Below are 72,089 nucleotides of genomic sequence, written 5' to 3'. Positions count from 1 at the left end.
AGTAGCCTCTTAGCTGCCCTTTCTGCCTCCAGTCTGCCCACCCCTACATCTTGCTGGACCCCCAAATACTGCTGGATGTATGACCCTTCTATTTATTTATTTTTTTGAGACAAAGTCTCACTCTGTCACCCAGGCTGGAGTGCAGTGGCGTGATCTCGGCTCACTGCATCCTCCATCTCCTGGCTTCAAGCGATTCTCCTGCCTCAGCGTCCCAAGTAGCTGGGATTACAGGTGTGCACCACCAGGTCCAGCTAATTATTTTTGTATTTTTTTTTTTTTTTGAGACAGAGTCTCGCTCTGTTGCCCAGGCTGGATATTTTTGTATTTTTAGTAGAGACGGGGTTTCACCATGTTGGCCAGGCTGGTCTTGAACTCCTGACCTCAGGTGATCCACCTGCCTCGGCCTCCCAAAGTGCTGGGATTACAGGCATGAGCCACAGTGCCCAGCCTGTATGACCCTTCGAAACTGCAAATATGATTAGAACCCTTTGGCGTGCATGCCAGGTCTTGCATTCTCTGGGTATGGCCTTCCTCTCCAGCCTGGTCTCCCTTCACCCCTGCACATCCACCTTCCATCTCAGCCTCTCCAAACCACATAAAAGCTCTAAGATGCACTGTGCTGTTTCTTACCTCCAGTTCTCTTCATGTGCTGTTCTTGAAATGCTCCTCCCTTTTTTCTCATTCACTCACACTCATCCTTTAAGTTCAGTTTAAGTGTCGCCTCCTCAGAGAGCCTTCTTGCATTCTTCCATCTGACCTAGATGCCTCCTCTCCTCCCTGACTCTCTCACAGCACCCATTCCATGCCCTATTATAATTGTTTCTAAACTGTAAACTCTCAAAGACCGAGTGTATTTTCAGCCTGCTGTATTAATATCGCATTTACAGATTTTACTTGAGGTTTTCCAGTAACGTAGCATATGCATTACAGCACAAGGTGATTATGCGCCCCCAACTTTCTCTGCTTTCCGGAGCTCCCAGGTGAGGGGTCTGGAGGCATGGGCAAGACCATCTACTGCTCAGAGCCGGGAGTTGCAGGTGCCACCTCCTTCCCCTAACCATGCCCCCCGACCTCTCCCTACTCTTGCGAGTGAGCCTCATGGCCAGGCTGCTGCGGAGCCAGGAAATGGGATGTCTGGATGCCCTGCTGCTGGACTGCCACAGCTTCCCATGCCATCTTCTTGGCCCCTCCCTACCCCCACCCCAATAAGACCGGGTGAGAGGGGAGGTGTTGATGCTCGTTCTGCTGACTGGCCCCTTTATGGGGAGGTGGCCGGCCCCAAGACAAGAGATGATGGTTCTCTAAGCATGGAAGGTGGGAAACTCAGCATCTTTTCTCAGTCAACTCCAGAAGTAACAGTACCAGCCAAATTCTTCTTGTGGGCCAAGAGCAATTTTGAGGGCTTTACATTTAATCCTTATGGTAACCCTATGACGAATGAATTAGCCTTATTATTCTCAATTGACATATGAGGAAATTGAGTGAAAGAAAGGTTAAGTAACTTAACAAAGTCATGAGCTAGTAAGTGGCAGCGCAGATTCAAACCAAAGCAGGCTGGTGCCAGAGCCCTTCTGTGTGCCCACGGGGCTCCACTGCCTGTCTCCTCAACCAGCTGTTACAGGGAGGTTCACTGACACCCACGGCGATGGTCCAGAGCACTGCTTGGCAGCCAGGCGTTCCTCCCTGCGCCTCAGTGACCTCATGGGATCATGGTGCTTCTCTTTGCCCCTCATTTAATTTTACCTGCTGGATGTGGTTTTCAAGTTACAACATCTCTTGGTTGGCCCCCCATGGATTTTTAAAAATATTTCTCTTAGAGTTTAATTGTTAGTCATCTGCCCGCTATTTATTTGTACTTTTTATGACATTTACTTTCATATGCTTTTACTGCTTTTTTTAATTGATAAAGTAATATGCACTCATGATAAGCTATGCCAATTGCAAAAAGTGGACAGTACGTAGAACAAAGGTATACCTTTTGTTCACAACTTCAATGTGGTAATAAAATGTATGCTTTTTCTGTCTGTGACTAATCTAGCCTTGTTTCTAACTCCATCCTCACCTTACCTCCCTGCCACCCCCACCCACAGACTAGCGGCAAAAAATTAAAAAATAATAATAACTCGTGGCTCACACCTGTAATCCCAGCACTTTGGGAGGCCGAGGCGGGCGGATCACGAGGTCTGGCTAACACGGTGAAACCCCGTCTCTATAAAAATACAAAAAATTAGCCGGGCATGGGGGCGGGCGCCTGCAGTCCCAGCTACTCAGGAGGCTGAGGCAGGAGAATGGCGTGAACCCGGGAGTTGGAGCTTGCAGTAACCGAGATCGAGCCACTGCACTCCAGCCTGGGAGACAGAGCCAGACTCCGTCTCAAAAAATAAATAAATAAATAAATAAATAAATAAATAAATAAATAAATAATAATAACAACTCAGTGTCTGATCTTGGTTAAATCTCAGTCTGCCTGGTAGTTTCAGCTGTGCTTTAGTGGGGGGTGGGGTTCGGCCTGTCTTGAAGGAAAAGGTCAATCTCCCAGAGAGCTTGTCCTTCACCCTGCTCCTCTCAATGAGGAGAGGCAGGGACGCGGTGCAGCTGTATGGCCTGGAAGCCAACATTCTCGCATCTACTGGGTGTCCGTCTGCTATTCCCTGGCTCCCCCGGCCCCTGGGCAATGCTCTCTAGCCATCAAGGACACCCTGCAGACCCTGGTGCTGAAGTTGAGGGTGGAGGGTCGGGGTCTTGTGTGGGGACAGTGCTCCTGGTGGGTCTTCCTGGCTGCCCTGACCTCAGCCAGACTCCTGACAGCCCTGCCACCCTTCTGGGTCTGGGGAAGCCTCCTTTCAACCCTACTCAGGTGGTCTTTCTGCAGCCCTCCACAAAGCCAGTTTGCCCTGGCCACAGCAGCTGCCTCTGGTCAGCTTCCCAGCCAGGGCTAGTCAGCACAGGAGCCCAAGAGCGGCTCAGGAAAGCTAGGCGTGGGTGCTTCTTCCTCTTCATCACAATGCACAACTAAAGCGTGTCTCACTGTGGCTGTGCTGAGTTGGAATGGGACACCCAGGAGGCAGTCCTCCCCAGAGCCCCAGGAGGCAGTCCTCCCCAGAGCCCCACGAGGCAGTCCTCCCCAGAGCCCCACGAGGCAGTCCTCCCCAGAGCCCCACGAGGCGGACCTCCCCAGAGCCCCACGAGGCGGTCCTACCCAGAGCCCCACGAGGCGGACCTCCCCAGAGCCCCACGAGGCGGTCCTCCCCAGAGCCCCAGGCAGAGCGCTTTGGGAGGGGGCAGCTTCTCTCTCTGCCCTTACTGTTGCTTGCACTTACTTTCTTCACCATCCCTCCTGGATGCCACGTATTTAAAAACAAAACAAAGCATGGCCTGTCACTGACTAGAGTGTTATTTTCTTTACTGTGTGAGAGAATCCAACATGTATGAGTCCCGAGGCTTAGGTGCTCGTACACTCAAGGGGCGGATAAAGGAGTCTGAATCTTTTCGTTTTTCTCAGTAAAGCTCTATTTTCAGATATCGGTGATTGAAAATTGCTTCAGTCCTTCTTTAGGCATTCCTTCCACAATGTGTAAGTTTAAAGATTCTTGGCTGCAAGTGACAATATCCAACTAAAAGTGTCTTAAACAATGAAGACACTGATCATCTCAAATGACAACAGTGCTGGGGCTCCAGTCTCCAGGGTTGGTTTGGCAACTCCAAAAGGCCACCAAGCACCCAGCCTCCAGCTGCTCTGTGCTCCACCATCCTCAGCATGCCGGCTTCTCATGGTCCGGCTCAGCCCCCAGGCCTGGGGGAAGCTGCAGCTGCTCCAGGCATCCCTTCAGCAGGCAGCCTCATCAGCTGGCAGGGGAAAGGGGCGCCTTCGGGGTGGACAGACACCTCCTCAGGTCTCTCCTCCTCTTATCAGAGTGAAAACCTTTCCAGAAGCTGTCCCAGCAGACTCCTCTATTTCATGTCATCACTAACCTTGCCACATGCCCGGAGTTGGAAGGAACACTGGGAAGGAGAGTGCCAGGCATTTCCACAGCCTCTGCTGTGGGAAGCAGGATCTGCTGCCTTGGAGGAAGTGGGAGGTTGATGGCTGTGGAGTAAGAAACAGCAGCATCTGCCGCCTGAAACAGACCCTGCTCTTTCCCCTGGGCAGGACTATGCTTTAAGTGCTCTAGGCTTGTGCTCAGAAAAGGAAAATAGAAGAATCCACTAATAACTTTAAAATATTATCTCCTCTATATGGCAACATACACTATGGATACATGGTAACCATATGTACTTTTTTGTATTTTACTTTTTTCATTTGACTATGCTAACTTAATCATATACTAAATTCTATACATACTAGAGTCTATTTCTGGACTTTCTGCAATGTCTAGTCCTGTGCAGTGTGACACTTTGTGTTGTACAATCTGGCAGGGCTAGGCATCTTTACTACTCTTCAAAATTTGCTTAAATATTTTTGTAAGTATGTTTTTGTAATGTTAGCCCCCATTTAGAGCTGAACTATGCCTTAAAGTCCTGGTTATACTCATGTTTACACACACATATTCATGCTTAACTGGAATTATGTGCTATTAAATGACCAAGCTCCTCTTGTTAGCTATCCCAGAGGGTCACAACTTCAAATTTCTGCATGAGCCAGGCAAGTAATGTAAATGATTGAAGCAGGCTGTAGTTCAAAGATTAAACACACAGCAATATTAGCTTCCTGAAAGAAATAGTCTTTCCTCCATTTTTCTAGAACCATGTGTCTCATTTAATCTCTTTTGATAAAAACATAGTAACTAGGAAATATTTCTTAACTACCAAGTGACTAGTAAGTTGCATCCAACATTTGGCCTTAATTATGGGGAAATAATACAGAGTAGTGGGGATCGTGGCAACTCTGCCTCTTCTGAAGAGAGTAATGGCACCAGCCCTACCAAGTGCTGCTATTGGGGATTACAGATATTCACATATCTGCTGATTTTCACAGAGAGCTAAAAATACAGATTTTATATGAAATTTCCTTATTTAAAACGCTAATATTTAACACATCTGCAGGCCAGGTGCCATCCATAGGCTACTAGCATGTAAGCTCTCAATTGGACCCATATTTTACTACCACTAAAAAGTAGTTTTATTTTTGCTAAATTGTAAACTATCATTTTTAACTGACTAAACCAAATACTAATCAAAATAGCTAAAAACCCAAAACAACTCAGAGGAAGCTGTATGTAAAGTTACGTTGGATAATGTTAATATTAACCAAGGGGAACCAAATTGAGATCTAATGATTTCCCCAGCTTGTTTGGGCATAATCTTATTTATTCATTTTATTCAATTAATTTATTTACTGAGTACCAACTAAATTCAAAGTATGGCAGCGGACTTAGAAGGAGGGAGAAAGAAAAAAAGACATGACACCTTCCCTGGTTGGACTTACTTTCTTAATGCCATTAATGCCGATATTAACATAAAGCAGCTAATATCAACATTAGCCCAGCTTTGGACTAAAGTTATCACACACACACACACACACACACACACACACACACACACACACACACTTTATTAAGATATTTAAATAAATATTGAGTTTTTTCTTTTAAGTATCACCCATAATGCAAATAAACAAAAAACCCTCCGAATTCTAGAAGAGTTCTTGTTTTCATTTAGAAGTCCAAACAATGGGAAAATTAATCAAGGTAAAGCAAAGAATTTAAGTATGTGAAGTTTTAAATTAAAAAAGAGGAAAAAGCTGAGGCTGGATTCCTGACTTTATAACATGCTGTCTTCACCCAGAGACATTAAGTAATATTATTTAATGTTACATTTTAAGATAGGTTTTGTAATGAAAGAAGAATCAGCCCCATCTCTACCTTAACCACAATTGAAGTCAAATTGGCAAATTTGTTTCATTACAATTTTCTCTAATTCTTGACCACTTTCCAGTAGGTGTTTGATGAAGGTGAATGTTCTATTTTCTGTTTGTTTCTATACTGGTTACTTCCTCCTCAAGGGAATTACAAAACCAATCATTATTTAAGTGTCTATTAAATTAGAAATATTTTTGATAGAGATATGATATAAATATACTTTAGTTGGCACTTCTGTTAAACTGATGGAGACTTCTGAAACCATCTGTAGTTTGGTTTGTATGTTATCAACAACTCTGAAGATTGTGAAGCTGCATCTTGAGAAGATATTTTTCTTTTGCCTGTGCCAACTTGTCTATACAATACAGTAGAAAAATGCTCATATAAGTTGACTCACTTATGCTAGAAATCAGACCATTTAAAAAATCTATTTTTGTGTGTGTAATTTGAGGGAACTGTTGAATAATTTTCAGGAAGTTAGAACTATAGCACCTGGATTTACCATGACAGGGCCCATTTTTCTTTTCTTTTGTGTGTGTGTGTGTGTGTGTGTGTGTGTGTGTGTGTTTGACAGAAAGATTAACAAATTAAAATAACACATCATTAGTCAATAGGAATTTCAAAAATAACATACATGTAAATTCTTGAAAGCAGGTAATAAGAATTTACATATATGTTATTTTTCAATAACATACTATATAAATAATGGAATCTTTGGTGATTTCACTTTTCTACAGCGCCGTTAAGTGAAATAAATTTTTTTCTGTCTCTTCACAACAAAATGATCAATATTTTTCTTTGTTTGTTTTACTTACCTTTATAAAAGAAAACTGTATGAGCTGTCATTTAAAAAATTTCTGAGGCTGGGCATGGTGGTTCATGCTTGTAATCCCAGCACTTTGGGAGGCCGACAGGGGAGGATCGTTTGAGCCCAGGAGTTCAAGAGCAGCCTAGGCTGAAATTAGGTGAGAGATTTTAGGTATTAACCCAGCCAGTAAAAAAACTATCAATGGTAATTTCCTGAATTTGAAATTATAATATTAAAAATTCATCATTTTATTTCCTTCTCTGTATGAATATCTCTTATCATCAAATAATCTCTGATTCTACATATTATTAATCAGTTCATTATCATTATCATACATGGTTGGAGTAAGAGAGCTTTCGATTCCTGCTGGGTGACTATGAAAATCTCTAAGCCACCAGGTGGCAGAGTGTCCTTGGTTTTAGATTGAGCATTGCATTTTTTTTTTTTTTTTTTTTTTTTTTCACTGATTGCCAAATGAACTAATAGTTTACAGCTATTATGAGCAACTTTTAAACCTTTTACTCACGTACCCCTAAAATCATTTTGAAAACATGTGCATCACCCACAAACTTTTAAGTTTACATATATTTCAACAAAAGTTTAAATAACCAAGGAGATGTAACTTTTGGCATACTGTAGAAACTTTAAAATAAAATTGTTACATCAATCTTTACATACATCTAATAGAACACAAAACATTATAGGGGTCGATAACCACCATCATCTGTTTTTAAACATTCTGAAACAAGCTCATCTTTCATAGTCGGATGCTTTATATTACTCCTTTTTTCCTTGAATCTCATTTTCCATTTTATCTCCTCTACAGAATTTTATACTAATATGAAATATTTTATAATTAAAAAGCTGTGATCACCCTATTGTACTTCTCTGCAACAAGAGTATGTATATAGATATTTTATTTTTTATTTCTCGTGACCAAAGGTGTTGAACGTCAAAATTTTACTAACATACAGTTATCCAACACCATAAACGTATTACTTTTGATAAATAGTTATAACAAAAAGTGAAATTAATTGGAAATGCATTCCTGAATGAGTCAGCTTAGGGGGTTAGAAGTTTTCATTGTTTGGGGCCCAGGATTCTTACACTCCCAGGCAGTGCACTGCAGTAAGATTCTGGATGGGAAGAGGCGGGGGCTTTTGTAAAGTAGAAGGTTGCTTGTGAAAGAAGAGACAGGAAAAGGAGATCCAGCCTAATGAAATCTTGTTAATTTTAACATAATGGGCGCAGGTTAATTTTAGGAAAGAATATGTATATGAGCTGATGATCTAGAAATTTGTTTTCTTAAAACAGTGGTTCTCACCTGGGGGAGATTTAGCCCACAGGGCACATTTGGCAATGTTTGGAGACATTTTTGGCTGTCACACTGGGGGCAGGGTGCCGGCATCTATTAGGTAGAGGACAGGGCTACTGCTAAACTACTCTGTTCCCAAAGCAACACAGCTGAGAGCCTGAAACCTAGCAAGTGCTCAATAAATGTTTGTAGAAAGGGAAAGACAACAAAAAGGAGGGAAGGAATCACACAATTGGCTGCAGAGGGAGCTACAATAAGATGACTGGACTCTTGCAATTAAATTTGCTGAAAACTTCAGAGTACTGTCTTCTCTTCTGTGTTTATACAGTTTTCTTATCCGAAAGGAGAAATTCGAGGAATAAAATTTAAAACGTCTACATTTTCCCAGTATATATTTTCATTAATTAGAGAAATCCTGAAAAACACAAAAAAAGACCAAAATGACCCCTAATTGTACCACTTAAATATCTACAGAGAATGATAAATAGCAGCCCCTGTTTTGCTTATCTCATCCCACTTTGCCTAGATAACATCTGCTAATTAGTTGATGCCCATTCCTTCATAATTTTTTCAAAGTTTTTTTTTTTTCTTTTGATGGGAGTTTCGCTCTTGTTGCCCAGGCTGGAGTGCAATGGCACGATCTTGGCTCACTACAACCTCCACCTCCCAGATTCAAGCGATTCTCCTGCCTCAGCCTCCTGGGTAGCTGGGGTTATAGGTGCCTGCCACCATGCCCAGCTAATTTTGTTGTATTTTTAGTAGAGACAGGGTTTTACCATGTTGACCAGGCTGGTCTCGAACTCCTGACCTCCGGAGTGATCCACCTGCCTTGGCCTCCCAAAGTGTTGGGATTACAGGTGTGAGCCACCGGGCCCAGCCTTTTCTAAGTTTATAAAGAACAATTTATACCTTTAAACTTTAGAGTATAGAATATTAAGATGGCTTCAAAATTGCCTATTTGAGAGATTCTTTCTTTCCTAATATTAAAAGCACAGTGGTCCATCGGGGGTATATATGTATACTCACACACACACGCGTGCACACACACACCTACACACATATTATTGTGTACTATGACAAACAAATGACCATACTTTAAAAATAATCTTTATTGAGATATCATACTGCTAAAGTTTAGAAACATCTCCTTGGGGGTTTAGGTAACCGCAAAGTTAGAGGGAACCCAGCCCTCTATAAGACCCACTGCCCTCCTGACACTAATCGCAGGTTTGGGGGATCGGTCCCAAAACCGCCCTTGAGTTCAGTTATTCACTAGAGGGACTCACAGAGCTCACTGAGAACTGTGATACTCACAGTTATGGTTTATTACAGGGAAAGGTTACAGATTAAAATCAGCCAAGGGAAGAAGCACAAAGAGCAGAATCCAGGAAAAACACCCAACATAGAGCTTGTGTTGTTCTCTCCCCATGGAGTCTTAGACGTGATTTTCTCAGTGCGTGTCTGTAACAATATGCGTGGAATATTGCCAAGTAGGGATGTTTTCACGGGCCTCCATTATGCAGGTGTGATTGATGGCCTGTGTGGCTGATCTCTGACTCTGGCAAGCTGATACTGTGTGACTCAAACCCCCACCCTACATCCCATTGTTGGTCTTTCTGATGGGATCAGCCCCACCCTAAATACTATCTGGCACGGCTAGATCCCACCTTACATGACATTGTTAGACTACTAGCATAATCCAAGGCCCCCAGGTAAACAAAGACGCTCCTATCTCCTATGACATCCAAGGGCTTAGATGTTACCATCCAGAAGCTGAGGGCAAAGGCCAGACCTCTTTGGGTGTAAATTTAAATTCTTTACTACACATATATACATACAATCTATATATAGCCATTTTAAGTGTACAGTTCAGGCTGGGCGCCGTGGCTCATGCCTGTAATCCCAGACTTTGGGAGGATGAGGTGGGCAGATTACCTGATATCAGGAGTTTGAGACCAGCCTGACCAACATGGTGAAACCCCTTCTCTACTAAAAATACAAAAAGTAGCTGGGCATGGTGGCATGTGGCTGTAGTCCCATCTACTTGGGAGGCTGAGGTGGGAGAATCACTTGAACCCAGAGGTGAAGTTTGCAGTGAGCCAAGATTGCTCCCCTGCACTCCAGCCTGGGCAACAGAGTGAGATTCTATCTCAAAAAAAAAAAAAGAAAAAGAAAAAAGAAAAGAAAAAATGTACAGTTTAATGAGTTTTGAAAAAATGTATACATCTGTGTAACCACCACCACAATCAAGAAAAAGGACATTTCCAGTACCCCAGAAAGTTCCCTCTTGTTCCCTTGTGGTCAGTTCCTCTCTGCCCCCTGGCAGATTTCCCCTTTTTAGAATTTCATGTATAAATGGAATCATACAATATGAATGATTTGCTGTCTGGCTTCTTTCAGGCAGCATGTTTTTGGGATTCATGCATAGTGTGCCAGCCGTGTGTTAGTGCTAGGTAATATTTAATCTCCTATGTATGTGCTGCAATGTGTCTCTATATTCATCTGTTCAACATTTGGGCTGTTTACAGTTTTAGGCTACTTTGGACAAAACTGCTATAAACATTCCCATATATGTGTTTGTGTAGACATGTTTTCATTTATTTTGGGTAACTCGCTTGGAGTGGAATTGTTGGGTTGGATGGTAATCATGTGTTTAATTTATAAGAAACTGCCAAACTGTTTCTATCGTGGTTCTAACATTTTACGTTCCTGCCAGTAAAGTATGAGAATCCAATTGCTTCACAGCCTCTCTAGCACCTCAGGCTTTCTAACTTTAGCCATTTTCATGGGTGTATAGAGTAATTACTTATTGTGGTTTTAATTTGCATTCCCTGGTGACTTTTTATGAGTTTACTGGCAACCATACATCTTCTTTTGTGAATCTGATGAGATTCTTTGTCTATTTTCAACTGGGTTGTCTCTCTTCTCATTGATTTGTACGAGTTCTTTATATTTTTTGGATATATCCTTTTCCAGATATGTATGTTTGTAGCTTGCTTTTTTTTAATCTCTTAGTGGTATCTTTTGAAAAGCAGATTTAATTTTGATGAAACTGAAGAAAACTACATTTTAAAATGGTGCTGTGAACTGTGAATACATTTATAGCTATTTCGTTGCCATCCAAAAATTCTACAAACGTTATCCAACAGGAAACTGATGAATTTTAGAGGAGTGCCCCCTTACAAAGCTTTTCTCCTAAAAATAAGTGGTGTTAATAGTAATATTACACAGTTTCTCACAGATCATCCACCAAGTCCTTCTTTGGTGGGAAAGGCAGATGCTTTACAAGAAATAGGTATTAATTCTACTTCCTACTCTATTTTTTCTTTACATAGTAGACACAAAAACCATTAAAGCTGGCTGGGTGTGGTAGCTGACGCATGTAATCCCAGCACTTTGAGAGGCTGAGGTGGGTGGACCTGAGGTCAGGAGTTCAAGACCAGCTTGGGCAACATGGTGAAACCCTATCTCTACTAAAAGTACAAAAGTTAGCTGGGCATGGTGGCGCATGCCTGTAGTCCCAGCTACTCGGGAGGCTGAGGTAGGAGAACAGCTTGAGCCCAGGAGGCGAAGGTTGCAGTGAGCCAAGATTGCACCATTGCACTCCAGCCTGGGCAACAAGAGTGAGACTCCATCTCAAAATAATAATAATAATAAAATTTAAAAAAAATTTTTAAACCATTAAAGCAACCAAATAGTACAATATTGGCTACTACATTGCTTTGGCTGCTACATTTCAGTCACTGTGCTAAAATAATTAATCCTCATGGAAACTGTGTGAAGCAGATATTTTTGTCTTCGTATTCAGATACTCAGATAAGGACAGTGAGTTCAGAGAAATTAAATACCTCAATGAATATCACACAAAGAGGTGGCTAAGCTGTGATTCCAAGCTAGGTCTAATTCCAAAGCTGGTGTTCTTAATTAATATTCTGTATCTGTTCAGGACATGTACAAATCAAATCATAGACATTTGATTTTAGATATACCAAATGTTGATTTTGGCAGGTTGTAGAGGGAGTAGAGGGCTGAGGAGAGGGGATGGGGGACAAAGATTAGGTCTGTAACTTATTTTGGCAGGGGCTGTTCATGCCTCCAGTTCCTCATCCCCTAGATAGGCTTGATAACTTTACGAGGGTCAGAGTAGCCAAGCCAAACTGAACCAATTTAAACACATTCAGAAGCAGAACTGCTTCAGATAATCTAACCAGTTAGCAGGACATTCAGCTTATCACACGCTCTGCTGGAATTTCTCGGGATCCTTCTTTTGTTAAAGAATATTGGAGAGTGACTTCCTGAAACTTTATGCTAAGGCTTGATCTAACAGTTCACATGTAATCAATACTTATCTCGCTACCACTTATGTCAGATCTCCTCATTAAAGTCATGTAATTATTTGGAATCTTATCCTAGTGATTAACACAATTAATGCCAACTCTCTTTTGAAACCTTTAATGCATTGTTATTTTCCAACTTGGCAGATGTGAAGTTCCTTTAGTTTACTGAAGCTGCAAGTTTGGGACTTCGGCAGTCTCACATTAGTAGTCACACATTCCACTAACACCCTTCCTTCTACTTGATGCCCTGAGTGGATGTCACTTGCACAGCAAACATCAAATGCTCAGTGAGAACATTAAGTTATAACTGCTTTAATCAGCAATATAGCGTCCACTATTGTATAATTACACTGAATTCTGACTCTTTGGATTTTCCTTTTTACAGTTAATTGTCGCATTTGAAAATCCAGATGATCTTGACTAGTCAGACTGAGAGGAATTAAAAGACTGTGCATAACCTATTAGAAGTTATGCACTTATTAATAAAAAGACAAATCTGTGTTTTCCTCCTCCTTTAAAAATCAAGCACCAAAACAATAATTTAGTTTTCGAATGCATTAATATGGTATTCAACTGCATTGTGGAAGGAAGGAGTAAATTAGAAAGAAAGTGATAGTTATATGTGCTTAGAAATGGGCTGTTTTCAACCAAGGGAAAAAGGAACCCTTATACAAAGGTCAATGCTCTTTTTTTTTTTTTAATTGCAAAATAATATTTAAAAGATAGTTAAAAGACTTTCAAGTCTTTTAAGAAATGACAGTTAAAAGAGAATTTTGCAGCCTTTTCTTTTATCATAAACTATAACAGGAGGTGAAATCCACAGTTTTCTGAAATTTTGTCTCATTTAAGCTTCCAAAATGTTTCTTACTTTTAAGCCTGAAAAACATTAAAACACTTTTATCCTGAGAAGTTTGTGTCACGTTCGTATCTGCTCTGATCCTCCCACAATCCACTATTTGATTATTAAAGGTAATTGGCACTTAGCATCAAATCTTTAATACACTGATATCTAAGTATCTAATTTTCTTACTATCAGACAGGAATTTAGACTTCTTATAAAGTTTTTATGCTTATTTGATTGTTGCTGCTTATAATTAAGGCCTCAATAATCATAAAAACATTCCAATAAATGTTTCAGATATAAAAGAAATTTAAGCAATATTTTTAAAAACTAGGGTGAAAAAAATGACAATAGCCATGTCTTTCTCCCTCTCTGAACATATTCCCTGAAAAAACTCCCCGAAAAAAGTTTCTCACTAGAAATAATTATGAATATATTTTCTGTGCTTCACAAATGAGTTGTAAATATAAAAAAAGGAAGTCAGATAAAATATGTATACTAAAAAGGGAGAAAAGACATATAAATAATATACTTTGTTCCTTTGGAATCCTATTTTCAAAGTGCTTTACAAATTACCATATTCTTATAGTATTTTGTGAGTTAAGTAGGTAGTTAATATTCTTGGTAACTCAGATCATAAAGAGATAATGCATAAAGAGATCATAAAGAGGTAAAATATGCTAAATTGTCCACATCCCTTGAGCCTGCACCTGAGTACTTTGTCCACGCTTTTCTCCTCTGTCCATGGTGCTCTGCCTAGGGGATGTAGATAGCCATCCCACCCTATAGGGGTTAGCTGGGCCAACTAAGAAGGGGCCATGACAAAGAATAGCTTAGGCATCACTCGACATCAGGCATAGAAAGAGAACAACTAATGGGTAAGAAGAGTCAAGTGATATTGATTGGTGGCTCCCCAGGGTTGAATTCAGAACATGTTCTGCTGTCTCCTGGGTGCCAAGTTTTGATGAAAAGGGCAAAGGACAACTTGAACAATGTGGGGTGGGCGGGTGAAATCTCCGTTCATTGTTGTTCACGTGGGAATGGAGTGCTCGGAATGAGGGAGATCTTGACAAGGCTCCCTGCCAGCAGTGGCCTCTTGTTTCTTATCAAAAACTGAATACTCGGTCCTTCTTTCTCTTCACCGCTGGGGTTGGAGAGTATTGGGAGAGCATATTGGTACCAGAGGGCAGAGATATTGTGTGAAGGGGAACTTTGTGCTTAATGGGAAAAAAATAGGAGAATGAAAAGAGGAGATTCCAAAGGAAAGAACAAGACTTAGAAGTTGGAAAACAGAAAACAGATGAAATGAAAAAGAATAAGCAAGAAAGTGGCCCTGGGTCTAGAAAACACCAATTTTTTTTCTTTTGCCAGAGGGTAGGAGGTCCAATGTAAAGGAAACACACACACACACACACACACACACTTCAAGAAGCTCCTGTAAGGAAAGAGTAGGCACAACCTATATATACATTAGTAGGGAGTGGGTCCAATACATTATGGTACATCCATACAATAGAATATGATGTAGGCTTTTAAAAGGATTTAAGTATACAAATATTGGCACAGATATCTAAGAATGATTTACTAAAAAAATAAAATGGCAGAGTAATTTTTAAGATATAATTTTATTCTAAAAATAATAATATAGGTTAGTATATGTGTAGAAAAGAATATGGAGGGCAAAGCATCAAGCAGTCAAAGGTAGTAATTTCTGGTGGGAGAAAGGGAGAAGGAGGAGAAATTATTGTGGAAGGTGATTATGTTTTATATTACACATTTTTGTGTTATTTGAAACTTTTTTTTTCTTTTTTTTGATGGAGTCTCACTCTGTTGCCCAGGCTGGGGTGCAGTGGTGTGATCTCAGCTCAGTGCAACTTTCACCTCCTGGGTTCAAGCGATTCTCCTGCCTCAGCCTCCCAAGTAGCTGGGACTACAGGCACAGGCCACCATGCCCAGCTAATTTTTGTATTTTTAGTAGAGACAGGGTTTCACTATGTTGGCCAGGCTGGTCTCGAGCTCCTGACCTCATGATCTGCCTGCCTTGGCCTCCCAAAGTGCTAGGATTACAGGCGTAAGCCACTGCGCCTGGCTTATTTGAAACTTTTAAAAATAAAAATTATATCATTTCCATTGTGTATTAGAAAGAAATCAATAATAAGTATAGAAATAAATCATATTGCAAAGAAGAAACATAATACATAGGTTAAAAAAAGAAAATTTTATCATTTGCAGTAAAACTTAACATTGAAGTAATCTATACCCAGATGTCTGTATCTGTGAAATGGTGATCCCAAAGTAAGAGTTTTAATTTCATTTAAAGAATGTTTGTCTTAAATTGACATGAGTGGTGAATTTTTAAAAGGTGATAATTACAGAACTGTATTATACTTTATTAGCTCTAAAACTGAATATTAGATATAATCCATAACTTACCTATTGATGTAATTGACATTTGTCAGTAATTGAGTATTTGCTTCTGATCAATTTGAATTATTCTCTTCAGCTCTTATATTTGGGTAAATCTTATAAAGTAACTCTAATTGCTTTAATTTAAAGATAGTCCTTCCAACAAGAGACTCACAAAGCACTAAGAGGAAAGGGAGAGCAATAAAATTTTACAAATACGTATTGAAATACACGAACAGCATATTTTAAATCAGGTCTTTAGAAAACAGCAGAATTTGGAAGCTGTCTAACTGGACTGCAATAGTCAACCTGCATAGATGGGCCCAACTGCTGTAACGTTTGAAGTAACTAGACTAGGTTACATGTGAAACATACAGTAATGACAATTTCACCTGGGAGTTTGGACATTCTTCCACTTATCATTTAGGAAAAGCTCTTATATGAAATCAGACCAATAAGCTATCCAGGGCATTGTAAAATCTCAGTCGCAGCCATACCAAAAAGAAAAAAAGTGTAGGCCGAGCACGGTGGCCCATGCCTGTAATCCCAGAACTTTGGGAGGCCGAGGTGGGCGGATCACCTGAGGTCGCGAGTTCGAGACCAGCCTGACCAACATGGTGAAACCCCGTCTCTACTAAAAATACAAAATTAGCCGGGCGTGGTGGTGCATGCCTGCAATCCCAGCTACTCAGGAGGCTGAGGCAGGAGAATTGCTTGAACCCGGGAGGCAGAGGTTTCGTTGAGCAGAGATCACACCATTGCACTCCAGCCTGGACAACAAGAGCGAAACTCCGTCCCAAAAAAAAAAAAAAAAAAAAAAAAATGTAAATCTTTTGTTGTGTACAAAATCACACAGAAGCTATGTTCCAGTTTGTTTGCATATGTCAGTCAGGTCAGATAGAATTCTATTTACTAGGATGTCATCAACAATCCACTCACACAGAGCTGGGGCCCTGTCCCAAATTAATGCAACCGTAAGATGAATTGCTTAAGATGGAGAAACTTACATGTATTTATGATTTTGGAAACTCTTGAAGGCTTGTCTTATACATTTCAGGCTGAAGTAAAACTTCAGAGACATTTCTCCCCATAGTATATTGTAAAATCAGAGGCCAGGCAGAAAAGAAGTAAAAGGCTAGGATGAGGAAGTCAGTAGGGGCGGGGCGGGGGGGATCGTTAACACCTAGAAGAGTGCGAAGAGGCCACAGGAAACGGTCCCCTTCGGCCATCTGGGCCAAGGTGAGGCACTAGGGAGATCCAACGGGAGACGCCGCTCTCAGACAGGAAGAGTTGCTGGCTGTAAACAACTCAGGCTGTCTTGTCTTGTGAGAACAGTTACAGAATGGACACCACGAGGGCAACGGACTTCTGAGATAACTAAACGCACCTCTCCTTGGCCACTTAGCTCCTCAAAAGGCCCCAGGGCCCCACCCTTCCTAGGTTGCCTTCCCAGTGTGCCTCGCGCCTTTCCCGGCGTGCCCTGCTGCCGCTCCCCAAGCTGCTCTCCCGGAGGCCTCGGGGCGCCCCTCCGCCATCTGCAGCTCCCTGCAGACTTGCAGGCTCAGACGGGAGCTGTCCACCGCCTGCATCAGGAAAAGGGCTTGCTTGCGTGTGGTAACCACCTTCTTCAACGTGAGATTCCCCCAGGTCCCATAAATGCTTGGGAAATTTCCCTAACCCCCTCGCATTCCATGTGACCTTCAAAATCCTGAAAAACCTATGGCCCCAAGGCTTACCCACCTGGGAACAAATCTCGTTTCCAAAAGTCAATCAACCTCAGGTTAAGCAATCTAGGGAGAACATCTGCTCAGGATCAAAACGTTTCCTCTTCATTCTTTTGCAGAAATCTTCAGCTTTAGCCTGTCTTGAGCTATTATTCATTGTCTAATTGCTTTGTTCCCCAGTAACTCAAATGAAATCAAATTCTGCAGAAACCGAGTTTCACTGTGTCTGGAGGAACAAGGAATGCAAAGGGAGTGTGAGGAAACGAACCATTCACCTTTTTCAGTCGCAGCGTCGAAGTGAATGCAAACTTTACCCAATTGTATTGTTGATACTATGAATGTGTGACATTAAGAATTTAGAATTTATAGTCTATGTGTTCATTAACAAGCTTGAATCTAGAAATAATCTTGTTGATTGGTAACCTAATTGTGATTATCCTGCACATTTTAAAAATGAAGAAACAATCTGTGAGAGCTTACGAGACTTTCTAAAGCCTCACATCGAGTAAGTAGCAGAACTAAGGACTCAAACCCAGGACTTCTCACTTTATTACTCATGTTAAGAAATTCTTTTTAAAAAAAGTCATTGAAATTATTATTCAAAGCCCTTCACTTATGTTTATTTTGATTAATATAAATAAATGACTGTTCTATGATGACAAATATCCTTTTCTTTGAGGATAGTCTGATTAAAAAAAACACATCCATGTATAGAGAGATAGATACTGTAGATACAGAGATATTATATATAGAGTGAGAGAGAAAGAGAGAGATACAACATAAGTGTGCAATATAGGAAAGGCAGTTATAGGGAAAGAAAGAGAAAGAGAGCAAAAGAGAAAGGGAGATCTTAAGCTGATATGGCTCAAAAGAGAGACCTCTCAGTTGGGAGGTCCTCTGGGGATTTGGGATGACGGTGGGCCACTTGTGGTTCATAATACCAGGATCACACTAGCAATTCTCATATCTCAGGCCCAGCCCCACCTGGCCCTTCTGGAGCCTTTCAAGCCCATGGATCTGACTTTGGAGTACAAGATGGAGAAAAGACAAGATGTATTACTCAGGATGGGTAATGAGTATGTCATATACCAAGAGATCTGGCATATATGATCAGGATTAATGTTTTTTATCATCACCCTGTGTTTGATCAGAGGTTTTTGTTGTTGTTGTTTGTTTTAAATGTGCTTTTAACGTCTAATGTTAGAAAAGTAAATTCCTGGAAAATCAGTTAAAGGCTGGATTATTTCTCCATTTTGAAGTATAGGCTAAGGATACTTTTACCAGAGCTTGAGAACTTATTTTATAATAATACCCAGATATCTTCTGAGGGAATATAGTATTAAAGATTTTGACAGTAATAAAGAGAACAGAAGTGAGGAAAATACTGTTTTTCCTGCACTATATATCCTGCTCTGTATTTTAAAGATAAAGTAATCTACTGGAAAAGATGTCGATGTAAGAAATTAAAGTCTTTAAAAACAAGCTCTAAACATTGTACTTTTTAAAAAGAGGATAAGACTATCATCCTGAAATACTTTTTGAATATTACACATGATTTAATTGCATACTAAAATAATTTAAGTATCCAATTAAACACAGATTTCTGAGGAAAATAGATGGTTCTGTTTAGGGATTTGGTTGAAGAACCAATGCTAAAATGCAATGAAACAAACCCAGATTTATATCAGTAGACATAATATTATTTCTAAAACACATAATTAGAAAAATATATTTAGCCAATATAGATTTTTTGTTTTTGAAGAATATGTCATTTAGTAAAAATTACAAAGTCCTTAATGAAGAGGTCTAAGGTCATTAACACATAAGCGCTTCAATTGTAAGCCTTCCCATTGTAGTTACCTGTAGGAGTAAATAAAGGAGCTTTGTTCAATGTAAGGCCCCATCTTTTCTACTTAAGTGTTTTAGACTTTTAGATTCCTTGGAAATTTCACCTACTAAAATCAAAGTGTGATTGCTAAATCCGTATTAAGATAGTAAGAATCCAACTGTGGGTTTTTTTTTCCAGATTATTTATTTTTTATTTCTTCTTGGATTCTATATACAAAACTATGCTTTGATATTTTGAGACTTACATAACAGAAAAAGGGGATTTCTATAATGGGATTCCTACTACTTATTTTATATCTATGAAAGCTACTTTGCTTGCTTATTTGCTATATACAGACAGAAAAATATATGGAACTAATTTTAAAAACCCAATATATTTTCTGTTATGGAATTTAAAGTAAGCCTGACAGTAACTTATTTTTTTGTCCTTAGGGAGAAATATCAGAAGCTAGTTTCCTCTCTGAGGGCAGAAAAAATTTATTGTGTGACAGATAATTTCTTAAACACACTGGATCTGTCCTACAATACTGTCTTTGAGATATAGGCCTTAAGAAGACCTTCTAAGTGAAGGAGGTCTTTGGGATACTTAAGAATGTAAGCTCTCTTGGATAAAGTCTGAGACGAACTATCCTTATTTCAAAATCCACTTAAAGAGTATAGTGTTAAAGGTTAGCTTTAAGTGTATTGACTTCATCATAATCTTATACATTAACATTTAAGTTTCTCTGGAAGGATTGTGGAGAGACCTTTTTCTGCTAGAGAAAGTGTGCAACATGGTAAAGAGAACTGTAGGAAGAGAAATGGCAGCCCTGCTTGAGCAGTGAGAATAATAAAATGGTCATCTGGAGAGCTCCAGAGACAGTTGGCAAGGTTCAGATTCAAGCTTTACCAGGTAACAACTATATAAGGTTTCACTGTACAATGGAGATAATATATAGTACATTCACCTCATAGGGTTGTTGTAAGGATTATATAAATACAGGTAATGTATCTGACATGTAGTAGGCAGTCAATAAATGTTTGCTATTATCATTACAGCTGAAAACTTAAACTACTTACCTATACCTAGAGAGACAGTGAGTAATGAGCTAAAAATATGGCCTAGATGATTATGTTTGAGGTTTCTTTTAGAATCTTAATCCATCTGGCCTCATACTAATTTTCCTTGTTATACTACCTGTAATGTAACCTCCGCCCCCGAGTTGTCTAGCCTGTATACACTTTCAGAATTCTCTTACCCTAATGTTCATCTGGGTTTCTTGTTCACTCTTCCAAACTCTCATGCTTCCCCTTGTAAAATCCTCCAACTGTGCCCTCCCGAATGCCCAACCCATGATGCACAAACTCTTCTCCATCCTCCACCCTTCTAAATGCAGTTTAATCACAAACTGGCTTTTTGCCCAGGACATTACTTCCTTTTTCAGGAGGAAGCTGTTCATTTGCCTCGCTCTTTAGTGCCATTTCCAGACTATTTCCCTTTAACTTTCTTCACCCGCAGTCACCTCAGAGATCTCAGTGACATTATTAGGACAGTGTTAGGAATGATAATAATTGATACTGGTAGGGTTAAATGGGGACAATGCATGTAAAATGCTTGGCATAGTGCTAAGAACATATGAAATTCTCAGTAAATTTTAGTTTTTGCTATTATATTCACCTTCTAAGTGAAGGAGGTCTTTGGGGGGATACTAAGAATGTAAACTCTCTTGGAAGTCTGAGATGAACTGTGATATCCAAAATAACTACACCTAAGAAATCATGAATTGAGCCCATTCCTGACTATTATCTCCTATCTGTTCTAGTCCACTGGCTTTCCTGCTGTTTCCCAGTTCTATCCCTGCACACATGTTCTCTCTTCCCTCTCTAAGCTGGAGCACAGTTTAGATTCTATTTTTCCATGAGTCATTTTTTGGTCAGTATTCTACACTCCCTTGCTTTGTTGTCTTTTATTCACATCTATCTGACAAATTCTCAAACCTAGATGTGCGCAACTGCTCATCTTGTCTTCACCTGCACCCAGGCTGCTTAGTGCTGCTGGGGAAAATCATGCTACTGAGTAGACTTACATTACTGTAAATTCATTGTCACCAACTTCACCTGGATTCCTAGTATTTCCTGTCAATCCCCACTATGTTTTATTAGTCAACTCTGTATTCCATTCTCTACTGTGCTTATTTCAAACCTTTTTCAATCTCTTCAAAGCACACATTCTCTACTGGTATATTTATTGCAGCACTGTTCACAATAATAAAGATATGAAATCAACCTAAGTGTCCATCAACAGAGGATTAGATAAAGAAAATATGGTATATATACACAATGGAATATTATTCAGCCTTTAAAAAAGAATGAAATCATGTCTTTTGCAGCAACCTGAATGAACCTGGAGGCCATTAGCTTAAGTGAAACAACTCAGACACAGAAAGACAAATACCACACGTTTTCACTAATAAGTGGGAGCTAAAAAAATGTGTACACATGGATGTAGCATGTGGAATGATGGACAGTGGAGACTTAGAGGGTGGGGGCTGAGGGGGTGGGAGGCAGGGTGGAGGATCGGGGGTTACTTGGTGGGTACAGTGTGTGTTGTTCCAGTGATGCACTGAAGGCCCCGACGTCACCACAATGCAATATATCCACGTAGCAAAATTGCACTTGTACCCCAGGAATATATACAAATAAATACATAAAAGCTCCTTTTGATGTTATTATTATTTCTTTATTCTTTTTTAAGTTGACATAAAATTGCATATATTTATCATATACAACATGCTTTGAAATATGTATACATTGTGTAATGGCTTAATCAACATAATTAACATATGCCTTATTTCACATAATAAAAATTCCTCTTCTCTCAAGTACATATACTTACTTCTCTCAAGGACATATACCCTTACAGTAGAAATGAGTTAGTCATTTGTTCATTGATTAAATATTTATTGAGTACCTTCTGGTTGTTGTTACAGATTTTAGGGATACAATGGTGAACAGGCAAATGATGAAGTCAAGTCCTGGAGATGACTGGTGTTTAGTCCCTAGTTGCACTAAACCTGTTTTCATGGAGTTTACACGAGACAAAATACAGACAATAACCAAGTAGTCAGTAAACCAATAAAATAATTTCAGATAGTGGTAAGAGAGATAAGATAATAATAGCAGTGTGATAAGATAGAGATTGGACACTGAGGTGGGAGACTAATTTTGGTGGTTAGGGAAAGCCTCATTTTATCCAATACAGTGAAGGTAGTTTCACTGTTAAGAAAATACATTTTACATTAAAGAGAATATATGCATATTTATTTACTTAATCGATTTTCAAAATAGCCTTTCTTGTTATACAAATGAAAACTGAGGCTCAGGGAATTAAGGAAATTGCACAAGGCCACACACAGCTACTAAATGACAGAGCTGGGATTCAAATGTTGGTCCAGTTAACCCAAAGCCCATGCTATCTCCACTAAACCATATGCCACTCACCAAGGCGGGCTCTTGAGAAAAAGGGCTTGTGTTACTGTTAGGTTTGAACAGTCTTTTCTAGTATGTTTGGGAGGCCTTTTTAAACCTGTTTTCGACATCAAAAATAGTAATACACAATATTTATGTGATGTTTTTCCAGGCACTTTTGTTATCATTATCTCACTATCACATAACCACTCAGTAAGATACAGAACACTCACAGACCACTGAGACCACTTTTATAACGGAAATGTAAAAGTTAAGTGATTTTCCATGATTACATAGCTGTAGAATGGTGGATATAAACTAGATTCAGATTTCTTGACTTTTAATCTTTTTTTCCCCCAATATGCCTATACAGAATGTTTGTTTCCTTTTAAAGTACTGAGTTTAAGAGTTTAAATCCAAATCAAACCTGAGAATTAATTTTCATTTCTGATGCTAAATACCAAGGATTTCTCCATTAGTCCAGGTAGCTTCATTGTGAAGAAATGATGAAGAGAATAAAAAGGAGTAAGATAAACACTGTGCAGGTATAACATTAAATTACCTTTTTTTTTTCTAATTTTATACAAATGAAAAAAAGGATACCCAACTGCAAAGTCCCTGAGATGCTATTTAAATTCAAGTACTTCTGAAATACAAATACGTGATAACTTAATTATTTGCAGCTTAGGAAAAAAAGCCATTTTTGTTTGTTGCATTGTTGTTGATGATGTATATATGTTGTTTTATAATTACTAAGAAAGTATACTCTGGTTTCTCTGAAGATCATATAAATATTTTGCCTTTTTATAATTATCAAGGAAGTAATAATGAAAATGGAAAAAGAGACTTTTTGATGTTATTCTGTCATTGTGTTGTCAAAAGAAAATATATTCCCCTCTTTTCCAAAAGTCAGCTGGGTTTTATCAGCTTTGCAAAATGATGAATGAATGCCTTGTTCATTATTATTGCTTAAGTCATTCTTATTTATGCCAGTGATTCACGGATTATGTTTTGATTGTTCTTGAGAGACGAAAACACTTTCTTGCTGATGAATAAACACTGCCACTTTAAAAATATTTGTATGCAAAATGTCTTTAAAGCCATTATGAAATGCTTTGCAAGAGTATTAGGAAGCTGTTTTTCGAAAGGCATTTTTTTTCTCTACCTTTTCTTTCATGCTAAGCAGCCCAATTGAAAGGCTTTTCAGAGTTAACTTGTTTAAGCAATACCAGTGTTTTAGTGTAATGAATAACTTTTTATAGAGGACAATCACACACAATTCAACATGCCGGTGTTTCTATTTCTGTGCTCCACCAATGCAGGGATTCTGTGGTAGAATCTCTTTCTCTGAGAAAGCTGAAGCGATCAAAACCCTGATTAACCTCTGATATTCACGTGGTGCTCTTGATCTTGAGGACTGCAGCAGTCACAAAGCTTTAATGGCAGCCATATGCTTAGGGTATTGTGGGCATGGGTGACCCAAATGTGAACTTGGGGGTGACTGATGCTAACTGCTATTTGTTTCAGGTTTGGTGTGGAGATTACTGATGAAGAGTTTGACTTACTACTTGACAGAATCCCCTTGATGAAGATGGAAATGTCAGAGACCCCCGATTCATGCCACGTTGGATTCTTAGCACTTCTTTTCCACATTTTCTCATTTCTTCGTAAATTTTTTATTCTTGCTTTTAGTACAGAGAATGTACCCCTCAAAGTGCTAGGATTATTTAAATTTTCTCTTTATTGCCTGGTATCTCACTTATTAATATTTTATAAGTGACAAAGGATTTTTGAAAAAGCATTGTTAACAAAAAGGTAGAATTTTTAAATGATGAACTATGGCAATGCATTTGAAACTAGTTAATGTCTCGGAACGTGAATAGTGGACATGGGAGGGTAATGTGTGACTGAGGTGACAAACGAGGCATGTAAACTGTGTTTGCAGAGTTGGGAAGAAAATTGCAGTAAGTGGCAAAATTCAAGTCCTGGAGATGACTGGTGTTTAGTCCCCAGTTGCACTAAACACTCCCACACACACTGACTTTTACCCCTCACTCGCCTCCCAAGGGACTCCCATTTACAAGACGTCTTTCTACTTTCCTCCCAGAGGATTCTGCCTGGACAGTACAGTACACACCTATTGCCAATGGTTGTGTTAAAGGCAGAGCAGGAATGCCTTCTGAAATACTCTCAATCTGTATTTCTCTATCAGGGAACCCAAGTTTTTACTCTTTTCTAAAATCTTTTTGTGGATTTTATAGGGTAGTTCAAGGCTTAAGTATTTAAAATTCTGATCAGTATTGACCATGTTATTCCTCGAGTACTTTAAGGCATGTTGCAGTCCCAGGCATCTGATGATTTGGGCTGAAGCCACTGAAAGATGGGCTGCTTCTTCCTAAAGATACTTTTTTCCCAGGGCAGTTTCGGAATATAGCTATCTTCATCCCACATGCCTCCTGGACCATCCTCCAGGTCTCATGATTATCTCTTTAGCCATGAAACCCACCCGTGTTTTCTGTTAGTTCTTGATAGCAGGGTGGAAGTTACCAACCTGGTTTGGCTTGAAGGGCATTATAAGAGCATGCTACAAGTCAGAGAATGCCCTCAGACAGAGTCGCAGGTGCTGGCAGTAGGAAGCCCTCGAAGTGAAAGAGAACCAGGAGTGCTGAGGAGGTACCAGTAGGCCTTACCTAAAGGTGGGCATCTCCTACCGTGCAATTATTCCATAATTTCCCAAGCTTATTTGACCTTCTTTCATGGAGCATCTTAGAGGCTAGCATTCCACAGAACATGGGAATGCTAACTTAGTTGAATAAGTTACTCAGCTAAATGTTAGCCTTTATTTTAGGAGGTGAAGATCAGGTGCCTGAGAGAATGAAATGAAGCGGGGGGCGGGGGTTGTTTCTTTGGTTTTGTTTGTTTGTTTTTTGAGACAGAGTCTTGCTCTGTCGCCCAGGCAGGAGTGCAGTGGCACGATCTTGGCTCACTGCATCCTCTGCCTCCCAGGTTCAAACGATTCTCCTGCCTCAGCCTCCCGAGTAGCTGGGATTACAGGCATGCGCCACGACGCCCAGCTAAGTTTTTTGTATTTTTAGTAGAGACGGGGTTTCACCATGTTGCCCAGTCTGGTCTTGAACTCCTGACCTCAGGTGATCTGCCCACCTTGGCCTCCTAAAGTGCTGGGAGTACAGTCATGAGCCACTGTACTTGGCCTGTTTGTTTGTTTAAATATGGGGTCTGTAGGGAAAGAGAAGTACAAGCAAGTTGTTATGAAGGGAGTTTCCTGAACTTCCAGAAGGCAGCAGGGTAGAGGCACTGAGGCCCAAGTGTCAGTGCCAAAGGAAAGGGGCAGGGTGGAAAGAGAGAGGTGGGGGCACTAACCATAGAGCTGACATGAGCCTGGCCTATTCCCCTCAATTTCAGGTAGATAAATGTTAATGACAGGTCACGTCTCTTTGAATTCTTTATATTATTTACTCAACACATAAAATGACAGATTGTAATTTCATTGTTAACATTACAAATGCCTCTACTTATCGATGTTTTACATACCCAATCTCATTATTATTCCTTTTTTGCCTGTGAGAAAACAGATACATAGAAAGATTAAGTGAGTTGCGCAGGTTACATAAGTCAGTGAGTGTACACTGCCAGCTAAACCTAGGTCCGTCTGATTTGAAAATCTACAAGGGTTTCCACTATTTCACATTGCATTTCTGAATTATACAACAACAAAAATAATTGTTCCCTTTAACAAGCATTTATTATGTGCCCCATGTCCTGCTAAGGGCTTGACGTGCATTATTTAATTTAATGGTAAATACCATCTTCCTCAATTCCGCTTGAGTTCACTGATGGATTGCTAACTGTCCATCGTATCTGCCAGATAGAAGGATGGCATTTATTGCCTGGTGGTGTGGTGTAAAGGCCCCTGAACTGGGTGTTAGGAGACTTGGATGACAAGAGTTACAGCTTGGCTTCTCATTTAATAATGACATGCCCTTCGTCAAATCTTTAATATCCCCTTGCTCTGGTTTTCTCATCTGTAAAATGAAAAGTTTAGCTCAAAAGATCTCCAAGGTTCTCTCTAAGTGAAAAGTTCTGCTTGAAGTAGTTTATATTCTTATAAATATTAATGAAGATTTGAGGCAGCCACTTAGTATGACTTAAGAAGATGCTGTAACAGAAGCACGTGTTTTCCTGGTAAATAAGAGGAATTAACAAGCCATAACATTAAAGTAATAAATTCATTTTTAGAGTCTATTTTATAATCATCAAATTAAAATCAATACAATAAACATTTATGAGTACTTGTGTTTACAGTCAAGCATTCCTGAATTGTGAAAATAAATGTTTCTTTTAGAGAATTTTTTTGTAATTTTGTCACAAAATCTGCATATATGTTTGAGAACTTCATTTCATATATATATATATATAAATGGAAATGGAAAAGAAACATAAGTGTCAAATTGAGGAGAATGAAGAACTACAGAAAACAGTATATAGAATGGTTAACAGTTCCAGGAGTATTAACAATATAAAAATACATATCACTTTAGACTATTTTTATTTCACTTCTTTGTGAGTCCCACCGTTAGTCCCCCAGTTTTTAAGGATACACATAAATACCAAAACTTTTAAAAAATCTGAATTAAACTCAGGAGGCTGAGGCAGGAGGATCACTTGAGCCCAGCAGTTTGAGGCTGCAGTGAGCTATCACAGTGCTACTGCACTCCGGCCGGAGTGACCAAGTGAGACCCCGTCTCTAAAACAAAGAAACAAATAAAAAACTGAATGAAAATTAATCTTTTGACCATAATAAGATGTTTGAAAAAACTGTGGCAAAAAATGACAAAGTCCATTAAGAACAAATGGTAGACTTTGTGACATGCTCACATTAGTTTAATCACCAAGAAACCAATGGAATTATTTCTCTGAGTTTGTGACTTACCTCATTCATTTTGTAGGTAGCTGTCCCACCAAGAATACCACGTCCAAGAGCAGGATTCTCCTTCCAAAGTGTGTGTGTGGACTTGAGAAGCAGCCTTTGGAAGATGGGGCTGCCCAGACTTTACAGAGCCTACTTCAATTCCTCGGAGGTCTGCAATCTCAGGTTGTCAGTCATCCAGGACCTTGGCTGTTGGTGAGACAGAGTGCTTCCTTTTGGGTGAAGAACTCTGTGTTACTTTCCTAGGGCTGCCATCATGAAGCACCACAAACTGGGTGGCTTAAAATGACAGGAATGTATTCTCTCAGAGTTCCAGAGGCTGGAAGTTCAAGATCAAGGTGTGAGCTGGGGCATGCTCCCTCTGAGCTCCGAAGAATCCTTCCCTCCCCTTTCCTTGCTTCTCAGGGTGACTGGTAATCCCTGTGAGCCTTGTTCTGCGGCTGTTCCACTCTCATCTTTGCCTCTGCTGTCATATGGCACACTGCGTGTCTCTGTCTCTGTGTCCAAATTTCCTTGCTCTCATAAAGACACCAGTCTTCTCCGATTGAGGGCTCAACTTACTGCAGTATGACTTGTCTTAACTAGTAACATCTCCAACTACCCTATTTTCAAATGAAGGCATATTCTGAGGTGCAGGGGATAAGGACTGTGACATGTCATTTGGGGACACAATTTAACACATGACAAACCCTGTTATAGACCTAGCATGTCTAGTTTCTTACAAATTTCACTGGGGGGAGGGTACAAATAATAATTAGCTCTTGTGTACTCTTGTGCATTCTCTGACAATAGCAGTACCAATAGCTAACATTTAATGCCTACTACTTGTCAGGCACTAAATACTAACTCATTTCATTCTTACAACAGCCCTGCTTCACATATGAGAAAGCTGGGACACAGAAAGTAACTTGCCCATTGTCCTCCAGTTAGCAGTGGCGGAGCCAGGGTGCAAACCCAGACTGCACCTGCCCAGAGCCCACATACTCAATACCACCTTGCCTTCTGGACAGTCAGGACAAGCAATTGTGCCTCTGCTAGCCATTACTGTGCCAACAAGTAAGGTTACACTTGAAATGTGGCTTGCAATGCAAGGTTTAGATTTTACAGGAAACTCACTTATGTTTTCTGGTTACTTATTTTTTTTTAAGTCTGAATTCAATTTAGACTTGGTATTAAAAAAATATTAAAACCTCTGAATGATTTTTATATTGATTACATATTGAAATGATTGTATTTTAGATATATTGGGCCACATAAAATATGTCATTAAAATTAATTCCACTTAAAAGCATCTTTTTTAGTGTGCTGTTAGCAAATTTAAAATTATGAATGTAGTTTGCAGTGTATTCCTATGGGCCAGCTCTGAATTCGACAGCAAATCTTTTAAATTAGAGTAGGCAGCATGATGGAAGAAATAAATTGATTCAGTCTTTTATCCCAAGTAAATCAGTTCCTAAGGTCTCTGTGCCTTAGTTTCTCTGTCTATACAATGTGATAGAAAACTTGAATTTTCCTCACAAGTTTAGTAAATTGAAGAAAGTCGATTATGAATCATTTTGCCCAATGTTTGCAGGAGGCTAGACAATTATCCACCAAAGCCAGAATATTATAATAAAATAGCTCATCTAGATTAAATATGAATTTTAAGTATTTATTACTTTCTTTAAGCAAATAGATGTGTATCTTTGAACTACAGACATTGAATCCAGAACGAAATATTTGTTTATTTTATTTTATTTTTTTTGAGACAGAGTCTCGCTCTGTTCCCCAGGCTGGAGTGCAGTGGCATGATCCCAGCTCACTGCAACCTCTGCCTCCTGGGTTCAAGTGATTCTCCTGCCTCAGCCTCCCGAGTAACTGGAACTACAGGCGCGCACCACCATGCCTGGCTAATTTTTGTATTAGCCAGGCTGGTCTCAAACTGCTGACCTCAGGTGATTGCCTGCCTCGGCCTCGGAAAGTGCTGGGATTACAGTGTGAGCCACTGCGCTTGGCCAGGACGAAACATTTCTGCGGCGAGGCCTGGCTTGCTTGGCTCTAAGGCCAATACTTTTCTCATTATACGTTCCAGGTAATGAAAATTATGCTAAAAATATAAAAAATTAGCTGGGCATGGTGGTGCGCACCTGTAGTTCCAGCTACTCCGGAGGCTGAGGGCAGCAGAACGGCGTGAACCCGGGATGCGGAGCTTGTAGTGAGCTGAGATGGCGCCACTGCACTCCAGCCTGGGAGACAGAGTGAGACTCCGTCAAAAAAAAAAAAAAAAAAAAGAAAATTATGCTTAACAATTTTTAGGTGAGGTGATGATCAGCTGGGCTTCCCCTCGGCAGTGGAAGATGCATGTAGATAAATGAGATGAGGTTAAAGCTTCTATGCTTTTATTTGACATGATGTATTGATTTGTGTAGCCAATTTTTACATAAACCAGAATCTCAAAACTTTTACTCTGTACTTCGCTGGGACTGTGAAATTGCCACAGTGGCACTTTCATATGAATAAATTCAGAAAACAAAACCACTTAGAGACGATAAGATATTCAGACGTTTCAAGCACTTCATGTGTTTTTGTCACTTACTCTTACTTTTAAGTTGGAAAAGCAATAATGGGTTATCATAAATATCTAAATATAAAGTATATCTAAAATGAAGAGGGAAAGTTTCTGCCCTTATCATCTTGCCCAAATCCAGCCTTCAAACAAAAACCAATTAATTATTAATTTTAACATAGAAGTCAGTACATTAGTTTTGTGGCTCTAAAATATTTTATAAATTATCATAGTGCTCAATATGAACCTATTTATGGCTGTGGCCTCTAATAATGTTATATGTATACAATTTTTTGTTTGTTCTTTATAGTCATATATTGGATAAAATGTATACCTCTCACATTGGTTAAAGATGGCAGTTCTGCTAAAAATATGTGTATTTTCCAACAGTTTTTTTTTTTTTTAGCAAAGAATAATGAAAAGCTGATTTAGAACAATGATCTCCTCCAGAGATATTTGTTGGAAAAAGCAGACTTTTTTCACATCCCAATTTCACTGTGTGTCGGCACAGTGTATTATGGGGTTTAGAAAGATCATCTGTGTGGTCTCATGAATATGGGAGGGTATCCATAAAATTATATCAGTTATTGGTTTTGTTTAGATTTGTTTTGAATGGCAGAGAAATGGCATCATTTAAAAATATTAATGAGCTATGGAAAAAGAATAATTAGGTCAGGGTGGTAGTTAGGGTATAGTTTCTTTAGCTTCATTAGTACATTTACCACAAGTCATTTGAACATGTTTATCCCACACATATAATTACATAAAAATCATAGATATATTCTGTCTTTATGAAGTTCACTTTCCTTATGTTAAGGGGACTCATCTATGAGTAAATTAAGTTTGGCCTTTCGGGGAGTCCCACAGTATAGTGAGCCATAAGATTTTCCCTGCTGGATTGTAATTGAGTCTTGTCAAATGGCAAACCACTTGTATCTCAGTATCATAATTAAGGAGTTTTGGGAAATTTATTGACAAATGGTCTTATTCTGAACATGTTATCTGAGAGCAAGAGGACAGTATTTGCAAGTCAAATGATGGAAGAATCTATTGTCAGACAATTAAAACATCTTCACTGAGACCCACCAAACTAACCTTTGTGTGGTCTGTTCTCAGATGGAAATGATTCCTAGAGACAGTTGACAGTGTGAATTTTGAGACGACACTAAATGTGTGTGGGAACTTGCAAAAAAAAATCCAGAAAAAGATTTAGGATCAGGGTTTTCTTTGCTACTTTTTTGCTATGATGGGGTGGGAATGGGAGCTGGGGCCAGGGGTTGTGGGGAGGCATCAGGGGAAAGGTGACGTTAGAGATGCTGGTAAAAGTTAGTCCTGGTCGAGCCCGGGGTGAACAATGACACAGTGTTGTTGTGGGCTGCCTCCACGACTTAGATATTCTTCCCATGTCAGTATAATCACTACTGGGAGGTAGCTCGATTAAGGATTACCATATCATTAATAGTATCCATGACTTTTGTTCAAAAGCTACTTGTGCAATGTTGCCTTGTGGATGAAGCGCCGTAATCCTCTGAGCCGCAGCTGTAGAGAGGGAGGCTCCTTAGAGCCGCCCACACTGACTTCCCTGTCCTCTCGGATCAGTTCTAAAAAACAGACAGAAACAACAGTCAACTCAAAGCCAAAAAAAAGAAACATCCATTCTACATTTCCACATTCATCCCCAAGCTTCAATCCCTGCCAATGTCTCCCATTCATCTCTTCTCTAACATCCAGATCACCACTCGGATGGTGGCCAGATTAAAGGGGAACAATGCAGTTTTAAATGTAAAGTTTGCATCTAATTTTTTTCTTTGCATGAGAAAAAGCACATTGATTCTATCTATGTGTCTGTCTAATGCTTAGCCAGTAGTTTGTCAGGTCTTTCTTATTTTCTTTGGCAACATGAGGCATGCTTGTGTCTTCCCACTGTCTAGGATTTCTCAGTTTATGTGGTGAAGACACTTAACTCTGAAATTTGTACTTGGATAGGAAATCATATATGCAGTTAGTAAACAGTGGGGTTTTGCTTCATTTAATTAATATTTTTGCTGCTAAGAAACTTCTACTTCCAGTGGGTGGGAGCACTGCAGAAACTGAAAAATTTAGCAGTAGCTTGAAATCTAAGCAAACACACCCAGGTATTGGGATTGGGCAGAAGAGAGTAACGGAGTGAACCACATTTGGTAAAACTCTTTGTGTTAAAGGATGGGAAAGAATGGATGTAAGCTTTAGAGGACATTTCATTTCATAAAGATCACCCCTCAAAAGGGGAAAGGAAAGGGAAGAGGGAAGAAATGACCTTTATTTATTTGGCAGAGGAAAATGTTAAAAAGTAAGATGAAACCCAGAGTTCAGTTTCTTGAATTTTAGCTTCATAATCACTTTTATTCCAAATTGAGATGAAGCTTTGCCTTGGTTTACTCATAAATCATTATTCTAAAGAGTTTTAGTCTTTTATTTTCATCTCGTTGCTTCATTTAAAAATCACTGTAACTTTATTGTTTACAAAAAACACTGACAACTTTTATCTATCCTAAGTTATTTTCCTGAGGAATCTATAAAAAGATTTGGACTATGGCCTTTGGATCAGAATGTCTTAAGTTCTTTCTGGTTGTCCAAAGATTTATGTTTGTCTAAAGTACATGGGAAACTTTACTTTTTAAAACCTTGCTCAGTGATAACGCTTTACTTTCCCATCTCTCCTCTTTCCTGTGGCATTGACACCCAAGCTGTGCTGTAATTTAATGTCACTGACATCACTTCCTTTTAAGATATATTTATTGGGACGGAAATTACATAAGTCTTGCTACCTGAAACACTGACAGTGTGAGACAGCTGGGAAAACTCAGGAATAGTTTAACACATCTCTAGGCCAAGAGTATCTATTCAACAAAATCATTCTATTTGGCAAGAAAGACTTGACAATACTCATCAGACACTTTAATTTAGTGTCTCTTTATGCCATGAGTGTATATGCTCAAGGGATATTGTTTACATGTAATGCTGCTTAATCTTGTATGTAGTATTTGAGGAACAGAAAACTTGGGAGAATGTGCTCTTGTGCTCTTCACTAGGAAAAACAGCCTCGTTCTGACTGTGCTCATATTGGTGAAAGAAGTACCCGGTTCTAGTAGACGTACTGGTAGTTTGCTAAGACATGAGCCATCATTTCCATCCCCATTCCAGGATTCGTCTTTGTTGAATAGATGCCTATAAGTAGAAGTTCTTCAACCTGGAGTTACTTTAAGAAGACACATTATTCCTAATATAGATGACAAGTATCTGAGATTTTTTAGAAAATTATTTAACATGTTAGCATAGCACTTGCAGGTGAAGGCAAGAATGAACCAGGAGAAGAAAGGTGAACAGTGGTCCAAGCAGGCATTAACATATGGGAATGTTACCATATTAAAATGTGATACCAATTTCTGTGAGTGTAAATAATACCTCAATGTATCATGTATTCACTCTTACAAAGAGGTTCACAAATTATACAGGTTTTTTTAGTGATAGGAAAATTTCATAAAATTGGTACTCTGCTGAAATATGTAATTTTAGGTAACACAACAAACTTGCTGCTCAGTGCCATATGGGATAATACTGATTAGCCATTCTTTTTTTTTTTTTTTTTTTTTGAAGTGGAGTCTCACTCTGTCACCCAGGCTGGAGTGCAGTGGTATGATCTTGGCTCACTGCAACCTCTGCCTCCCGGGCTCAAGCGATTCTCCTGCTGCAACCTCTTGAGTAGCTGGGAATAAAGGCGCCCACCACCATGCCCAGCTAATTTTTGTATTTTTAGTAGAGATGGGGTTTCACCATGTTGGCCAGGCTGGTCTCAAACTCCTGACCTCAAGTGATCCCCCTACCTCGGCCTCCCAAAGTGCTGGGATTACAGGCGTGAGCCATCGTGCCTAGCTCGTGTTATCCATTCCTGATGTTCTTTTCCTTGTTGGGGGAGACCCACTAGCATAACATTCTTGGCTTCTCTCTTCTATCTCCTTATTTGTTCCTCCCAGGAGTAGAAGAGTGACATTTCTGATTTGCACTGTGGGAGAGCATAGCCCAGCCCCTTTCCCTGCACTGGGAGCCACTGCCCACAGGGCGCTTGCGTTCTGGACTGCCTTTCTGGCTCAAACGTTCTACAGGAGCCTGCCTCTGGGGGGAGAGCTGCAGTTTTTAGCACTGTGACTAGGTGATAAATTTGGGGCACAATATTCAGAAGATCATTGTTACCATGCAATCATGCCATATTATCCAAGAGTTCTGTCAATAATAAAGCTGACCCACATAATACTTCTCTCTCAGTTCCAGACCCAGGTGATAAAAGCAGAGGGTTTTTTATCGAGCCCCGTTGAGCAGCAGTGTCTATAACTTAAATGCTCTGAATCAGTAGTTCTCAAAGTACGATCTGAGGACTTTTTGGAGTCCTTGAGACCTTTCAGGGGCCTGTGGGGTCAAAACTATTTGTAATACTACTAAGATGTTATTCACACTCTCGTTCTGATGTGCATGGAGTGGAGTGTGCAGAAGTGACGCGTGATAACACCATTGCTCTGATGGCTACTGAAAAGTATGCTGTGTACTGCTTATGTTTTAAATATTTCTCAGTTTTTATATTGGTAAACATTGATAGTTAGAATGAATGTATGTGCTCTGGATTTCTCAGTAAATAATTATATATAAATAATTATCTTCTACATAAATCAATGCTGATTGGGGTCCTGATTAATTTTAAGAGTGTAAAAGAATTCTTAGATTAAAAAATTTGAAAGTTGCTGCTGTAAACCATAATGGGGAGAGAAGCACTTAAGTTAAACACCTCTGGGTGGCTCTGCTACTGAAATGTGTAAGAGTTCCCTCAGGAGATAGCCAAACTTTGTAATCTTGGACATCTCAATCTACCCAGATGAAAACTGGAATAGATGAATTACTCATTAAGCTGATATTCTTTGAAGGTCTGCTCTATGTTGGGCACTCTCTCCTAGGCAGAGGGGGGCACATGGATGAGCAACTCCATCACTGTCCTCTAGAGTCTCACAGTCAAGAGGAGGCAACAAACTGGTGAAGAGATTGACATAGAGTGTCAGGTATGTAAGAGGTGCTTTGGGAACACGGAGGGGTACTAATCCAGGGAGCAGGAGATGGATAGACACCCTAAACTGGATCTTGACAGACAGGTAAGAGTTGGCCAGGAGAAGAAAAAGTAAACGATATTCCAAGCAGAGACACTAACACATGCAAAGGCCTAAAACAGTGCTTTTTGAATAGTGGGATGGAATCCATTAGTAGGTCATAAAATCAATTTAATGTGTCATTACCAGCATTTAAGAAAAAACAAAATAGAACAGAATGTCAGAGTGCACCTCATATAGTAAGGGTATTTTTTTCATGAAAACTTTTTTCTCTGTGTGTGTGTGTGTGAGTGTGTGTCTATACTGGGTTAAGGTGTAAAATGTATTTCTTAGTGTAGGAAAAGAATTTTAGATATTATCTAGGAAAATAATTTTAGATATTTGATTTTGCAATAAAATTTGTCTTTTCAGTGTAAGGAATGAAATGCTACAATCTTATGCTAATTCTTTTAGAGCATGTTATATCACATGAACACTGAGACCTGTTAATACATTTAGCCGGTCAGTAAGTTCAGATTTGTAAGTTTAGCAGTGCTGGCATGGAAAAGCCTAGGGGAAAATCTACTGAGGCAGACTGAAAAGTTTTGAAATATTATACATAGAAAAAATTATTAGTGATTGATCATAATAAAATTAAGAAAATGCTATTGAGGCATTCATCAAAGTGCCTAAAGAAATAAACAAGCATTTTATTAATGCATCCTGAAACTCATGACAGAATTTTAGGGTAATAAATGTTAAGAGTTTTAGAGACTAGGCTAACTCCACATTAGAGTCCCAAATAACTATGATCTAGTGTTCTGGCCTAATTTCTTATGTTACCCACTGCTGAACATATTCCATGTAGTGGATGGTAAAATATTGTTTTATCTAAGTGAGACTTCATGGCAGCACTGGTTACAAATGTTAGTGTCATTCGTCTGGTGTCCTTCTGGTCTAATACTTATGTCAGCAGCTGAGATACTGATTCTAGCCGGGGTTTTTGTATGCGTGTGGGGTATTTAAAATACCCAGAGAATTGGATCAAATATGATTATCTGGTTTGTGTTTTTTGACGTATGATTTAAGAAAAATTGAACTCAGGTGTATGGAGGTATAATTTACATACAATAAAATTCACCTCTTAGGTGAATGTGGATTTGATAAATGTATATCACTGTCAAGCTCAAGAACCAGAACGCCTCCCCCAGCCTTTATAGTCAATCCCCTACCCCAGCCACAGGCAACCAGTGATCTAGTCTCTGTTCCTAGAGATTCGCCCATTTCAGAATTTGCCTGTATGACTTCAGCAATAAAAAAATTGACATAGAAATTAATATGGGATAATTTAGTGTGCAAGGAGCAATGTTACTTACTAGGAAAGTCACAGCCTATTTGGTGTGAGTCACAGTATGCCTTTTCCACTTCTTACTATGTAACCTTTGTCATGACTGCCCAGTTAGTTCTTGATGAACCAAATGGATTTCAGAGAGGTTTAGGAGTCTAGGAACTTGCAATGTACCTTGTGAGAGGACTCTGGGCTCTCAGAATTTCAAAGTAAACCACTCCTTTGGCCTATCAGCCCAGGGGCTTGCAGTCGCACTTTCTAATTTCTAAACTACACTGGGTTGTTTCCATCTGGCCGGGTTAGGCTTACTAGCCAGGATGACAACATACTGTGCATTAAACTGTAGGGAGGACATTTAGACAAGCCACAAGCAGAAGGACTTTGTGACCACTTTATTTCCCACAGATTGCGTTTAGCCACCCAGTAGGATATGCTTGGTGTGTGGCTCTCTCAGCCAGGGCAGATAGCTGAGGTATCTGTATCTAAGAAGGTCTATTGAAAGTATTAAGATTGGACAACGACGTACATGCCAAGTCCGCCTTTGATTTCCACAGTAACATGTATTTTTAGTTTTAACGTAGTACTTTCAACTTTCAAGGTCTAAAATAACTAGCGACTTGAAATCTTAAGGGAAAGGTCATGTGTCTCAGTAGTCAAATCGTTTGCTTACTACATACATCCTGAAGCATGTTGGTGTTTTCCCAGAACATTTCCATTTCATCAAATCTGAAGACAATGTGTTTACTTAGTGTATATGCACTATTTTAATTTATATTTTTATGTTTTGGTCACTTCCAGAAGAGAATTCATATCCTCAGCAAGCCAGCACTAAAGGGAACTGCAGAGGTCATATTGTCCACTTTCTTTCTGGAACAGGGAAGAAATTTGAGACTCAAGAAAGATGAGGCTTCTAAGGAAGATTAATTTCAGGAATTAATGTTTTAAAGAGTACAATGTTTTTATTCACCAATAAACTGAAAGTCAATGTCTAGATGTTTCTTTCTCGTGTATGCTCGATTTGTTGTATTGATAAGCAAAGCCCTGGAAGGAAGTTTACCTGCTCCTCAGGCTCACCCATCTTCACTGTGACTGATGGGGAGGCAGTGAGGTCAGTGAGGCTCCTTGCAGGATGCAGCCACTCAAGGCCAATCACGAAGACTGTTCTCCCTAAGGTATTTCTTGGTGAGGCATTTTAAGGACCTTTTAGAAAATTGTTTCTCAGAAACAACTGTGATTTTATTTTTGAAGCATTCACTGTTAACAACGTCTGTGAGATTTTCAGTTTTTCCATTGATTTTTAACCTTTTAGAAACTGTTCAAAATTTCCAGAATCAAAAGTTCCATCTTCTATTGAATGAGTAAGGTCCAAATTAAACTTCCATGTTGACCACATATGCTTCTTGTCTTTCTTCGGCATCATCTTGAGAGCTGGCCATATGATATGAGGGCAGGAATTAATGTTTGTGTGAATCTAAGTACGTTTGTTAGACCTCTAAGCCTAAAATTGGCAATACATCTGCACTAGAGCCCAAACTACCAATCCACACTCTATTCCACCAGTGAACCCACCTGTGCTTTGCAGCAATTCCTCACTGAAGATACTGGCATATGCATTATCTTCCCTGTACTACCACCAGCAAACCATTATCATAGGTCTAAAACTTATCACATTTAGGCCGGACGTGGTGGCTCATGCCTATAATCCCAGCCCTCTGGGAGGCTGAGGCAGGAGAATCACTTGAGGCCAAGAGTTGAAGACCAGCCTGGGCAACATAGTGAGACCCTATCTCTACAAAAATAAAATAAAATAAATTAACCAGGTGTGGTGGCACACGCCTGTAGTCCCAGCTACTCAGGAAGCTGTGGTAGGATCACTTGAGCCCAGGAGGTTGAGGCTGCAGTAAGCTGAGATCACACCACTGCACTACAGCCTGGGTGACAGAGCAAGGTCCTGCCTAAAAAAAAAAAAAAAAAAATTCACATTTTTCTCACACAAAAAAATCATGAAACATTTATCTGCACATAGCATTAAGATAGCTACTATACTATGTTCAATAACTAACACGTGAGAGGCCTAGCACATGTAGGTCTTGGTGAGTCTTTTATCACATATATGATTTGCACACATCTTGTCCCAGCCTGTGACTTGTCTTTTTATGTTCTCAATCGTGTCTTTTTTTTTTTTTTTTTTTGAGACAGGGTCTCACTGTCTCACCCAGGCTGGAGTGCAATGGCACAATCACAGCTCACTATGGCTTGACCTTCTGGGCTCAGGTAATTCTCCCACCTCAGCCCCCGGAGTAGCTGGGACTACAAGTGTGCACCACCACACCCAGCTATTTTTGTATTTTGGGTAGAGATGGGGATCTCACCATGTTGCCCAGGCTGGTCTTGAACTGCTGGGCTTAAGGGATCCACCTGTCTTGGCCTCCCAAAGTGTTGGGGATTACAGTCATGAGCCACTGCACCCAGCCCATTGGTGTCTTTTAAGCACAAAAGTTTTAAATTTTGATCTAGTCCAGCTTATCAATGTTTTCTTTTATGGTTTGTGCTTTTGGTGTTGAGTTGTAGGATTCTGAACAAGTTGTCTAACCTCTTCAAGCTTCAGTTCCTTTGTCTACGAAATCGTAATAATAATTCTTACCTCAAAGGTAACTGTGATTTAAATCTGATTTCTTTGTATGTGTCTGGAAAAAAGGGAGGTATAAGCAGTGACTGCAAGTTTAATTTTCAACTTCCTCTTAAGTTTCATAAGTTCTTGGTACTTATGGCTGGCTTGCTGGGAGCAGGGAACTTGGTATGTGTAAAAGTTACTGAATGTATCTGCTAATACATTTTGCCCTCATCTTGGATCCAAGCGATCAAGCTTCACAGATGGAAGGAAATGAGCAGGTGAGGTAAGGGGAACTGAAGTACATAGGGGGTTAATAATTGGTTGAAGTTGCCTGGGAAAGCGAGTGGTGAGGAGGAGGAAGGAGAGATTGCGAAGGGGCTTGAGGAAACTTCTGGGGTAATAGAAATGGTAGCAATAATCTTGACTGTGATGATGGTTTCATGGGTATATACATATGTCAAAATGTATCAAATTATACACGTTAAATATTGCTGTTTCATTGTACGTCAGTTACCCCAATAAACCTTTTTTAAAAAAATTTTAAAGAGACTGGTCACACCTGTTAGGATGGCTATTTTTTTTAAAAAAAGCAAGTGTTGGGCCAGGCCTGGTGGGTCACGCCTGTAATTCCAGCACTTTGGGAGGCCAAGGTAGGCAGATCGCTTGAGCTCAGGAGTTTGAGACCAGCCTAGGAAACATGGGGAAACCCTGTACCCACCAAAACTAAAAAAATTAGCTGGGCATGGATGCATGCACCTGTGATCCCAGCTATTTGGGAGGCTGAGGTGGGAGAATCGCTTAAGCCCAGGAGGTAGAGGCTGCAGTGAGCCAGGATGGCACCAGTGCACTCCAGCCTGGGTGAGAGTGAGACCTTATCTCAATTGAAAGCAAAACTAAACCAAAAAACAAGTATTGGCTGAGGATATGGGAAGACTGAAACCCTCACACATTGCTGGTAGGAATAAGAAATGGTACTGACACTGTGGAAAACAGATTGGCAGTTTCTCAAAAAAGTTAAACGTAGAATTACCATATGATCTGGCAATTTCACTTCTGGGTACATATCAAAAAGAACTGAAAGCAAGGACTTGAGCAGATATTTGTTCTTGCAGTATTATTCACAATAGTTAAAAAAATGAAAACAACCCAAGTGTGTATCAACAGATGAGTAGATCAACAAAACGTGGTATATACCTATAGCGGAATATTATTCAGCCTCAAAAATGAAAGAATTCTGATACATACTGCAACATGGATGAACCCTGAACTCATTATGCTAGATGAAATAAACCAGACACAAAGGGACAAATATTGCATGATTCTATTTATGTGAATAGGTAACTCCTAGAAACAGAACCTAGAGTAGAGATTACCAGGGACTGAGGGAGGAGCGGATGGAAATTTGTTGTTTAATGAGCACAGAGTTTCGCTTGGGATGATGTAAAAGGTCTGGAAATGGATAATGGTGATGGTTGCACAATATTTTGAATGTATTTAACACCATTGAACTGTACATGTAAAAATGGTTAAAATGGTAACTTTTATGTTATTCTATTTTCACACAAAAATTCAAAAAAGAGAATGGATGAAGTGATATGAGTTTAAGCAGTAATAACAATAAAAGAGGTATAGTGGGAAGCTGACAAGTCAGCCTCAGGGATAAGTCCAGAAATCGGGAGATTCTGCTTCCTTCCTGGTTTCTTGATCCTACCACTCACACCTATCCACTATTATTAATTTATTCTCCCATTTCTTTACTCCCTCATTTTCAGGTGCTTAAATGCGAGCATGGAGAAATGTAAAGTGGAAAATAAGTGGAATGCATTGAGCCTGGAGAGGAGAAGATTTGGGGGAGGTCATGACAGCTGTGTTGCAATATTTACAGGGCTGTCAGGTAGAGGAAAGAGGAGGCTTATTCTGTGTGCTTCAGATGACAGAAATAGCATTTCATGGGAAGCAGAACTTTTTTGCCTCCAAAAAAGGAATAACATTTTAATAATAGGACAGTCTATGAATGGAATAGATGCCTTGGAATGCTGGAAGTGGGTAAATAGAGGCTGGGGATGTTGCAGAGCAGATTGCTGCATTTGATGGGAATTTGGACCAAATGGTCTCTGTATTAGCAACCCAACAGGAAGAAGGAATTTTCAGCAAGGATTTTTGAAGCGTATCAAATGAAAGAGCTATTTACAGAGATGTGAGCAGGATTGAGGAAGCCTACAAAGGTTACTGAAGTACCCAAGAACAAGCAACAGTGGGAAGGCCCCACCATCAGGCCTGAGGGAGCAAAGCGGAGCAGTGCTGTTCGAGGAGAACAAGGGAGCTGTAGGAGAGTGGTCAGCAACAGCTGGAAGGGGGACCCCCCCCCCAGCAGGAACTGGTAGTTCCAGAGGGAGCAGCCTCTGGCAGAATTGTGGTGCCAAGGCAAAGAAGCAGCTGGGCTAGAACTTCCCAGCCTCCATTTCCTGCTGTCTCTCACTGGCAAATCGAGCTCGAACGCAGAGGCACAGGAGCTCAGGGGATGCAGTTTGCAGGGAGGGATGACCTTTGTAAGGTACTGAGCAGGGCAGAGAAGCACGTCTGTAAGGTTTCTTTCATCTCAGAGACGTTTGAGTCCCCTCACCACCCCAAACTTCAAACCTGAAGAGAGCAAAAGACCTGAAGATTACACTACTCTATGAATGACCGGTTCATCCTGTGAATGTAAAGATGGGATTGAGTTACCGCAGTTTCAATAAGGATCAGGGAAATGCCCTTGATAAGCCAAGATGGGAGAGAAGCTGTCAGTCAACATGTATTTATTGGGACCTACTGTATGCTAGGCATTCTTCTAAAGACTGTAGGTCCACTGGTGAGCAACATGGAAATTCCTCTCCTGTTACACACTAAAAATAGGAGGCAGACAATAAGCACACAAGCACATCACTCAGGGTGCCATCACACGACACAATACATTGGTTAAGATCATGACCTGTACCATTTCCTAATTGTGTGACCTTTGTTAAGTGACTCAATCTGTGTCTCCGTTCCATATGTGTAAATGAGGATCAATGACTGTACCTCCGCAGTAGGGTTGTTATGAGGTTATAGCTACTTAGTACATATAAATCCTTTAGAACAGTGCTGAGCACATATAGAAATGTTTGTTATTATTATTAGCAGTCAGTATTAAGTACTAGGTGAGAGAAGATCTAATAAAGCAGAAAAAGGCAGAGAAAAGAAAATGGTGGGTCTGGGCATGATGGGAGCCATGAGAGAGGAAGCTGGGGACTGGTGAGCAGACTTGCCATTAGGAAAGGGCCAGAGCTTCTAGAGGAAAGGGGGAAGTAGCCACCCAAACCCTCACAGAATCCTGTCAACATCTCCAGGGACAAATCAAGCCACCCTACAGAAAGTACACTTGTATGGCCTGTTAGTGCTGAGGTCGAATTCATTAGAAGAAATTATGCAATATAGAATCGAATCATTTTTAAGCATTTAAAAGCAAGAAGCAGAAGTGAACCGTGCTTAAAAGAGGCAGGCACATAGATCTAAGAGCTTGGGCTCTGCAATTAGACTGGCACAAGTTCAAATCCCAGCTCTGCCATTCACTATTATCTGACCTGGGAAGGGTTACTTAGCCTTGTTGATGACTAGTTTCCTCTTGTGGAAAATGGAAATAATCATAGCTATCTCACAGGTTATTCTGAGTCTGAAAGGAAGTATTCTATGATAATTGCTTTGCACAATGCCTGGAATATTCTAAGGCATCAATACATGTTGCTGTTGCTTACTGCTATCATAATAAAAAGAGAGAATGAACACCTGTGCATGACTTGGAAAGGATGAGCATGGTAAGATATGGATGCATTTTGCTTTAGTTGCTTTGTATGATGTTCGGGCTTATAAAAGATAATTTTTGAATTTCTTTGCCAGCTCTGAATCTCCCACCACTAAGGAGCAGCATCCTATCTATGATGCCCTCACAAAACCAGAACATCTGCTCATGTTCTGCATGAGCAGTTATCAACAAAAAGATGTCCCAACACTCAATGGAAAACAAAGTATTTTAATGATAAAATTCAGTACGGGAGCTATGTTTATTTTTGATTATTTTGACATTTCAAGCTCAGAAACAGCATTCGTGAAATGGGGATTGCTGGTGAAAATTAAACGGAAAATTGGCACTTAAAAATTTTGCATTTTTTTCCAGCTAATTCCTTTCTAAATACAATCCATTCCTTAAAGAGTCTTGCTGTGATGATTTCTGCTAATTTCTTTCTTGGTAGTTTCCAATAAATCAAACTTCACAGATAACAAGAGAATAACAAAATGATAAAGGTGTTTCTTTCCTTCCCTTCAGAAAATACTCATTTGCAGATTTTTTACAGAGTACAAATGAAGGCCTGAATGTCAAAGTTTTGTTTTTGTTTTTAAATGACAAGTTGTTCCGGCGTACATATACTTTGACTTTCAGGCATTCATTCGTACTCTGTAAAAAAATTTGCAAGTGAGTAGGAACTTAAAATAAAAGCTGAAGAAATAACAAAGAAACACTAGAAAAGAAAAAAAGTAAAAACTCAGTATCTGTGAAGCGCAATAAAATGAAGCACAACAGAAAGGGAAAAAAAATGCCAAGTTGTGTCGCCAGGAATAATAAACCACGGTATTTCCCAGTAGATGTTTTTATAAAATACATTGGAGTAGATCTTTACGTTTACTCCTTTTTTTCACTCTGTCACAGTATTAAAATAAAATGCTCATTATTTGGAATCATGGGAAAGAAGGCTTATTTATCCATTATGGGGGGAAACTTAAACGTGGAGTGTTACTACTTCAAGCAGCACTATCCATATTACAAATAAAAACCTAACTAGGAATAAGTGATTTAAAAATTCCTATTCAAAGCAGGCATATATCACTACATTGCAACGTGCCACGAACAAAATAAAACTTTAACACAGGAAAATTAATTATGGGATTTAAAAGTTGAAAACACACCTAAGGAATTCATAATTTTATGAAGGTTTGGCTTATAACTGTTATTGATTTTAGACTGACTATCCCTTTACTCTTAGGTAAGTCCAAGCTGATTTATGAGGAGATAAATTATTTTGAAGGTTTTATTCTTTAGGTAGTTTGGTATTTAGTGCCAAAATACCCACTTTCAAAATAGTGGAGAATAAATGAATGATGTTCAGCAGTATAGAAAAGTCCTCTACGTTTTCCCTTTTCACCTTTAGAACTTAATCATTTATTTAGCACTTGGGTGCTAAATATTTTAAGGACCAAGAACAACTGAATATGTGAGAGAAGATCTTGCTGTTCTATTTGAAGGAGTTTCCCTTGTTTTTTTTCTTTTTTCATTCTTTCATTTTCTCCCCTTTTGGAGAAAGCTTACCTCTTTGTAATTCAAGAGGGGTCTCGAATTCACCTTGAGAGGCAACCGTATATCATGAAATGCGTTGTTTCCTGAGTCCACATCATTTGCTTAGCATCCCTTACCAATTTAGTAGAAAGATTCTCCTCCAGGGATTGTCAGCTGTCATATATCTCTTTTGCAGAGTAAGTGGGTCTTTCTCGTCAAGGAGAATTCACTGGCTTGGCGTTACTGGCTTCAATACGTGCGACTTCTTTTCTGAATCCCCCACGCTGAGTTCTTGTGTTCCCTTCCCCCAAAGGTCATGTCCTACACAGCGTCCCCACTGTGCTGGGTCAGCAGGAACACAGAATGACCATTTTTGTTCATCATTATTTGCCTAAACCTAGAGAAAATAAGATCGTGATTGATTTCACCCTCAGGTTCCCTCTACAAACTATGTTGTCATACATACAGAGTAATTATTTGTTTTTCACTCCTTAGGCGTGTATAGGAGGTGAAGATGGGTTCTCTGCTTTTCAGTTTGGGCAGGGCACTATTCAATAGTGAACACGATACAGAGAATGGCTGATTCAATCTCCTTATTTCTTCCAGTGGTCGCACTGAGACGATTTCAAGCAGTACAAGATCAAGGATCCATTAGACCTTTTTATTTTGTGTAACTTTTGTGGGTTTCCATGGAACTCCGGAAGTGCTGTACCTTCTGTTAAAAATTAAATTAAATTAACTAAAAAGAGAAAGAAAAAGAGCCTGCATTTTCCGGGGTTTCCCCAGAGGCTTTTTTATCTGTTTAAACTAACCAGGATTTTTCACATATTGACATAAGCATTCATTTGCTAATTTGTTGGACATTCAACTGCATGGAGTCTTCCCCAGAATCTTGAATGAAGCTGAAATACTTGGGTCCTTAGGACTGCTTGAGTTCTGCATCGTTCCCTGAACACATATGGTTTTTCCTCCTCTATCTCCTTAGATAAAAGTCAGTGCTGATCGCCTTAAGGAAAGAATGAGTTAAATGGACCCATATTCTAGGCCTGGATCTAAAAATCCCGGCCTTTTCAGAGGCCCCTTAGCATCTGCAGCAGCAAGGTCATTTGCACATACATAAATAAATAAATTAACAATGAATAAATAATCTAATCCCAGCCACACAATGCCACCTTGCAGATTTGATCCTTTGCAGCTCCCAGTGAATTTGTCCATTTCTAATTCTTTTTGATAAAGTCCTCAGATACTTGCTCACTGTCAGGCTCATTTTCTTATTGTTTTCGCTTGATTAGTTCTGTATGACCTAAGGTCGCCCTTAAAATCCACATCTCTCGTGAAGACTCCGAAAGGCCTTCTTTTTAGAACCCGCCCCCCAGAAAATGATGGAAAGTGCCTGCCGTTTCTCCACACAAAGGCCAGGCAGGTTTTTCGTCACTAGCCTCCTGAAGCAGCCCTTCGTTCACCCAAGCGCAAAAATATCTCATTAGGGGCTACCATGTTTTTGTAGCCTCTTTATCCAGTGCACTTGGCTGTGCCTGTGTCAGGTCTCCCGGGTCCTGGAGGAGCTGGGCCACCTCCCCTTTAACCCTGCTGGGCTGCCCCTCAGTGACAGCACCAGGCCCGGCACCTGCCCATCCATACTGAGTGCCCGAGGCAGTTTTTTCCTGGTCTTCTGAAAAGATGCTGGTCTTCATGGGGGCTGGAGAGGAGTGGAGGAGGGTTGCTTTTTTTTCCCTTTTAAAAGCTGGCTGGGGTCGGGCGCGCTGGCTCACGCCTGTCATCCCAGCACTTTGGGAGGCCGAGGTGGGCAGATCACAAGGTCAAGAGATCGAGACCATTCCGGCTAACACAGTGAAACCTCGTCTCTACGAAAAATACAAAAAATTAGCCGGGTGTGGTGGCGGGCGCCTGTAGTCCCAGCTACTCGGGAGGCTGAGGCAGGAGCATGGCGTGAACCCGGGAGGCGGAGCTTGCAGTGAGCCGAGATCGCATCACTGCACTCCAGCCTGGGCGACAGAGCGAGACTCCGTCTCAAAAAAAAAAAAAAAAAAAAACTGGCTGGGAGGTTGCTGCCTGTCCCTCATTTTCAGGCTGCACACTCACTTGAGGCTGTAGATCCAGGGATGGGAACACTGTCTAATTCTCCAGTCTCTGTGCTCCCCAGGTCGGGGCAGGGCCTCACCTTATACCATGGAGGCCGCCTCACAACGCATGGGCACTGCTCACTCACTGCTCATGCTCTTCCCTACTAGAAGGTCAGCTTTTCCTTGAATGGAAAAAGAAGTGACTGGCGTAATAAATAGACTTAATTAATGGGAACCCAATTCCTCACTTCCGTTTTTAATTGAAAAATTCACAAAGACTGTTTAAATCAACTGTTCAGTATCCTTCAACAGTTCTGATGAGTGTTCCATTTCTGACTGCCAAGTCTTTTGGAATTTCAAGAAGATTTTGTTTGTAATTTTTTTCCTTTCTTCTGGACCATCAAATAAAACCCTGCTATATTACATGGAGTCTTACAGTTGTTACTTTCTAGCAGCAGTGAATCTCTTGAGTACCCAAGGAAGATGTTAATGAAAATTGTACCACAGGAAAGTTTGAAAAAGTGGGCTCCACTACCCACGTGGAAATCTACTACACAATTAAATTTTAAAATCTCATTGTAGACTTCCTTTTATGTGATGAAATTTAAAAAATTGATTTTTACGTATTTTGGTGTATTTCAGCAATTTTCCAGAAGGACAAATTACCTAGGCCGAATTGCCAAAGCCCTCCAAGAATTTGGTGCCATCACCTGAATTTGAAAAAGGTGACTAGTCTTGACCTCAGTCAAGATACTCTTGTTAACAAGCACCTCAGCTCAGGAAGCTCTGGAAGAGCATGCTTTGTGTGATGCACGGGGAGGTGAGCTCTGAACACAGTGATACTTCCCGAGTTGAGGACATTCCAGCTCAAACAAGCCCTTCAGGCACCAGAAGGCATGGATTTACACTCATCATCTCTGAACCATTAAAAAAAAACTTTCAGGCTGGGCGCGGTGGCTGACACCTGTAATCCCTGCACTTTGGGAGGCTGGGGTGGGTGGATCACCTGAGGTCAGGAGTTCAAGATCAGCCTGGCCAACATGGTGAAACCCCATCTCTACTAAAAATACAAAAATTAGCTGGGCTTGGTTGCACGCACCTGTAATCCCAGCTACTCGAGAGCTGAGACAAGAGAATTGCTTCAACCCGGGAGGCAGAGGTTGCAGTGACCTGAGATTGCGCCACTGCACTCCAGCCTGGCGACAGAGCTAGACTCTGTCAACAACAACAACAACAACAACAACAAACAAACAAACACAAAAAACTTTCAACCTTCAAAAGATTAATCATCTCGGGATAGTAAAGGGAAAGAGAAAATGTCACTTCAAGCACTTGCCTTACCATTTTGAGTCCAATGCTTACTATTCTCCCACAGTTATGCTGGGTGCTCTTTAAGGCTCTGGAACTCAGGACAATCGACGTTCTATGTTACTAAGGAAGGAAGAGGGGTTGTTGAAATGATTCTACCTTTTTTTTCAGCAGAGGGTTACCCATTCTTTGTGATGGGAAATCTCTATTGGATGTTCTTGAGCCTTGCAAAGAGAAATTCGTGAAAAAGCAGAAGCCTCTGCATTCTGAGAGAGCCTGCAGTGTTGGGAGCAGCCCCCTCCCCCAAATTCTGGCCATAAATTGCCCCCGAAACTAGCCATAAACAAAATCTCTGCAGCACTGTAACTTGTTCATAATGGCCTTAACGCCCAAACTGGAAGGTTGTGGGTTTACGGGAATGAAGGCAAGGAACACCTGGCATTCTTAAGCCACAAACAATAGCATGAGCGATCTGTGTCTTAAGGACATGCTCCTGCTGCAGATAACTAGTCCAACCTATTCCTTTAATTTGGTCCATCCCTTTGTTTCCCATAAGGGATACTTTTAGTTAATCGACTATCTATAGAAACAATGCTAATGACTGGCTTGCTGTTAATAAATATGTGGGTAAGTCTCTGTTCGGGGCTCTCAGCTCTGAAGCCTGTGAGACCTCTGGTTTCCCACTTCACACCTCTATATTTCTGTGTGTGTGTCTTTAATTCCTCTAGTGCCGCTGGGTTAGGGCCTCCCTGACCGAGCTGGTCTTAGCAAGTGGTGTCCATCATGGGGGCTCGAATCCAGGTCGAAGGGTTGCCAGAGCAATGGTTGGAAAGGAAAAATAGCTGGAGGACACCCGAGTACTCTTAAAGCAATCCCCGTGGTGAATAAGAAGGGGGGCTCGGAAGTGTAAGGGTAACAATGGGACAGGTATGGGGTCTGGTTCGTTCCACCTTGGAACTTTTTCACACTGATGATGAGGAGGAACCAGAATATAGCGAAGTAACAGAAGAGGTTACAGAGCATGTTTATTTACCAGCTGAAGCTAAAGCGGCGAAGGAAGGAGAGGTTCATTCCTACCCTTCTGCACCGCCTCCTCATTATTTTGAAGAAAAAGACCCTCCAGATCTTTCTTTTCCAGAGGACACTGGGCGAAAAGTAGTTGCCCCAGTGACAGTTTGAGCAGCGCCTTGAGCGACCGCTTTTAGTTCTATTCAGGCAGGAATTCAGCAAGCTAGACGAGAGGGTGATTTAGAGGCTTGGCAGTTCCCTGTTAGAATACACCTCCCAGATCATCAGGGAAATATTATAGCTACTTTTGAGCCTTTTCCTTTTAAATTACTCAAAGAATTTAAACAAGCTATAAATCAGTATGGACCAGGTTCTCCTTTTGTAATGGGACTGTTAAAGAATGTTGCTGTTTCCAGTCGAAAGATTCCTACTGACTGGGACGCTCTTACTCGAGCTTGTCTAACTCCTGCTCAGTTCTTACAGTTTAAAACTTGGTGGGCAGATGAAGCTTCCATTCAGGCTGCTCGCAATGCCCAGGCCCAACCTCAAATTAATATAACTGCAGACCAACTTTTGGGGGTTGGCGGCTGGGCTGGTTTATATGCACAACCAGTCATGGGGGATGATGCCATAGAACAGCTTAGAGGAGTGTGCATTAGAGCTTGGGAAAAAATCACTTCAAGTGGAGAACAATACCCTTCCTTTAGTGCTATAAAAACAGGGATCCAAAGAACCATACATTGATTTTATAGCTAGGTTACAGAAGTGTCTTAAAAAGATGATTGCAGATTCGGCTGCTCAGGATATAGTGTTGCAGTTATTAGCTTTCGACGATGCTAATCCCGATTGCCAGGCTGCTCTGTGACCTATCAGAGGGAAAGTGCATTTAGTTGATTATATCAAGGCCTGTGATGGTATCAGAGGTAATCTGCATAAAGCTACTCTGCTAGCACAGGCAATGGCAGGACTGAGAGTGGATAAAGGAAATGCTCCATTTCCTGGAGCTTGTTTCAACTGTGGGAAGCATGGTCATACTAAAAAAGAATGCAGAAAAAATCAGCGAGTCAGACCACCACATAGGGGAAAAAAGAAAACTGTTGAGCCTGAAATATGTCCAAAATGTAAAAAAAGGAAAACATTGGGCTGATCAGTGTCACTCTAAGTTTGACAAAGAAGGGAACCCGATTTCGGGAAATGCCATGAGGGGACCATCCCGGGTCCCATTCTAAACCGGGCATTTCCAGCTCAGGCCATTCCCTCACCCCCGTACAATGTCTGTCCCCCACCAAAACTGGTAGTGCTGCAGTAGATTTATGCTGCACAAAAGCTGTGAGCCTTCTGCCTGGGGAACCCCTGCAAAAGGTCCCAACAGGAGTCTGCGAACCCTTGCCAGCGGGGACAATAGAATTGCTTTTAGGAAGGTCTAGTTTAGGTTTAAAAGGGGTACAAATACATACAGGAGTCATTGATTCAGATTCCAGTGGGGAAATTCAAATTGTTGTATCTACTTCTGTTCCCTGGAAAGCAGAGCCAGGAGAGTGCATAGCACAGCTCCTGATTGTGCCGTATGTGGGAATGAGAAAAAGTGAAATTAAACAAACAGGAGGATTCGGAAGCACAAATAAACAAGGCAAAGCAGCTTATTGGTAAATCAAATTACTGATAAACATGCTACCTGTGAAATAACTATTCAGGGAAAGAAATTTAAAGGTTTGGTAGATACAGGAGCAGACATTTCAATCATTTCTCTACAGCACTGGCCATCCATGTGGCCAATTCAACCCGCTCAATTTAATGTGGCTGGAGTTGGTAAAGCCACTGAAGTATATCAAAGTAGTTATATCTTGCATTGTGAAGGGCCTGATGGACAACCTGGGACTATTCAACCAATTATAACTTCTGTACCTAAAAATTTATGGGGAAGAGATTTATTACAACAATGGGGAGCACAAGTTCTAATTCCAGAACAATTATATAGCCCTCATAATCAACATACGATGCATGAAATGGGGTATGTCCCTGGTATAGGACTAGAAAAAAATTTGCAAGTTTTCAAAAAACTGCTTTAAACAGAAAGACAAAGTTCCCAGCAAAGATTAGAAAATAATTTTTGATGGCGGCCATTGTTAAGCCTCCAGAACCTATACCTTGAAAATTGTTAACAGATAAGCCAATTTGGATAGAATAATGGCCACTAAGGAAAGAGAAACTGGAGGCTTTAGAGAAATTAGTTACTGAAACAATTAGAAAATGGGCACATAGCTCCAACATTTTCCCCTTGGAATTCTCCAGTTTTCGTAATTAAGAAAAAATCAGGTAAACGGAGAATGTTAACTGACTTAAGAGCCATCAATTCAGTTATCCAACCTATGGGAGCATTAGAGCCAGGATTGCCTTCTCCTGCTATAATTCCAAAAAATTGGCCTTTAATAGTCATAGATTTAAAAGACTGTTTCTTTACTATCCTCTTAGCTGAGCAAGACTGTGAACTTTTTGCATTTACAATTCCTGCAGTAAACAATCTGCAGCCTGCTAAGCGTTATCACTGGAAAGTGTTGTCATAGGGCATGTTAAACAGTCCCACAATTTGCCAGACGTATGTGGGGCAAGCAATTGAACCTACTCGTAAAAAATTTTCAGTGTTACATTTTTCACTATATGGATGATATACTTTGTGCTGCTTCCACTTGAGAAATATTACTCCAATGTTATGATCACTTGCAAAATTCGATTTCTCATGCTGGTTTAATTATAGCTTCTGACAAAATTCAGACTACTACTCCTTAATCCTATTTGGGGACCTTAGTAAATGACACTACCATTGTGCCACAGAAAGTAACCATACATAAGGATCAATAAAAACATTAAATGACTTTCAGAAATTACTAGGGAACATTAATTGGATATGACCTGCTCTAGGCATTCCTACCTATGCCATGAGTAATCTGTTTTCTATCCTTAGAGGAAATCCTAGTCTTACTAGCCTTCGGCAATTAACAAAGGAGACTGAGGTCGAGTTACAACTGATTGAAAAGAAAGTCCATGAGGCTCAAATAAATAGCATAGATTCAGAGAAGACTCTAGATTTGCTAATTTTTTCAAATCAGCATTCACCTGCTGGTGTTATTGTCCAAGAACGGGGCTTAGCAGAGTGACTTTCTCTTCCACATACTAATTCATGGACTCTAACTCCTTATTTAGATCAAATTGCTACTATGATAGGAATTGGGAGAACTGAGATTGTTAAATTACGTGGATATGATCCTGGAAAAATTATTGTCCCACTCACGAAGGCACAAATACAGCAAGCTTTTATAAAATTTATAAATAGTCTTACTTGGTAAGCCCATTTAGCTGACTTTGTGGGTGTTCTCGATAATCATTTTCCTAAAATGAAGCAGTTTCAGTTTTTGAAATTAACTAACTTGATTCTCCCTAAAATAATTAAATTTAAGACAATTGAAGGTGCTGAGAATGTTTTTACAGATGAGTCTAGTAATGGTAAAACTTCTTATTTTGGATCAAAAAATAAAGTTTTCCAGACGTCCTATACTTCAGGTCAAAAAGCAGAGCTTGTAGCTGTAATTGAGGTATTGACTGCTTTTGATATACCTATTAATGTGATTTCTGATTCTTCATACGTGGTTCATTCCACACAGTTAATTGAAAATGCTCAGTTACGATTTCATACAGATGAACAACTGATGACTTTATTTATCCAATTGCAAACAGCAGTTAGAAGTAGAATGCACCCTTTTTACATCACTCACATTAGGGCTCATGCACCTCTTCCAGGACCTTTGACTGAAGGGAATCAAATGGCTGATCGCCTAGGTGCTAATGCAATATCTAATTTTCACACTTCCACAATTTAACCCATGTTAATGCCTCTGGTCTCAAACGCAGATACAGCATTACCTGGAAAGAAGCTAAAGCTATTATCCAATGATGCCCAACTTGCCTCATCTTTTACAGGAGGAGTTAATCCTCGAGGATTGGAACCTAACTGTCTTTGGCAAACGGATGTCACACATGTTCCCTCGTTTGGGAGACTAGCTTATGTACATGTATGTGTGGGCACCTTTTCTCACTTTGTCTGGGCTACATGCCAAACAGGAGAGTCTTCTGCCTGTGTTAAATGTCATCTTTTGTAGTGTTTTGCAGTGATGGGCATTCCAGCTTCTATTAAAACAGATAATGCCCCAGGCTATATTAGCCAAGCTCTAGCTACATTTTTCTCTATGTGGAATATTAAACACATTACTGGTATCCCATGTAATTCTCAAGGACAAGCCATACTGGAAAGAATGAATCTCTCCCTAAAACAGCAGTTGCAAAAGCAGAAAGGGGGAGACAGAGAATATGGACCACTGCAGATGCAACTGAACCTAGCATTATTAACTTTAATTTTTTGAGCCTGCCCAAAGGACAGATGTTATCAGCAGCTGAACAGCATCTACAGAAACCAGCTGCAAAGACAGAAGCAGAACAATTGATCTGGTGGAGAGATCCAATAACAAAAAGTTGGGAAATAGGTAAAATAATAACTTGGGATAGAGGTTATGCTTGTATTACTCCAGGCCAAAATCAACAGCTGATTTGGATACCATCAAGACACCTGAAACCTTATCATGAGCCAGATGCCGAGGAAGAGACTCCAGGAGGATCCCGAGGACCCCCTGGTTGCAGCCATGTTGAGACTGACGCTGAGGAGGGCCCCACCTGTCATGAGCAACACCCGTCGAACACAGTCACCCACCTGGGGACAGATCAAGAAGCTGTCATAGATGGCGGAAGAAAACCTGAGGAAAGCGGGACAACCAGTCACAATGAGTAATGTAATGGTAGCCGTGATAGCGGTTATCACCACTGCCGTGAGTATTCCTTCAATAAGGGCTGACACAGCAAACAATTATACGTATTGGTTATATGTATCAATCTTGGCTGGCAATAATGCCTGGATGCAATCACTCTGACACAGTTACACATGCTTTCTGATCTCAGTATTTACCATAATAAATCTGCTCCTGTAATTGAGGCATACCACCCTCAAAAACCTATTTGTAAACAGGATTGGACCCAGTTAGAAAAAATGAACGTACTTGTTTAGGAAGATTGCATTGCAGAACAGGCAGAGGTGCTGCACAAGATTCCTATGGAATCATTATTAATTGGTCCCCTAAGGGGATGTTTAGCTTGAATTGCACCTCTCAGTCTGTGTGCCACAGCCACACTATGTTCAGATCATCTGAACAAAATGGTCAGGTGGTAGAAATGATAAGAAGTACAGCAAAAGTTCCTATTATCTGGAACCATGGAGGTATAGTGGCACCTCAACCTCACATGATATGGGCCGCTCTAGGAGCTTAACATAAGGATTTAAAATGAAAAGAACAAATATTTAAAGCATCCCAGGCACACCTGACCTTAATTCCAGGACCTGGAGTGCTCAAAGGAGCTGAAAATGGAGAAAAACACTTGGAAGCTCTGTGATTTCAATGATGATTGTGCTTTTAATCTGTGTTGTTTGTCTTTGTGTAGTCTGCAGATGTGGATCCTGACTCCTGCGAGAAGTAGCTCACTGTGACAAAGCTGCCTTTGCTTTTGTCGATTTGCAAATCAGAGAAGCGGGACATATTGGGAGCAGGGCCCCCCAAAATCTGGCCATAAACTGCCCATAAACAAAATCTCTGCAGCACTGAAACATGTCCATAATGGCCCCTAACGCCCAAGCTGGAAGGTTGTGGGTTTACAGGAATGAGGGCAAGGAATACCTGGCTCACCCAGGGTGGAAAACTGCTTAAAGGCATTCTTAAGCCACAAACAATAGCATGAGCGATCTGTGCCTTAAGGACATGCTCCTGCTGCAGTTAACTAGCCCAACCTATTCTTTTAATTCAGCCCATCCCTTCATTTCCCATAAGGGATACTTTTAGTTAATTGAATATCTATAGAAACAATGCTAATGACTGTCTTGCTGTTAATAAATACGTGGGTAAATCTCTGTTCGGGTCTCTCAGCTCTGAAGGCTGTGAGACCTCTGATTTCCCACTTCACACCTCTATATTTCTGTGTGTGTGTCTTTAATACCTCTAGCGCTGCTGGTTTATGGTCTCCCAGACCGAGCTGGTCTCGGCATGCAGCAAACAGAGAGCCCAGAAATGGTCAAAGTGCCATAAATGCAGCATGTGCTATCAGAACAGCAATCCTAGTCTTTCCTTATTTTGGAAGTTATAAAATATTTCAAATGCACAGGAAAATATATGGAAAGATACAGCAGGTGCTCATTCACTTACTGCCTAGAGATTCCATGACAACAACATTTTGCCGAATTTGCTTTAGCTCTTTTCTTTCTTTTTTTTAAAATGGAGTCTCGCTCTGTCCTCAGGCTGGAGTACAGTGGCATGATCTCAGCTCACTGCAACCTCCACCTCCCAGGTTCAAGCGAATCTCCTGCCTCAGCCTCCCGAGTAGCTGGGGCTACAGGCATGCACCGCAACAGCTGGATGATTTTTGTATTTTTAGTAGAGACGGGGTTTCACCATGTTGGCCAGGATGGTCTTGAACTCCTGATCTCAAGTGATCTGCCCACCTCAGCCTCTCAAAGTGCTGGAATTACAGGCACGAGCTACTGCGCCTGGCCTAGCTCTTTTTTACCTAAGAAATCAAACTTTACATATGCTACTGAAGCCCTTTGCATCCTGCCTAGTCACAGACCCAAGGTCACTCCCAAGATCACTATAGTTCTTAAGAAATCTTTATTTCCATTCTCCTTGCCTCCATAGCTGGCCTACTGGGATGAAAATACAATCCATTTTATACATTCATGCACACATGTATACACACAGAGGGCAGAGTGAAAATGGTACATGAAAAAGTTCACAGTTGATTCTGACAAAATTTGAGGACTTTTTTCTTTGCACTTGTACATATTTTCTACATATTCTCACTGGTCATATATTTAAGTAATGATGAGTAATGATAAAGTAACAAATAACTAAAGATTAGTGACAAAAATGTGGTTAAATAAAAACATCTTTTACTATTTGCAAAAAGTAAGTGTTATGTGGCATGCGTGAAAAAGTATGCTAAGGTTCTTCAAATTCCCATCCTAGTAGATCCTAGATGGATCATGCTGCGCCAATCAGTGAGGTCCTACTCTTAACCTCCTGGTAGCTTCCTCAGCCAGAAGGCAAAAATAAGTAAGAAAACAATCAGGCATAGATAAACTAACAATTGGATATCGAATGAACTTTTAGAAGATGATTACCATCGACTTTGACATTCTATAAAGCTATTATTATATCAGCAAACACCAGGAGTAGCAAAATATGCATCTAATAATAAACAGCAGCATCCAGCCCCACGCGTCCCTTAGTCCTGGCTCATTGGTGTGGTGCCAGCATGCACAACCACACACAGCAATTCTGCAGTCCGGCCTCTGTCACGGTTCTTCAGTCCTGTTCCCACTTTTCTCTGGTTCTTCAGAAATGGCCCCCTGTGCTCTGGCCTCTTACAGTGGAATAGACCTGAGGCCTGGGACTGAGCTCGGGGAAAACAGGCTGAACCATTCTCCTGACCCGCTTTGGTTCCACTGTTCGCACTGCCCGAACTTGGTGAAAGGAGATTCCATCAGCCCCGTGTGGCTTGCACAAGCCCTGCTTTGTAGTTAGGGCTGAATCTTCCTCTTGCTGGAAGTGTTTACTTGCTGTGTTTCATCATCTTGTCCACCTGTCCTTCAGAATCTCTTGAAAATGGGTGGTCTGAAGGGTTAGGGTATTCCCATTTGTCATATCACTTCTTAGCATACCCAACATCTCAACATCTGTCATCATCAGTGACACCCAGTTAGACATAACTTACTTCAAGACCTTTTAACTCAACAGAATAAATATTTCATCCACTCTTATGGTGAATGATAAAATGCCTTGGGGGCCAGAGTGAAAGGCAATGTCCTGACCTATCCCTCCCAAAGGGAGGGGGTGAGTGGGGAAAGACCCCTGTGCTCTTCCAGAGGCCACAACAACTTTGAACTTATGAGCCCTTTTCTGAACCTCAGTTCCATAATGACAAGGGAATTTGGCAAGCACATCCTTGGATCCGAATCCTGACCACTGGAGAATCATTCTGCATAGCCCTCTTACCTGTGTATGGGGAGAGCCAACAGTGCGGGAATGAATAGCTGGGATTACCATTGTGTCTGTTATTCTACTGGTGGTTGGTATGGTCAATAATAAGGACTTCTAGCACATGAGAACAGCCTAACAGAGGCCATCTTTGTCAGATACTGCATATGTTACTGAGCTATATGCCAGGAGGAGATAGCCATCAACCCAGCAAGTGTGGGACTTACTAGACTTGTAAATTTTAGGGCTACTCTTCCTTCCTGTGAATTTACTACTTGTTTTATTAAGTCTTTGTTTATGTTGCTGTCAAGTGAGTTTCTATCACCAAGGGACATTTCAGATTCCATCAGCTCTCCCCTCACTACCATATTCTTTGAAGGGCTTAGCTATATACTGGTATGACCTATCTAGTTCTAAAATGAGGGAGCAATCTAGGCCTCTTAAGCATGTAGATCCTTTATGTTTCATGTAGTTTAATAGAACTACTGGGGGTGGATGCTTGTGTTGCCAGAGTACTTTTTTTTTTCTTTCTTTCTTTTTTTTTTTTGAGACGAGATCTCACTCTGTCGCCCAGGCTGGAGCACAGTGGTGCCATCATGGCTTACTGCAGCTCGACCTCCTGGGCACAAGTGACCCTCCTGCCTCAGCCTTCCAAATAGCTGGGACTACAGGCACAAGCCACCACACCCAGCCAAGTTTTGTGTTTTTGTAGAGATGGGGTTTCTCCATGTTGCCCAGGCTGGTCTTGAACTCCTGGGCTCAAGTGATCTGCCCACCTCTGCCTCCCAAAGTGCTGGGATTACAGGCTTGAGCCACTGCACCTGGCCAGAGTTCTAATTGTTAGCTCTTGGGAGAAAACTAAGAATCATCCAACTGAAACCCCTCATTTTATTGAAGAGGAAATCAAGTCCCAGCAAACTGGCATGACTTAGCTCTACTTAACTCATTGTGACACTTAGTTGGATCAACATTACAGAAAAATGAACACATAATATCTAATTTTTGCCTAGTATATTGATATGAAATACATCCTACAGCTATGTTGACTTCTTGGGTTGTTCTAAATTCTTCAAGATCACTGTAATTTGGAGTTTCTGGTAATTTTAATATTTTATGTAATTCACATAAAAATTGGAACCTAATACTCAGATTCCTCTTATTAAAACTGAATTAAATCAGTATTTAGAAAATAAGTAAAGCTTCCTTTATTCTTTTTTTCTTCAAAAGTCACTTAAGATAAATAAAAATTTGGTTTCCAAACACTATCAGGCAGTAGAAAAAAGAATTTGAAGATCTAGATGAAAGGAACTTCAGATGCCTCCTCCAGGAATATATGTACTTCCTTTTAAAGAGGTAAGAAAGCTTACATTGTTTAAAGAGTTTTTTTTAAGGTAATATGTTGTACTGTCCTTCTTTACTACAGTTTTTCTTTGAAAAGATATGCTTTTCTAAAGAATAAATTATAATATAGTTTGGGAGAACAAATAGATAATTTTTAAGGAAAATTAAATATCGTAATTTATAATTATGCATAATTTATGCATGCATTCATTTGATGGAGTTTATTGAAAACACTTTATTATTTTTCAATTTGCTTTTCTATAAAGTCCTTGAAAAAGTGTTCAGACATAGAAAAGTCAATGGCATAAAACAGAGCTAGTAGCTTATTTCTACATAGTCACGTATTTATCCTAGTTCCTTTCACGATTCCACGTCTCATTGTTCCATTACAAGTAGGACTCACAATATTTTAAAGGTCATCTTCATGTCATCCTGAAATGACATGAGGAGAGAGCTGTATTCTTTGGGAAACACTGATCACAAACCAAGAAAAGGCCCTGAACTTCAGGGAATTTGTAAGACATTGTGGCCACTCACCAAAATCTGTTTTCCCAATGCCAAAAATGAGCCCCTCTAGGAGAGGTGACAGCTGTTTCAAGATACGTTCTCAGATGCTCATCTGTGATTCAGACATACTTGTAGATAGAGGAGGGGCAAAGGTAAGACCTCACATCCCACCCTAGCCCTGGCAAGCCCATCAGCAGCCCCAGTCCCTGTGTGTGGTTATCCACGGCTTCACAGCTTAGCTTTCTGTTAGGCCTCAGAATGAGAGCTCTTGATGACTTATTAATGCTAACCATTGATTCCTGTGTCCCGGGTTAAGACTCAAAGGACAACATGGCAAGCAATACCAGTGTCCCTTGTGATTTCTCCCCAGTAGGAAATACTCTTCTGTTCCTCTGTGGCCACTGTGTCCTCACAGGGAGTGACTTCTTACCCTGTCCCGAAAACTCACGATATAGACCTTGGACCCCTCATTCTTTCTCCTCAGTGACAAAGGTCTATAGTTCATGTATTTTAAAAACTACTCTGTGGCTTATAACCTAATTTTTAAAACACTATTTAAGTTGTTCTCCAAAACAATTTCACTGAATATTTAAAAACATGTTTGGAAAACTTAAGCACTATAGTTTTAAGCCAGCTGTCTAGGAACTTAGTTTGGATACATGAGAAAGATGGTCAAGAATCAAGAGCAGCGATGGGGTCTTGGGTACCCACGGCTACACTGGACTGTTAAGGTAGTAAGGATAGTCTGAGAGGTGGCTTCAGAGGTCTGGATTAAGTGTTAGTTTGTCAGTCCTTTATTATAAAATGGATTGTGTCCATTTTCACCTCTCATTAGAAGGCGCGCGCATGTGTGTGTGTGTGTGTGTGTGTGTGTGTGCGCGCGCGCGCGCGCACGCGCTCACTCGCACTTCCTTTTCCCTTTGAATTTCTCCTTGGTGCTGTTAAGTGTATGCTTAATGAAATGTTTTTGGAGGTGGTGGGGTGGCGAGTAATAGCTGCCTTAAAAACCTCATGAGCTCCCCCTGCTGTTTTGTAGCTGACAATACAAGTCCCTTCTATTTTAATTCCCAGAAGCGCAGAAGAATGAAAGAGAATCCCTCGTGGGTTTGTTTGATCTACAAGGCAGATGAATACTTGTCAGCTTTCTCCTGAAGGTTTACGAAATCATAGAGGAAAGGGAGAGTTAGCATTTGATCTGGGCTATCACTTAACTTAAGGCACCGGAGCTGTCCCTCTCATTTGATCTAAGTAGCGGGTCTATACCACTTTTGAATACCTGCCAATGAAGAATGAAGAAACATATTATGAAGTTACATCAGATCTGAAATGAAATGACTGAAACCTGGAAGATGTGCTTCTAGTCATTTCATTTTTTAGTCTGTAAATATTTGGAAAAAAATAATATGTTTTTAAAATATGCCATTGATACAGTTTCTGTTGTGTTTAAATTTTTTCTCCAACATTTCTTGAAACTTTATATGTGGCTTGATTTAAATTAATTTAATTTAAATTAATTTAGTGTGAATTTTCAGTGAGAATTAAATATCACACAGAAATCACCTTTGTCAATCAAAATTTTTTCATATAAGTGTATAAGTTATCAGGTATCATTTAACATCACAATTTAAAAGTATCAGAAGATATGCATTTATCAGATTACGAATATATATGATGAAACATGTACTAGTCACCAGGCACGGGCTAGGTCCTGGGGATATGATGGTGACCAAAACAGAGGTTTCAGTCTTTGTGTATCTTATAGTCTATGAAGGCAGGCATTTATGTAATAAAACATTCAAATAAATATATAACTTAACATTATGAGTTACATTTGAATATGACACCAAAAGAACAAGCAATAGAAGAAAAAATAGATAAATTGGATTTCAAAATTAAAAACTTTTATGCATCAAAGTACACTCTCAACAGAGTGAAAAGCCAACCCATGGAATAGAAGACAACACTTGCAAATCATATATCTGGTAAGGAGCTAATGTTCAGAATATATGGAACTCTTACAGCCCAACAACAAAAAAGCATAGGCAAAGAGCTTGAATCTCTGCTTTTAATTATTTTGTGTATATACCCAGAAGTGGAATTGCTGGATCATACAAAAATTCAATGTCAATTGAATAGACATTTCTCCAAAAATATTCCAATGGCCTATAAGCACATGAAAAGATGTTTAACATTAATGGAATGTTTGATTTGCCTCAGAGAACTACAAGTCAAAACTACAATGAGACTCTACTTCACACCCATTAGAATAGCTATTATTTAAAAAAAAAAGCAGAAAATAACAAGTGTTGGTGAGGATATGGAGAAACTGGAACCCTCTGCATTGATGGTGGGAATATAAAATGGCACAGCCATTGCGGAAAACAGTATGGGGGTTCCTCAAAAAATTAAACATGGAATTATTGTATGATCTAGCAATTCCACTTCTGGGTATATACACAAAAGAATTAAAAGCAGAGATTAAAACAGATATTTGTATATCCACGTTTATAACAACATTATTCACAATAGCAAAAAGATGGAAACCTCCTAAGTGTCCATTAATGGATAAATGGATAAATAAAATGTGGTATATAAATACAGTGGAATATTATTCAGCCTTGAAAAGGAAGGAAATTGTGATACTACAACCTGGATGATCTTAAAGAAATTATGCTAAATGAAATAAGCCAGTTACAAATGAGCACCTTTTTTTGTTTTGTTTTGTTTTTGAGACAGAGTCTCACTCTGTGCCTAGGCTGGAGTACAGTGGCATGATCTTGGCTCACTGCAACCTCCACCTCCAAAGCTCAAACAATCTTCCCACTTCAACCTCCTGAGTAGCTAGGACTACAGGTGCACACCATCACGTTCAGGTAATTGTATTTTTTGTAGAGATGGGGTTTTGCCATGTTGGCCAGGCTGGTCTCGAACTCCTGACCTCAAGTGAGCCACCTGTCTTGGCATCACAAAGTGCTGGGATTACAGGCATGAGCCACTGCACCCAGTTCAAATGAACAGCTACCATATGCTTCCTCTTACATGAGGTTCCTAGAGTAGTTTCATCCATAGAGACAGGAAGAGAATGGTGGTTACCAGGGGGTTGGGCTAAGCAGGAATAGGGAGTTAGTGTTTAATGGATACAATTTCAGTTAGAGAAGATGAAAAAGTTCTGGAGATGAATGGAGGTGATGGTTATGTTACCAAACGCCAGGGGTTTGATCTAGGTCCCGCTGCTTGCCACACAGAAAGCCAACCACTGTGACAGTGAGTATTGCCAGGAGGAAGCTTTAACTAGGTGCTACAGCTGAGGAGATGGGATCTCAGTCTCAAATCCATCTCCCTGATCAGCTAAAACCAGGGCTTTATACAGCAGGGAAGAAATGTAACCATGTATGAGAAAACAGGAACTTGGAAGGGGTGAGGAACCCATCATGGTGAATGAGGGGCCTGGATCTCATTGTCTGGATGTAGTGATCTGGTGAGTTTCAGTTCTTTGATAGTTTTTGAGAGGCCTGGGAGTCCTTTCCTGAGGAAAAAACTCAGACAAAACAAACGTAAGTTTTAAGCTTTAAGACCACAAGGGTCTATTTCTACGTTTATCAAAAACAACCGACCAACCAACCAACCAAACAAAAAAAAACTGTTTATGGGACTATTGGGTCTGTTTCAGTTGCACAGCAATGTAATGCCACAGAACAGTTCACTTGAAAGTGATTAAAATGACAGATTTTATATTATGCATGTTTTGATACAGTTTAAAATAATTACGGTAAGTAATTTGAAGGAGAAAAAAGCAACAGGTTTCTGCCGCCAGATATTTGGGTGGGTAAGAGGAGGTGGTCCAGGAAAGCCTTGCTGACACCTGCTGGTGAGCGTGGTGAGGGGAGTGGGACGGGCGTTGTAAGGCCTGTGCTGATAAGGCCTGGAGTTCTCTGAGGCACCGGGGAGACCAAGGTAGCAGGTGCAGAGGCAGCAATGTGGGAAGCAGAAAGCCACGAGGGTAGGGAGGAGGGCAAGAGTGGAGCACAGTCCTGTCGCTGTGGGGAGGAGCTTGGGTTTAACCTGCAGCAATGAGAGGTTAAACACTGTCTAAACTCCACCTAAATAGGCCACTCAGACTGCTATGTGGGAAACAGATTCTGAGAAGCCAAAAAAGTAGCCTGGGAGGTCGGTTAGGTGGCTGTGGCAAAGGTGAGATATAGTGGCTTGAACTATGAGAGTATCACAGGACATGGAGACAAGTGGAAAGATTGAAGGTTTTGGTGATGGACTGCAAGGGGGAGAGGGAGAGGGAGGTGCCCAGGCCGATGGAGTGTCAGTGCTATGGTAGGCAGAACTGAGTGCCCGGCTCAGTCTGCTCTGAAAATTAGGATCTGTTATTTCACTTCCAGAAAAATGAATTGACAAGGTACTTTTAATTCTTCAAAAAATAATGCTCCATAAATCTAAATTATTAGGATGGCACTTCAAAGCTATCCACTACCCGGATCAAACTTCATTTCTGATCAGCTGTATCATAGGATACGACAATGACAGTAATGGGTAATAATTGTGATATTTTAAATGTCTCTGGGCCAAAAGTGCGTTCAGAAGTTAAAAGGTGATCTCAAGCTGCATGTCAGAATTGTAAATGAGGTCATTGGAGCAGTTTTAAACTTTCAAGTCAATTTTTTTCCTTCAATGTGACTGAAAGTAATATTTGGGAAACGAATGGGGAAGAGGTTGAGGTATTTGAGTGAAAAAGAGAATCGCTGTCTATTCACTTTGTAGGTGAAGTGTCAGAGTGAATAGACTGGACTGGAAACTCCCACCTCAATAAGCCAGAGAGCTCTGCCTAAGGAAGTGAGACGAGGTAGTCACTCTTGTCCAAGTCAGAGGAACCGATTAGCGTTGCGAGCTCTTAGAACCAATAAGGGTGTGAGGGGGCCTGGAGAGCATGTCTGTGACTGGTGGCCCAGGACAGGATGCAACGGGAACGCGGGAGGCGGGCAGACAGGCGAGGCTCGGAACAACTCTGAAGCGGCCAAAGTGAAAGGAAGACTTATTAATACTTCATTCCAGTTGTTCAGAAACAAAGCACTTAGTTTGGCCGAACGGATGGAACCTGAGTCTGCTCCAGCCTCTGGATCCAGCTGCAGGAATAGAGAAGACGGAGGAACATACAGAGCTCACTACAGCTCCACCAGCAGCAATATCCTCCCTCTGTGACTGTCCAGGCCGAGTAGCCAATATATTGATCCAACAGATGGATTGTAAGGAAATGACGAAGATGGAAGGGAAATGTGTGGATTAGAAGAGATCTGAAAAACACGCCAAATGCTTTCAAATGAGCGAGACAAAAACTGGACTCTCCAGGGATGCATTTGGGTGTTAAAACTATGTTTTAAAAACATCCATGGAAATGATTACTATAAAAATCAGGATAATCGTTAGCTAGTTGGGGAGAAAGAGGTTGTGGTTGGGATGAGGTCACAGGGAAGGGGCAAAGTTCTATCTTGACCTGGGTGGTGGTTTCAAGGCTGTTCACCTTAAGATAAATCAGTAAGCCACTATTTGCTTTGTGTGGTTTCCTGTATCTTTGTTTTATTTTATAATAAAAAGATGTTTTAAAGTGTTTAGTTCTTATGAGGCATTATATTCTCTTTATTCTGTTCTCTAACACTCAAAATCCTATCCCCATAACTTAGCAGTGCAATTTGGCTGTGTTTACATCAGGCCTATTTTGTTTCATTAATTTATTTATTCATTTAAAAATAGAGACAGGATCTTTCTATGTTGCCCAAGCTGGTCTTGAACGCCTGTCTTCAAGTGATCCTCCCACGTCAGCCTCCCAAAGTGTTGGGATTACAGACATGATCCACCATGCCCGGCCTATTCTTCTGTTTTTGTTTTTGTTTTGTTTTTTGAGACAGAGTCCCTCTGTCGCCCAGGCTGGAGTGCAGTGGCACAATCTTGGCTCACTGCAACTTCCACCTCCTGGGTTCAAGTGATTCTCCTGCCTTAGCCTCCTGAGTAGCTAGGATTCCAGATGGCCACCACCACACCTGGCTAATTTTTGTACTTTTAGTAGAGATGGAATTTCACCATGTTGACCAGGCTGGTCTCGAACTCCTGACCTCAAGTGATCTGCCCACCTCGGCCTCCCAAAGTGCTGGGATTATAGGCGTGGGCTACCGCGCCCAGCCCCTATTCTTATAGATGTATAATTTTTATTATTGAAGTCATTGTTATCATTTCCATGTCAAGCACACTCTTCCTTAGGATCAATTTCAGTGGCTACCAGAAACCACTCACCTGTGGTTGGATCTTTGAGTTGCTTCCACTACTATGGAAAATACTTGTCATTTATTTTGAAGTTTGGAAATTGGCATTTGTGTAATAAAGATGCTATTGCTTTAATTATACACACACACACACACACACACACATATATTTCTTTTTTGAGGATAGAGTCTTGCTATGTTGCCCAGGCTGGTCTCAAACTTCTGGACTCAAGCAATCCTCCCACTTTGGCCTCCCAAAGTGTTGGGATTACAGGCGTGAACCACTGTGCCTGGCCTTAAATGTACATTTTATCAGAAATAGTAAGAGACTCCATTTTGTGTTGCATTCTTGCTCTACTCAGTTTAAAAAAAAAAAAAAGAGCCTCATCTTAGAGCTTAAGCTACCATAAGGAATTGCTCCATTGGTCTTTTATAGACAGTTCTTGAGCCCATATTCTGTGCCAGACTCTGTGCTAAGTTCTGGGGTTGAAAACATGAGTATGATCTAGTGCCCTATTAAAAAGCTCGGAGATGAGTCAACCGTCAAAAATAGTGCAGAATTACGAAACCGAAATAAGTGGATATTGGGCTTCAACTCTTTCTAGAGGAATCCCACGTAAATGCTACAAATACTGGTCCCTATCTCGAGTCTTGCTCCTCTCTAGTTCTTTCTCTATATGGAAACCAGAGATTGAAAGGCATATCTAATCAAGTCTTCCAACAACTCACAGGCCATACTAGACAACCACCAGCTCCTCAAAAGGGCCTCTTGCATGCCTTGGAGCCCTCACAAAGATGTTCTGTTTACCTGAAACCTCTTTCTTCCTTTTCTTTCCCATCTCACCTGGTTAATTCCTACATTTTCTTCTGGTATCAGCTGAAATGCAACTTTCTCTGCCTCACCTCAACCAGTTGAGAGCCTCTGAGCTGGATCCCCTCTGCCCATGCCCCAGAGTTCCTCTTCTGGACTTGTCACACTTTAATAATTACTTACTGTATTTCATGCTTTCCTCAATAGCCTCTAACTGCTATCAGCACATTGCTTGCCTTGCTTCCAGTCCTCTCAGTCCTGGCACGCACAGGCACTTAACAGGCATTTGTTAAATGAATGGCAGGGGTCGTGCACAGATTATGAAGAGAAACAGATAGCAGTGTCTCATGGGGATCGGGAGGAGAGCAGGTGGAGCATCAGAGGAAGCTTCCCAAAAGAGATGGAGACTACGCCCTAAAGAGGAAGCTGGAGTTCGCCAGGTAAAGAAGGGAGGTGAGGCTGCTGGGGTGGTGGTGGGATGACTCGAGACGGAGGAGTCTCTGCAAAGGCCGGGGAGAGCTCGGCAAGTTCAGGCAACTGCAGGTATTCTAGTCGACAGAATTGTCAGGGAGTGGAATGGGCCAGTGACCCTTACCACGTAGAAAGACTTGGTTTACTGGAAGGATGCTGCACACAGAGCTGTGATCCAACACCTCACACCCCGGTACACGTGCAGCCCTGCTGGGGACAGATGCAGCATTGTGTCACTTCAGATCCCTTGTCTCTCTCAGGTGGGATGTTTATGGGGAAAAGCCTTCACCAGCTTGATTCCTCTCATGCTGGATTGACCAGCAAGGACTATCTCAAGGTGATTTTGACTGGCTGTCAACATCTCGGACAAATCTGAGTGTGAAATGCCGGGAAAGCGGTAAGACGGAAGGTGAGTCAGATCCAGGGGAGAAGGAAAATTAGATATGTGTTTGTATTTATTCATAAAATGATATACTGTTTTCAAAAAACAAGAATTTAAAAATTACTCAGTTTATGTGCCTGTGTGGACTATCTTTTAAAGGATACACAAAAAACTGATACTAGTGACTGCTTCCTAGGATGGGCACTGGATGGCTGGGGACAGACACCAGAGGAAGACTTATTTGTCACCACATACGCTTTTGTATGTTTAACATTTTGTCCCATATAAGTGTATTAGCTATTGAAGATGTATTTTTAAATTAGTGTGTGCATAAAAAAACTGTAAGGAAGCATGTCAAAAAAGCTAACAGTGCTTATATCTGGATGGTGGGACAGGTGTTTTTGTGTCTGCTTTATCCTTTCTATGTTAGCATGCATTGCTTTGGTAAACAGTTTAAAAGGGATGTTGGCTGGGTGTGGTAGCTCATGCCTGTAATCCCAGAACTTTGGGAGGCCAAGGCAGGAGGATTTCTTGAGCCCAAGAGTTTGTGCCCCAGGCTGGGGCACAGAGCAAGACTCCATCTCTACAAAACCAAAAAAATTAGCTGGGCATGGTGGCATGTTCCCAGAGTCCCAGCTATTCAGGAGACTGAGTTGGGAGGATCACTTAAGCCCGAGAGGTTGAGACTGCAGTGAGCTATGATTACATCACTGTGCTCCCCTATCTCTAAAATAAACAACAAAAAAAATTTGTTAATGGAAAGGGATGTGATTTTTTTAAGCTGAATTTTAAAGACTACATTGAGACACTCAGCTGCTCAGTTTTGAAGTCAAGGAGGACTACAACTTTACACCAGGAGAGAAGAGCATTTCTAAACTTAGCCTTAGGCCTTGCTATTCTAAGAGAGTATGAAAATGTTGATTTCGCAGCTGCTGCATAGAAGAAAGCGCACTGGACTGGGAAGCAAGCATATTGTAGTTGCAATCCTGGTGCTGCCATGGAATAGTTACGTGACTTTGGAGAAGCTGTGTTGGCCCTCAGCTGCAGGCTGTGTGTAATGATGCCTACTGCAGAGGTTACTGTGGGGATGGAATGGAGTGACTACGTGTGAAAGTGCCTACCACCGTGACAGGCACTGGGAGGCGTCAAAGAGGCTCTTTTGGGTGAGGTGGCCCCCTCTTGATTTCCACCAGCTCCACGAAGCCCACTCCAAACAGTGTGTTTGTTGTGTGAATGCGGCTTTAAGACAAATCCTCTGCCCTTTTCCACCCCAGTGGCTGCTCTGCACTCTTAATACCGGGATCTTCTGGAGCCATCTTTGTACCTGATCCTTAGCAAGTTCTAAAAAAGATCTCTGGGCCAGGAGTGGTGGCTCATGCCTGTAATACCAGCACTAAAAAAGATCTCTGTCTTCCTTCCTTTTAAAAACTTTTTAGAGATGGGGTCTCTGAACATTGCCCAAGCTGGTCTAGAACTCCTGGGCTTGCGTGATCCTCCCCGCTTGTCCTCCCAAGCAGCTGGGATTACAGGTGCACACTGCCATGCAGGTTCCTTTCTTCCATTCTTAATATTTTCCCTGATGCAAAGACGGAAATGCTTTAAAGTCACTGACCCAGGAAAATGAAAGAAAAAAGAGGGAAATGCTAAAATTAAGACTGCTTCAAGGAAAAAAAAAAGGCAGTGAATTGACAACATAAACAATTTTTTCAAAAATTCAATATTGTAAGTAGAAGTAGGTAACCAGTTTCAAAGGATACAGTTTTCATCCATATCAAAATCTCACACAGATTTCAGTTCTTTTTTTTTTTTTTTTTTCCCCGAGATGGAGAGTTTCACTCTGTCGCCCAGGCTGGAGTGCAGTGGCACAATTTTGGGTCAATCTTGAGTCACTGCAACCTCCACCTCCTGGGTTCAAGCGATTCCCCTGCCTCAGCCTCCTGAGTAGCTGGGATTACAGGCGCACGCCACCATGCCTGGCTAATTTTTGTATTTTTAGTAGAGACAGGGTTTCGTTGTGTTGGCCAGGCTGGTCTCGAACTCCTGACCTCAGTTGATCTGCCCACCTCGGCCTCCCAAATTGCTGGGATTACAGGCATGAGCCATGGTACTCGGCCAGATTTCAGTTCTAATAGCTAACAGCTATGGGGTTGAAACTATTTTCCAGCCGCTGCTCTGTTAACTTCTTGAATCCTCCCACCCACCAGTGGGATAGGCACAACTGTCCCATTCACCTGGTGCAAACTGAAGCCCAGAGCTGTGAAACCGTGCACTGGAGGTCATACAACTAGAAAACAGCTGAGCCTGGACTCCAGCCCAGCAGTCTAGCTCCAGGGCCATGTTCTTAATCACCACGCCTCTCAGTGATGATATAATTAATGCCTCTAGCAATGGTATTATTTGACTACAAGTTAAATAATTAATGAAAGTCCAGAGAAAACATAGAACACGCATTCCATATAATTTTGTCAGCATTTCATACCTAGGGTTTCTGAAGCCATTCCAGAAACAGGTTTATATGAATGGGGACAATATTGCTACAATTACGCCTTTCCCTTCACCTGGGGAGGATAAGGACCAACCTTTCACTGGAGAAGAGTCAGCAGGGCTGGGTGTGCTGACCAATCGCCTAAGGGAAAAGGTACTTGGGACTTTTCTTTGCCTCTCAAACACAGCATTCCCAAGAGCCTGGCATGGAAGAGAGCTCCATCCACCCGAGAAATGAAGGAAGTCAGTGTGCATGGATGCTGATTTGGGGTAATGTCAAGCAAAGAGGCTTGAGAAATAGATATGCAGGGGCCTCCATGGGAAGATCTCACAAGGAACTTGGACTTCATCCTAAGAGCAACAGGAAGCCACCGAATAATTTTAGACAGAGGAATTTAAGATGTGAATTTCAGGAAAAAATCACTCTTCCTGCTATGATGAAAATGAATTAGAGGAAGCAAAAATGGAGGCTGGGAGAATTGGTGGAAAGCGGGGACAGGGGTCTGAGAAGGAACATTGGTAGCCTGGCCTGTGGTGAGGGCAGAGGGGATGGAGGGAAGCGAATGGATTCAAGGCAGGTGGCAAAACTGACAAGACGTGGAGTTCAGGAGAGAGAGACTGGTCTTGGAATGAGGTGGATCAAGGGAGAGAGGTTGCGTGAGTCTCCCTGGGGTGAAGACAGATCAGGAAATGAGACCAACGTGTGATTTTCCTATATCACATAGGATGATTTTGCCTAGATTAAGGGCCTCAAAAGAAACCTTCAGGATAACTGAATCCTGCCCAACAGGAAAAGAGCTGGGAATCAGGGTAGGAGGCAGAGAGAAAGAGGAGAGACGAGAAGGGCAGAAACATTTATATTTTGATATGTTTATATTTATTTGTCCAATAAGACAAATAAATTTATTTGTCCAATAAGTTTCTCTTCTGTAGCTCCAGGGTGACTGGAAGACTCTACAGAGAGCTTCTGAGAAGCATTAGATCAGTTCTTAAGCTCTGCAACTTCCTCCTTAGTGAAGACGAGGTTTATCATAGCATGTCAAAGTATGACGAGAAGTTAGATGGGAAAATTGATTAAACATCTTTTTTGAAAGAAACTTGCAAATCACAGTGAACACCTGATGCCAGAGAGCCACCATCGAGTGTACTGTACATTTATCAATGCTCTCTCTACCCACATCACTTGCTTATTACCTACAGGACTGTCCTTCTCACAGAAAAATCATTTGATGCTTCTTGGAAATTACTGTTATCTAAACTCCATTTATCCAGTGAGCATGTTCACCTTTCTGGGTGTCTCTTTCTCTAATACATAAATGAAGAGGTTTGAAAGTATTGTCTCATTGATAAGTGTTCTTTTCACATCAAGGAAACAGATAACACGATCCTAGTTTCCATCATTTTAGAAATTATCTTTCCATTTTTAATTGTATTCTGAGAAATTGTTTATTCAATTTCTTTGTTCTGAAATTAATGACAGAGCAATGAAATGCCTTCCCCAGTAGCCTTCCTTCACCACATATATTTGGGCCATCATCAGTCTGGGTTCAAGGCCAGAGTCACTATCATTCGGTTCTAATACGACAATATCCACGCTGCTCTCGTCTTTTTGACCAAGCTGTGATGTAGTTCAGATGGGATTCACTTGTATTCACATCTACCTCTTTACTGTAACTCAGAGTAGGAAGGGTTTGTGGAATCAGGTTCTGCAAGCTTTCACAGATTTATTGCTCATGGCCAGAATGTAAGGTTGCATATGACACTCTCCGATTTGACTTTTTTTCCAAAACAGCTTCTCCAAGTGCCCAGAACTGGCTTTGCCATACTCCCGCACTATTGCGAGGGCTATCTGGCTTGCAGTTATGACTATGAATACAGCATACAATACATCCAAAAAGTACAGGGACAGGGTGCAACTTCCAGTCCTAAAACCTCAGGCAGTTTATTTCTGGCTACCCTCTATAGGAATTTCTTCTTCACTTACCACACTTTATGTTGTATTTAGAAAGAGCAACAAGGCTAGACCACAATTTTTTTTTTTTTTTTTTTTTGAGATGGAGTCTCACTCTGTCGCCCAGGCTGGAGTTCTGTGGTGCAATCTTGGCTCACTGCAACCTCTGCCTCCCGGGTTCAATTGATTCTCCTGCCTCAGCCTCCCGAGTAGCTGGAATTACATGCGCATGCCAACAAGCCCGGCTAATTTTTGTACTTTTAGTAGAGATGGAGTTTCACCATTTTGGCCAGGCTGGTCTCAAACTCCTGACCTCAAGTGATCGACCTGCCTCGGCCTCCCAAAGTGCAGGGATTACAGGCACGAGCCACTGCGCGCGGCCTAGACCACAAATTTATATTCTGACAAATATAAAACAAAAATCATGTTTATGTAAAAAAGGGAGTCCTGGTACTAGTGGGTGGAAATGCAAAAATTTTATTGTGAAAAACCTCTACTAATATAACTAACAACATTATAGGGAAGTCTTGCTTTTGTGTCATTGCAAACATTGCAGGTCATCTAGAAATATCATAGTGATAAAGTTTCATTATATTTATAAAGTTTTAACTAATATATTTTATTGACTCTTGCTTTTAAGCTAAACATTATAGTAAATGAAGCAAAAATGCTCACGTTCCCAATTCTCATGGGGTCCTTTTTCCTCTCACTCTCTCTATAGTCTAGCCCAGAGTTCCTACCCCATTCAATTTCCCATCCCCATTTACTAGCATTTCAATAACTTCCTCCCATCTCCCATGCCCCTATTCAACATAACGCTGCTTGCTGCCACTCTTCTGTTTTGCTTCAGCCCTGCTTG

At 40.7% G+C, this 72,089-nt stretch overlaps 1 long non-coding RNA gene across 1 annotated transcript; it reads right to left on the bottom strand.

The window, feature by feature from the left end:
- Nucleotides 1-31,285: 31,285 nt before the first annotated feature.
- LOC109026526 (uncharacterized) lies at nucleotides 31,286-47,992 on the bottom strand. Its single transcript, XR_002005528.2, has 3 exons — nucleotides 47,920-47,992; nucleotides 33,215-33,315; nucleotides 31,286-31,678 (listed from the first exon to the last, which is right to left on the bottom strand). It is a non-coding gene; the product is annotated as an uncharacterized lncRNA (long non-coding RNA).
- Between the last annotated feature and the right edge of the window lie 24,097 nt (nucleotides 47,993-72,089).

This window comes from Gorilla gorilla, chromosome 3 (genome assembly GCF_029281585.2).
Source record: "Gorilla gorilla gorilla isolate KB3781 chromosome 3, NHGRI_mGorGor1-v2.1_pri, whole genome shotgun sequence".
Classification (NCBI taxonomy): domain Eukaryota; kingdom Metazoa; phylum Chordata; class Mammalia; order Primates; family Hominidae; genus Gorilla; species Gorilla gorilla.
This window is presented reverse-complemented; position numbering and strand designations above follow the sequence as displayed.